This window comes from Bubalus bubalis, chromosome 3, assembly GCF_019923935.1.
Source record: "Bubalus bubalis isolate 160015118507 breed Murrah chromosome 3, NDDB_SH_1, whole genome shotgun sequence".
Classification (NCBI taxonomy): domain Eukaryota; kingdom Metazoa; phylum Chordata; class Mammalia; order Artiodactyla; family Bovidae; genus Bubalus; species Bubalus bubalis.
Window position 1 is genome coordinate 32,046,935 of NC_059159.1, and position 72,089 is coordinate 32,119,023.

General features: G+C 42.4%; 1 long non-coding RNA gene across 5 annotated transcripts; it reads left to right on the forward strand.

Annotated features, from left to right (window-relative positions):
* The first annotated feature begins 24,490 nt into the window (after positions 1-24,490).
* LOC112583719 lies at positions 24,491-30,945 on the forward strand. Of its 5 annotated transcripts, none has more exons than XR_006549564.2 (6): positions 24,491-24,616; positions 26,022-26,166; positions 26,597-26,732; positions 27,105-27,181; positions 27,474-27,600; positions 29,033-30,945. It is a non-coding gene; the product is annotated as an uncharacterized LOC112583719 (long non-coding RNA). The 5 variants fall into 5 exon arrangements; XR_006549561.2 differs by having other exon boundaries at positions 30,533-30,945; XR_006549565.2 differs by having other exon boundaries at positions 26,664-26,732; positions 30,533-30,945.
* The last annotated feature ends 41,144 nt before the right edge of the window (positions 30,946-72,089 follow it).

Below are 72,089 nucleotides of genomic sequence, written 5' to 3' on the forward strand. Positions count from 1 at the left end.
TCATTTTATTTGAAATTGGTAATCCTTGGTAAGGGTCACCCGTCATGTGAAGGCAGCCTAGAATTAAATCCATGCTTAACACAAGGGAAATCGTTGCCCTGTAGCTGTTGATTTTCACCTTACAGTTCTAAGTGGAAAGGGTAATGAGATTTTGCTCTATCCATGAGAGGTTACAGGAAAAGCCAACCAGCTAGTGTGTGACATGAACCAACAGCATCATCTGGAAATATAAAATTTCAGGTCCCACTTCAGACCTTCTGAGTCAGAATCTGCATTTTAACCATACACCCCAGACGATTTGTAGGCACATTATAGTTGAGAAGCACAAACATTCTGGCCATTCTGGCTTGATGAGTTGCAGAAGAAGAATTTGTCCACTAAGAATGTGCCTTTCATGGTCAGCTTTGTCCTCCTCATAACTGATTTGTAGGAACTAGATGCAGAAGCTCCGTGCACTCAATAAAACCATCTGGCTGTTTTTAGGCAGCTCATCTCTGTTACAGCGTGAGAAAACAAAGCAGTTGCACACAGGGAGTTAGCACACCCATCTATAGAGATATGCTTCCTAGAATTAATTTCAGTTTGTGAATTTTCTTTTCCCTCTTGACTTGGTATAAATTTGTTAGATCTCTTTAGCTCTATAACCAAAGACTTCCTGCTGTTCAGCTGCTAAACTATGTATGACTTAGATATCAGCACTGACACAATGGACATGAATTTGAGCAAATTAGGGGAGGCAGTGGAGAACAGTGGATGCCTGGCATGCTATGCTGGAGAAGGCAATGGCAACCCACTCCAGTATTCTTGCCTGGCAAATCCCATGGACAGAGGAGCCTGGTGGGCTGCCGTCTATGGGGTCGCACAGAGTCGGACACGACTGAAGCAACTTAGCAGCAGCAGCAGCAGCAGTGGAGAATAGTGGATGCCTGGCATGCTATAGTCCATAGATTTCCTCATGTTTTCAGACTGGATTTTACAACTTGCTTAGAGATTGTTGACTTCTCGGCCATGGCTGGCTGGTTCCCATCATTTCTGCCAAAAGACTAAATCTTCCTGCTTTCCTATAATCTCCTGCATATGAATTTTTTGCTCTTGATGGAGTTACTAAGCTGATCAAATTGTCATCTTAAGTCAAACATCAACATCAAGGATTATTTCATGTTACAAGTATTCTTTTCCCAAAAGCAAGATGATCTTATCCCAGGTTCCCAGAAGGATTTGAATATGTGTTTACTTATTTCATGTTGTCCAAATGTTTCTGGGCCTCACCAGCCGGGGGTTGGTTATAGGGTTTTTGAAGCTGGACAAGATTGAGGGCAGAAGGAGAAGAGGGCGTCAGAGAATGAGATGGCTAGATGGCATCACTGATGCGATGGACAACTTTGGGAGATGGTGAGGGACAGGGAGGCCTGCCGTGCTGCAGCCCATGGGGTCGTAAAGAGTCGGACATGACTAGGCAACCAAACAACAACAACCTGTGTCCAAATTCTAATCCTTGGAGCTCAAGCAAGAACAAAGCCTCCTCTCCTTTGTTCATCAGTTACTTCAAGTGGTCCCCAAGAGGTTCCTCCCAGGTGTGTCAAAACCAAGCAGTCAGCTGTGGTTGCTGTGCAACCTCTTCTGTCCTTGCCTGTCCTGTTGCAAAGCCTATTAACTCCATCTTCCCTAACAAGTAGGGTTTCCCAGGTGGCTCAGTGGTAAAGAAGCTGCCTGCCAATGCAGGGGACACGGAAGACTCAGGTTTGATCCCTGAGTTGGGAAGATCCCCTGGAGGGGGAAATGGCAACCCACTCCAGTACTCTTGCCTGGGAAATCCCAAGGACAGAGGAGTTTGGTGGGCTACAACCCACGTGGTCATAAAAGAGATGGACATAAATTAGCAACTGAGCATGCATGCCTTCCTAGTAAGTACACAAATGCATTCGGGCTTATTAGTGAATAAGATATCTGAGAAGTGTGTGACAACTGGCACTATTTGAGCTTCAGCTCAGATGGTGCCAAATGCAAAGTACCACCCTCGGAGACTTTATGGCTGGGCCTTGATTATGTGTGACAATAAAAGGGAAGGGGCAGTGAGTGGCCTTGTTTCCATCTTTTCCAGATCTACATGTGTTCCTGAAGCAAATTCAGCCACGCTTTCAACAAAGACAGTCTTGTTCTTCCATGCTGTCAGGAGAATTACAGTTCTAGGGGTCCCTGCAACAGACCAAGCATCTTGGCTGTTCTGAGAAGGGGGAACAATATGATGGTTTCTGTTGACCAACAGAAGCTTAGCACGATATAGGACAGACACTGTAGGTGCCTAGCAATTGCTGGTGAGTGGGGAAATCCTGAATATTCATCAGAAGGACTGATGCTAAAGCTGAAACTCCGATACTTTGGCCACCTGATGCAAAGAACTGACTCATTGGAAAAGACCCTGATGCTGGGAAAGATTGAAGGCGGGAGAAGAGGATGATAGAGGATGAGATGATTGGATGGCATCACCAACTTGATGGACATGAGTTTGAGAAAGCTTCAGGAGTTGGTGATGGACAGGGAAGCCCGGCATGCTGCAGTCCATGGGGTCACAAAGAGCCGGACGCAACTGAGTGACTGAACTGAAGGGAAATCCAGGTCCTCTGGTGGACTCAGCATCCCAAACCTCCAGGAGATGGGTGTGAGGAACTGACTGGCCTGGAACCAGGGGGTGGTCAGCAGAGGGGAAGGAAACCATGACACCACTTACCTTGTTTTGTCCCCTCATTCCTGTAATGAGCTTAGGAGTCTGGATGATAAAAATCATGTTTATTTTTCTATTAGGCTGCTCTCCTTTTTTTTTTTAAAGTTTTTCTTTTATATTGGATTATAGCCGATTATCAATGTTGTGAGTTTTCAGGTGAACAGGAAGTGCCTCAGCTGTACATAAACATGTATCCATTCTCTGCCCACGCCCTCCATCCAGGCTGCCACATGACACTGAGCAGAGCTCCCTGTGCTATACAGTAGAACCTCGTTGGTTATCCCTTTTAAAGACATCTCTTATGCTCTTTTCCTATTTTACACAAGATGCCTTCTGTTCCTACCAACCCCTGTTGTTTAAAATAGTGATTTTTCAATCACGACGCGTATGCAAGTTCTACATCTTCACACAACCAATTCCCTATTGAAAAGTTCCACTTGGACAACCTTTCTTTGGTTCATCAAACTCAAAGCCAAAGCAGACTCCATCATCCTCTCCAATCCAGTTCTTCCTTCTCGGTTTCATATGTGGTTGGCAGGTGTACCCACCCACTCACCCAATTGCCCAATACTGAAAACATCTTTACCCTTTATCCTTTCTCTCACTGGTAGCATCCAAGCAATTTTCAAAAACCACCGAGTCTAGGACTTCCCTGGTGGTCCAGTGGTGAAGACTTTGTGCTTCTAAAGCAGGGGGCACAGGTTTGATCCCTGGTTGGGGAAGTTCTGCATGCCTTGTGGTCAAAAAAATCACTGAGTCTAGTCTCTAAAAGTGTCTCAAATCTATTCACTTCTTTCCATTCCTTGACCTGTCTACTGGCACCAGGGCTGCCTTGAATAGGTGTGGCTTGTCTGTAACCCCAAGCAGACATGAGCCACTGTGTTCCTGAGGAAGGCCCTTGAAAACCATAAAGTCTCAGAGATGCACAGAAATTAATTCTGAAGCACAGCCCAGGCGAGTGGGAGGCCCATGGGGGCAGGAGGCGGGCAGATGGGTCTCTGGGCTTCTGAACACACTTTCATCTGCTGTTGCCTGATTTCCATGAACTTAAAAGCTACTGGGAACTCAATTGTCATGTGGTATTTACATTCGTCTAAGTCCAAATGACAGCTTGGAAACCCTCCAGCTAATTCATTTCTGGGTAAGGCAAGCATCTGAAAAGATTACAGGATATGGATCCGTGTCCAAAATATTATAATAAATTATCAGTCACATTTGCATTCAAATGTTAGGCTATTTATTCCAAATATGGCAGGGCTGTGATTTTGTGATCAACATGAAGTAGGCTAAATGGTTATTTATGTTTTTGTCTTCAGTTTTCCAATAACAGTGTTTGAGCTTAGCGATCTTGTTTTTTTCTCTCTTATTCAGCTGGTTGTCATTGTCTCCGAAAAATCATATAAATAACCAACCCATAAGGAAAAAATGTTTCCTGCTTTTTCTGTTTCTTTTTACTTATATCATGACTCACATTTTACCCTTCCATCTTGTTTTTGTTTTGGCTGCATGACTTGGGGTTATCTTAGCTCCATGACCATGGATGGAACCCAGGCCCCCTGGCTGTGGAAGCACAGAGTCCCGAACACTAGATCACCAGGGAGGTCCCTACCCTTCTGTCTTGAATGGACTGCCTTAAGCAAAGGTAAGATATGTTGGGTCATAATTAGCATAATGGAATATTTACTTAAATATATCACCAGAGGAGACAAACTTTCTGTGGCCCGCAAGTTACAAGGAGCAGGTGCATGGCCAGAAAACCCAGGATACCGACTCATGAGACCAGAGACTTGAGAACTGCAGCTGCCCCACGATCACCTTCAGGAATGTTTTAAACTTTATTCTGTATCCTATACATAATGCATATTTTCATAATTAGAAAATAAGAGTTAAGCAAAAACAAACCACCAACGTAAAAACCATTTCAATAGAATTATGCTGTATTATTTGTTATTTTTTCACATTATTCCATGTTCACAAATACATTTCTATAATATCACTTTATTTATAAATGTGATCATTCTTTATTATACAATATTTATGTGGGTGTTAAGTCACTCATTCATGTCTATGGACTGTGGACACCAGGCTCCTTTGTCCGTGGGATTTCCCAGGCAAGAATACTGGAGTGGGTTGCCATTTCCTTCTCCAGGGGATCTTCCCGATCCAGGCATTGAACCCTAGTCTCCTGCATTGCAGGCAGATTTAAAAAAATTTTTTTAATTTGCAGGCAGATTCTTTACCATCTGAGCTATCAGGGATCCCATGACTGCAGTACATTTGTCAAAATCAAGAAGCTGATGTTGATATATTACACTTAACTAAACTCCAAGCTCTATTTGGATTTCATCCGTTTTCCACTGATGTCCTCTTTCAGTTCCAGGAACCAGCTCAGCGAGTAGCATAGTAGTTGTTGTTGTGTCTCCCAGGCACCCCTGGTCTGTGACACCTTCCTGTTTTTCATGATTATGACAATCCTGAGGAGAATGAGTCTTGGGGGGAGAGGGTTTTTTTCACTTTAAGCTTTTTACTTTATACTGGGGTATAGCTGATTAACAAACAATATTGTAATAGATTCAGTGAACAACAAAGGGACTCAGCCATACATAAACATGTATGTATTCTCCCCCAAACTCCCCTCCCATCCAGGCTGCCACGTAACGTTGAGCAGCGTTCCCTCTGCTATACGGTAGGTCTCTGTTGGTTGTCCATTTAAAATAGAGCAGCAGTGTGTACATGTCCATCCCAAACTATCCCTTCCCTACATCGTTCCCCCATGGCAACCACAACTTTGTTCTCTTAAGTCTGTGAGTCTCTTTCTGCTTTGTAAGTTCATTTGTATCATTACTTCTTAGATTCCATATCCTTATGGAATTCATCAATTTATTCATTCATCAATATCCTTCCACTATGTGTGTTAATGTGCTAAAATATAGCAAGATAAAGCATTTTGACATATATATATATATATATATATGACATACTATACTTCTGTTTTATAATTTTTAAATTGGGGTATCATCCTTTATCATCACTAAAACAAAAACCAAAAAAACAGTTTCAGAGTATTCCATTGTGAAAACTAAATCTTAATTTTTAGCCAACCTTAGATGACAGATAGCTCCTTAACTTTTTACACTACAATTCCCAACTCTGCTGCAATGCACATCCTTGATCTAAATTTCCAGGTGTGCCCCTGATCATTTTCTAAGGATAAATATTAAAAGTTGCCAAAGACTTTTCTCTCTAAAAAAACGAAATTATCTAACTGGCCCACCAAGTCTCCACACAGTTTTTATTTACCCTGCCAGCGTCCATAGGTACACTTGCATGTCACCAAGTGATGCTTTCATCAACAACACAGAGTGTTGTTGCCCTGAAGCTTAGACAACTTGACAGAAGAAAAGCAGCTGATTACATGTGCGGCTGAATTTTCTTCATGTCTATTAGACATAACGGAGAAGGCAATGGCACCCCACTCCAGTACTCTTGCCTGGAAAATCCCATGGATGGAGGAGCCTGGTGGGCTGCAGTCCATGGGGTCACTAAGAGTCGGACACGACTGCGTGACTTCACTTTCACTTTTCACTCTCATGCATTGGAGAAGGAAATGGCAACCCACTCCAGTGTTCTTGCCTGGAGAATCCCAGGGACGGGGGAGCCTGGTGGGCTGCCGTCTATGGGGTCGCACAGAGTTGGACACGATTGAAGCGACTTAGCAGCAGCAGCATTAGACATAAGGCTTTCTTCTTTTTAGAGCCATTGGGCTTCCCTGGTGGCTCAGGTGGCAAATAATCTGCCTGCAATGCAGGACACCCAGGTTTGATCTCTGGGTCAGGAAGATCCTCTGGAGAAGTGCATGACAACCCACTCCAGTATTCTTGCCCGGAGAATCCCAAGGACAGAGGAGCCTAGTGAGCTGCAGTCCACTGGGTCGCAGAGTCAGACACGACTGAAGCGACTGAGCACTCACATTAGGATAGGAGGAGAAGGAGACGGGTCATTTCTTCCTAATTCATTTATAAAAAATTTATTCTGTACCAAGAGAGTCTATCTTGATGGTATCTTGGAGTTATTTCTTCCTCAGTTACTGTTTCCCTTATTTTGCCTGTATTTTTTTAAGAAAGGGATATTACAAATATATTATGCACTCAACAATCATGTTTCCTGTGACAATTTCTGCTAAGTATTATAGTCATAAGGCCTTTTCCCATAATATTGTTCTGTTGTTATTCACCTGTATTTCCTTCTGATATTTTCATGTCTCTTTATTTCTAAATATTTAACCCACTTGGGGTTTATTTTGGTTTGAGATCGGGTTCTAACTTTGTTTTTCCAAATGGTTCGCCAGCTGTCTCAATACTGTTTAATGAACAACCCAGCCTTTCCCCCACTGATTTGAAAGTCTATTTTAACACCTAATATTTGGGGTCTGGCAGTAGACCACCTGTTAAGCACCCAGGAGAGGATTCCAACAAGGAAAACAGGAATAGATGAGAGCTGGAAACTCTTCCAATTTTGTTTCTATGGCCATTTCCAGTTAAATTGTCAGTGTCTGCCAAAAGATAAGAGTCCAAGCCAAATCCAAAAGGACATTTCTATTTCTGCTCTTTCCAGACCAAATCTCTCTCTTGTTCTCTGCCTTCTCCCCAGAGGTAGAGATATCTGCCTTTGGGAGCAGCTCAGGATTTTAAGGCTTCCCTAGTGCCTCAGATGGTAAAAAGTTTGCCTGCAATGCAGGAGACCCAGGTTCACTCCCTTGGTCAGGAAGATCCCCTGGGGAAAGGCATGGCAACCCACTCCAATATTCTTGCCTGGAAAACCCCATGGACAGAGGAGCCTGGCAGGCTACAGTCCACGGGGTCGCAAAGAGTCAGACATGATTGAGCGACTAACACTTTCAGGACTTACGGCACCTACTGTTTACAAAACTGCACATGTGCTCTGGAATGAATTTTATTAAAAGCTTCCCCAAACTTTATTGTAAACTACTTTATGGCCAACTTCTGCCATTTCTATACCTTTCTGCAGAGAAGACACTCTATTCCCCTAATTGAGAAGCCCATCACAAGTAGTTACTAAGTATATAACAGCTTATAAGCTTAGTTGCAAATTCATTGATTTGAAGAATTAAAATCTATCTGATAATAACTATCTAGAGACCAGGCATTAGACTACAATTTTTCAGTTCCCCCCAGTGGGTGGAGGTGCCATTATTGTTCCCCATTGTACAGGTGAGAACCGGAGGCACAGAGAGGTTAAGTAACATTCTGAATGTCACACAGTTCTAAGCAGTGGAGGAAGAATTCCAACTCTATCACAGCCTACGCTGATGGCCACCACCTTTATTAAAAACTGCAGGTTGATATGTTCCCATGGGGACAATGTTGGGTTCCTTGTATGGCCTCTGATTTCAAGACTGAGAGATTTTAGTAACTACCAGTAATAACTTCCTGAACATCACTTGTTTCACTCTTGGAGTGGTTTTTTTTTGTTTGTTTTTTGTTTTTTCTAGTTTGTGAAATGAAATCTGCAGGGACTCCAAGTCTTGAGTTACAGTGTGGTTTCCATTGATTGCACTACTAAGCCATTTCTTCAATGGCACAAAAATAACATTGATAGAGTTTTACTGAGTTCTGAGGCTTTATACCTGCTCTGTTTCCCCTGTGAATTGTATGATGTAGCAGAGCCAATGACTCCTCATATGTCTTTCTCCAGACCTCTCTGTGTTTCCTCCTGTCTGCTCACAGTGAGAAGCTTTATGTGATTCAATACCTTTGTAGTATTCATTTTCAGAGGATATCAATTGGAATAGGGTCTAGTCATTTCCTATCTTCTACAGTTCTGTGTATTCTTGCCACCCCTTCTTAATCTTTTCTGTTTCAATTAGGTCTTCACTGTTTCTGTCATGTACAGATGTGAGAGTTGGACCATAAAGAAGGCTGAGTGCTGAAGAATGATGCTTTTGAACTGTGGTGCTGGAGAAGACACTTGAGAGTCCCTAGGACTGCAAGGAGACCAAATCAGTCAGTCCTGAGGGAAATCAACCCTGAATAGTTATTGGAAGGACTGATGCTGAAGCTGAAACTCCAATACTTTGGCCACCTGATGCAAAGAGCTAACTCATTGGAAAAGACCCTGATGCTGGGAAAGATTGATGGCAAAAGCAGAAGAGGGCAGCAGAATATGAGGTGGTTAGATATCATCACCAACTCAATGGACATAAATTTGAGCAAATTCCAGGAGATAGTAGCGAAGAGAGGAGCCTGGTGTGCTACAGTCCATGGAATCACAAAGAGTTGGACATGACTTGGCGACTGAAAAACAACAACAGTCATTTCCTGCTCAAAGTGCTTAAGGGGTCTTTTCCATCCACCCTCTGATCTTACAGATGAGGAGGCTGAAGTTGGTCAGAGTAAATGATGTGTCCAAGGGACCTCAGCTGTACAGCAGCAGAGGGTGATGGATCCCTCAGATCTCCTGACCTCCAGACTTTCCTCTTTGTCTGACAGCTGGCTGCCTTCAGCCGTACGGCCAATCCTGCTTTTCGATGATTTTTTTTTTTTTTTTTTTTTTTTTTGCAGTCACTGGATGGCTGACTCAGGTTTCATGTAACCAAACACAGCTTGAAAGCTCTCTTCCCTGTCGCTTACAACAAAGTGCCCGTGGAAGAGTTTATGGTGCAGACGTATGTGCTTGACATCAACCTTCTCATCTTTTCTTAGTAAAAGACACGCAATATACACTGCCACACCACACAGCCCCCACCCCACTCCACAGAGGGATCAGAATCTGGATAATTTGTAAGTACATCTCCTCACTCTCTTTAATGGTCCGACATCACAAATGCTCTTTCCAAGGCCTGCAAAACACAGTTCTTACATTTTTGGTTGTCACTGCATTTGATCAGTGCACTCTGCAAAATATGCTTTCAATTTTCTACACAAAATACTGTGTAGAAAAACTGCAGTTGGCTCACTTGGCATCCATTACCAGCCTCTTCATTCTTGCCATCATCCACTCTGCAGTCTGGAAAATTGAATACTTTCTCCTCGGCATCCTTTGTTGGCATGTGGGATGGAAACAAGTCTGTTGAGGGGGTTACTGGGAAACAGTCCTGATGAGGAGGAGGTTGAGAGGCAGAAGGTGGGCTCTCTTCCTCTTTCTTTCTACCAGGAGTGTTAGTGTGATGCCTGGAGGTACAACAGCCATCTTGTAGCAATGAAGAAACATACATAAAAATCAAAATCAAAAAGCTATGGAAAGCAGTATCAAAAGTTAGAAAGGCTGATGTCTCAGATGACATCACTAAGCATCTCAAAGAACTAGAGATCTCTAACATATATTGATTGTTTTAAGTACAAAAGGATGGTATTAAAATATATATTTTGAAAATAGGAAAATATATAAAGAGCTGGTGAATAAAAATCATAGTTGCAGTACCTAATTTTAAAATGCTAATTTTTATATATTTTCTCAATATGGCATTTCTCTGAACATTTTTAACCTATTAAAATAGCATTAGTGTCTAAACTGCTTTGTAACTGACTTTTTGTTTTTTATTTCATGATGAATTATGAACGTTTTCCTAAGGCATTAAGTATTCTTATATGACATGGCTTTTAATAGCCCCAATGTATTCTATTCTGTGAATATACCAGTATTTATTTAACCAAACTTTCATCATTGGATTCTCTAAGTTTTCACTACATCCTACCATTATTAATATTTACATTATAAGCACTCTTATTCACTCATCTTTATGTTAATCTTCTTTTATTTAGGGTCAGTTCCCCAAAGTGGAATCATTCGGTCAAAAGGAATGACCTTTGTTACTTTTGATACTTATTGGCAATGTTTCTGCAAAACAGTGTATTAAGGAGGATCCTACCATGACTGTATTTGGAAGTTAGTACCTAGCATAGAGCACTCGTCTAAAGTTTTGTCACTTCATCTTACTTAAAGGACTAATTGTGAGGGCTCCCTTTGTTCCACATCCTTGCTAACATTTGTTACTTGAGACTTCTTGATGATCACCATTCTGACTAGTGTGAGGTGATATCTCACTGTTGTTTTGATTTGCATTTCTCTAAGAATTAGTGAAATAATTAGACCTAACAGAAGCAGAAGATATGAAGAAGAGGTGGCAAGAATATACAGAACTATACAAAAAAGATCTTCATGACCCAGATAACCATGATGGTGTGATCATTCACCTAGAGCCAGACATCCTGGAATGTGAAGTCAAGTGGGCCTTAACTAAGCTAGCGGAGGTGATGGAATTCCAGTTGAGTGATCAAATCCTAAAAGATGACGCTGTGAAAGTGCTGCACTCAATATGCCAGCAAAATTGGAAAACTCAGCAGTGGCCACAGGACTGGAAAAGGCCAGTTTTCATTCCAATCGCAAAGAAAGGCAATGCCAAAGAATGCTCAAACACAATTGCACTCATCTCACATGCTAGCAAAGTAATGCTCAAAATTCTCCAAGCCAGGCTTCAACAGTATATGAACCATGAACTTCCAGATGTTCAAGCTGGATTTAGAAAAGGCAGAAGGAACATAGATTAAATTGCCAACATCTGTTGGATCATCAAAAAAGCAAGAGAGTTCCAGAAAAATATCTACTTCTGCTTTATTGACTACACCAAAGCCTTTAACTGTGTGGATCATAACAAACTGTGGAAACTTCTTAAAGAGATGGGAATACCAGACCACCTGACCTGCCTCTTGAGAAATCTGTATGCAGGTCAAGAAGCAACAGTTAGAACTGGACATGGAACAACAGACTGGTTCCAAATCGGGAAAGGAGTACATCAAGGCTGTATATTGTCACCCTGCTTATTTAACTTATATGCAGAGTACATCATGAGAAACGCTGGACTGGAAGAAGCACAAGCTGGAATCAAGATCACTGGGAGAAATATCAATAACCTCAGATATGCAGATGACACCACCCTTATGGCAGAAAGCAAAGAACTAAAGAGTCACCTGATGAAAGTGAAAGAGGAGAGTGAAAAAGTTGGCTTAAAGCTCAACATTCAGAAAACTAAATGGCATCTGGTCCCATCATTTCATGTCAAATAGGTGGGAAAATAATGGAAATGGTGAGAGACTTTATATTCTTGGGCTCCAAAATCACTGCAGATGGTGACCGCAGCCATGAAATTAAAAGATGCTTGCTCCTTGGAAGAAAAGCTATGACCAACCTAGACAGCATATTAAAAAGCAGAGACATTACTTTGCAGACAAAGGTCTGTCTAGTCAAAGCTATGGTTTTTCCAGTAGTCATGTATGGATGTGAGAGTTGTACTGTAAAGAAAGCTGAGCTCTGAAGAATTGATGCTTTTGAATTGTGGTGTTGGAGAAGACTCTTGAGAGTCTTTTGGGCTGCAAGGATATCCAACCAGTCAATCCTCAAGGAATCAGTCCTGAATCTTCATTGGAAGGACTGCTGCTGAAGCTGAAACTCCGATACTTTGGCCACCTGATGTGAAGATCTGACTCACTTGAAAAGACCCTGATGCTGGGCAAGATTGAAGGTGGGAGGAGAAGGGGACAACAGAGGATGAGATGGTTGGATGACATCACCAACTCAATGGACGTGAGTTTGAGTAAGCTCCAGGAGTTGGTGATGGACAGGGAAGCCTGGTGTGCTGCAGTCCATGGGGTCACAAAGAGTCGGACATGACTGAGCAACCGAACTGAACTGAATAATTAGTGAGGTTGAGTATCTTTTAATCTGTATGTCTTCTTTGTTATTGATGTTTAGTTGCTAAGTCATGCCCAACTGTTTTGTGATACCATGGACTGTAGCTTACCAGGCTCCTCTGTCACTGGGATTTCCCAGGCAAGAATATTGGAGTGGGTTGTCATTCCCTTCACCAAGGGATCTTTCTGACCCAGGGACTGAACTCATTTCTCCTGCAGTGGCAGGTAGATTCTTTACTACTGAGTCAACAGGGAAGTCCTATGTCTTCTTTGGAAAAGTGTCTATTCAGGTCTTCTGCCCATTTTTTTGATTGGATTGATTATTTTCCTGACATAGAGCTGTACAAGCTATTTATATATTCTGGATATTACCCCCTTCTTGGTTTGAGAAGAGTATTTTTTCATATTTGTTAGCTACTTGTATCCTTTATACAAATCATCTCTTTGGGACTTTAATTATGTTTTATTTACAGTATTTGTGTTTTTCTTAGTGATTTATAAGAATTATTTATATTTTAAAGATAGCCATCATTTGTGTATAAATGTTACAAATTTATTCATATCCTGATTATAATGTGCTTTTATTCTCTCCTATATATGACTTTGGTTTTATAATCAATTAATTAACTATATAATTAATCTATCTGGAATTCATTTGGGAATATTATATCCGAAGACACCTAATTCTGCTTTTACCAGTTAGTTAAGTACTTATTCAACATTTGTTGAAGAAGTCTTATTGGTTTCTGAAAATGGTTTTTCTCTACTTGACTATTCTGTGATGTCAAACACTTTCACATTCTACACTTGTAAACTATTAAAGCCTGGACATCTACTTTGAGGAAGATGGAATAGATGTACATTTTCCTATTCCCCCTGCCATATACAATAATAAGACCTGGAGATTTTATACAAAAAAATCATAAGAAGGCTCTCAAAGATGAGAGAAGGTAAACTGGTCCAAGGAAAAACACAGTGCTAAATCCTCTGGGTTTTTCTTTTTTCCTTATATATACCATACTTAGAATTAAGAAAAAAAAAAAAAAACAGTAACTAAGAAACACCAACAGGTGCATGCAAGAAAACCCAAACAGAAACACAAATCAAAGCCACAGTGAGATGTCATCTCATACCTGCCATCAAAAAGAACACATATTGGCAAGGATGTGGAGGAAAGGGAACCCTCATACACTACTGGTGGGAATGCACATCGGTGTAACCACTGTGGAATACAGTATGGAGGTGTCTCAAAAAAACTAAAAATATAGCAACCATATGACTCAGGAGTTCCACTTCCAGGTATAAATCTAAAAGAACAAAGGCACTAATTTGAAAAGATACAAGTACCCCCATGTTCATAGCAGCACTACTTACAATTGCCAAGATGCAAAAGCAAAGTAAGGTCCATATAATGGACAAAGAAGCTGTGGTATACATACACAACGGAGTATTACTCAACCATACAAAGAATGAAATTTTACCACTTGCAACAACAGGGATGGACTTGGAGGGTATTGTGCTTAGTGAAATAAGTCAGACAGAGAAAGACAAATACTATATGATACTGCTTATATGTGGAATCTAAAATATACAACAAACTAGTGACTATAACAAAAAAGCAGCAGACTCACAGACTTAGAGAACAAACTAGTGGTTGCCAGGGAGGGCGTAACATAGGGGTGGGGAGTAAGAGGTACAAGCTACTGGGTGTAAGCTAGGCTCAAGATGTATCATGCAACATGAAGAACAGCCCTTTCTTATATCTGAGAAGTTGTAGAAATACGTTGCTGTAGAGATTTTGAACCCTGGTAGATTTTTTTTTTTTTTACACCTATAGGTAGCTTCTTAAAAATGTGTGTTTTACTTGCTTATTTATTTTCAGGGTGGGTTGGAGAGCTGTATGGACAAGGATCTGGATGTTGTAGGAAACTGTAATGAACAAGGCACAACAAATTTAATAGGCATGTTTTGGTTGATTATCCTGTACCAATTCTTCTTGAACACAGGGTACCCTTTCCATCATAAGACATGTAATTACCTTTGTTTTATAGAATGTTCCTCTCTTGTATATTTGAATATTTTAAATCTACTTCATTTGTTTAGTTTCCTTTCGGGGATTCACCCATCATGTGCTTGTTTATACCCCATGTCTCATTTTCTCTGTCACTCTTCACATATTTTGTTCATTTCCTTTTCCTAAGCCTGTCTTTCACGTCTCTCTTACTCAGCAATATTTATTTTGATTTCTGAAGATTCTGGGTTTTTGAACTGATTTTTCAAAAAGGTTTTTGGAGTGACTTTTTTTTTTTTTTTCTCGTCCACGTTTTCCCTGGCACTCTTTCTGCTCACATTCTTTCTTTCTGTTGCCTCATCACATCTCCTTTGATTCTGTATCTCTTCTTTGAGTTCTGAGTTGCACAGATGCCATCAAAAATTCTTTGGCTCTGAGGATAAATGTTTGTCTGTACTGTTATTTGCAAAGTAATTCTTCTGATGTATATTCTCCATCTGGCTTTTGTTTGGCATGTTTCTTTCTTCCTTCTCTCTAGTTATATCCACGCCATGGCTCTTTTCTGATTCTGACTTATCTCTATATGGGGCTTCCCTAGTGGCACCATGGTAAAGAATTTGCCTGCCAATGCAGGAAATGCAAGAGATGCGAGTTCGATCCCTGGGTTGTGAAGATCCCCTGGAGAAGGAGATGGTAACCCACTCCAGTAATCTTGCCTGGAGAAATCCATGGACAGAGGAGTCTGGTAGGCTATAGTCCATGGGGTCACAAAGAGTGGGACACGACTTAGCATCCACACACGGAGAGGTGAAAAAACAGGGAGCTGGGGAAACGTGTTTTGCTTTTTTCCCCTTGGGTGCAGGCTATCTTTGTGTAGGAAACAGAAATAAATACAGCAGAGAACACTTTCTGCTAATTCCATTCAATTTTTGGAAGTGTCTCGACAATACAGACATTTGTCAAATTTGAGGATAGTTTTTGGGTTCAGGCACCAATGCTCAGTTTTAATTAAACCTGTCCTTTCTAGATAAGCAGTGACACAATTGCCATAAATAACATCATATCTCTTTTCAAATGCAATTGCTGGGGTTTTTTTTGTTGTTCGAAGGGAGCCTGCCCATTTGAAAAAATAAAACAAATGAGTGTTGGCCTCTGTAGCACCATTGCTGTAAAGCACAGCTGATAACGCTAATGTGGTTTAGATAATAGTTGCCATTTATTGTTTCAGTATGTGCTATTTGAACATAACTGTATTCATAAGATTGGAAAGAAGCGTGGAAACCAAGGAATATTCGGCAGGAGCCTGAAATCACGTTGAGAAGACAAGATAAAGTAGTGATTAATTAATTGGTTAATTAATCAATTCTTGTATTTAGTCACTGAGTGTTTGCTGCCAGATATCATGGTAAATAATGCAAAAATAGGCTCCATCTTTGAAGCCTTCAGTCTGATGCTGGAGACAGGAATCAAATGACCATAGATATGGACATAAAATTAAACTGTGAGGTGGCCAAAAATTAAAAATAAATAGATAAACAAAATTATTAAAAAGTAGTAAACTGTGAGAAGTGGCTTGCCATGTGTGATGAGAATACAAGTTTTCAATGACTGCCTCAAATTTGCACGCAGGGCTAAGTCACTTCAGTCGTGTCCGACTCTTTGGGACCCCATAGATGGAAGCCTAAGTCACTGTGGTCATGTCCGACTCTTTGGGACCCCATGAACTGTAGCCTGCCAGGCTCTTCTGTCACAGGATTCTCCAGACAAGAATACTGGCGTGGGTTGCCATGCCCTCCTCCAGGGGATCTTCCTGACCCAGGGATTGAGCCTGTGTCTCTTTCGTCACCTGCACTTGCAGGCGGGTTCTTTACCATGAGTGTTACCTGTTAAGTGCTACCAAATAATATTTGCGTGAGGGTTTGTCAAGCGTTGTAAGAGTAGTGTTGTAGCAGTTTCAGAGGTGTCCAGATTAAGACATGCTGAGTTGATTCCTTCAATAAACAAACACTACTTAAAAAATACATATGAGATGAGAAGTCTGAGAATTCATTAGAAAAGCGGGGGTTGGCATTTAGGACAAAGATTTGGAAGTGAGGGGGTCAGCATGTAGTTGAGGATCAGTCACAAAACAAGAGGACTAAAGCTGCAAAGTGTTTTACAGAAGAAGAGAAAGAATTCATGTTGGAGGGGTCAGACTATCTGGAACTTTTGAGTGCCAAGCTCAAAGCTTTGTGCACAAACTCTAAAGGTTAAGTTTCCCCAACCTTGTTGCTCTCATATCACCTAGATAATTTTCTTAAAAAAAAGATACAGCTGTTCAGGTGTCAAGTTAACCCAATCATTCTCACCCTGGGGCAATTTTGCACCAGAAGACATTTGGGAAGTGCTTTAAATTTAGTGCATTCATAGCAGATTTGAGGTACAAGATGGCCAAGAGATCAGAAAACAATGTCTGTAAAAGATAGTTTATTACTCACAGTTCCCAAGAGGAACTCCCATGGTGGGAGGTCAATCGGGAAAGCACCAGGGTCAATCAGGGGACAAAAGCAGAAGGGGAACCATGGAGCCGAGCCTTTATTGGGGTTTCCATGGGAAGGAACGAGAGGCAGGGTAAGCAGGTTTAGAATTGGATTTAGCGTGAATCATTTCACCAGGCTCTGGGGGCACAGGCGTGTCCCTAATCGTCTGATATCTGGTCCTGGAATGAGCAGAGCAGGTGGATAGTGGTCTGAAGTGTGGGAATTCCATACAAGAGTTGGCTGGAGTGTGGGCTTGGGTTTGGTGGATTTGTAATTGAAAAGCATGCCTGTGGGTGACCTGTTTATTATTTCTAAGAATTAGCTAACCAGTATTTGGAGGAACATTTCCAGAGTTAGCAAAGCCCCGGATGTCAAAGCATCAGAACGACAGAAAATAGAAGATACGGTTAATACAGCAACGTCTGGAAGTGGCTGTGGTTGTGCTGGGGTGCACGCTACTGGCGTCTCGTGAGAGGAGGCTGGCCTTGTCACTAGACCTTCCACAATGTCTAGTGGGAGGGCGGTCCTCCTACAAACAGCTGTGCAGCCCGAGGGTCAATGTTGCCCAGGCCAAGGCACCTTGGAAAATCGAAAAGTCCTCAAGGGCAATCCTAGAATTTTTTCATGTAATTTTGAAACTCCCAAGGGGATTCAGGAAATTGTGAAATCCGTCAAGAGTCGACGTTTTTCTATATCCTAATACGAGAGATGGCAGTCTGTGACATTTTGCACAGAGATGTTTGTCATGAAGGAATTAACCCTCCGGCCTTTCATCACACCCCACTGAGATGCCTCTTCTACCAGCATCACTCTTCTCCTGAGGTGTAATGCATGAAAAGCGCCTCGTCAATGTTCACACGAGTCCAAGGCGACACTTGTGATTTTACTTGCACGATGCACATCGAAGCTCAAACTGTGGCTGGAGTTTCATGGAGTTTGCAGGGTGACTTCATCTGTGTTTGCCTGCTGGAGTATAAGCTGCCTGAGGTCAGGACAAGTACATTTTGCTCGCAGTAGCATTCAGAGTACTTATCACAGTACCTGAACACGTGAGAGAAAGTAAAGTGAACAAACAAGGAGAGACCAAGGGGCGTATAAAAAATAGAAAGATGTCAAGAATCCTGCCTAAATAGGGCTTCCCTGGTGGATCAGTGGTAAAGAACCCTTCTGCCAATGCAAGAGACACAGTCCCAGTCCCTGGGTTGGGAAGATCCCACATGCCACAGAGCAACTAAGCCTGTGCACCACAGCTTCTGAGCCTGAGCTCTAGAGCCCAGGAGCTGCACCTACTGAGCTCAAGTGCTGCCAACTACTGAAGCCCACGCAGCCTTAGAGCCTGAGCTTTGCAACAAGAGAAGCCACGAAGATAAGAAGCCCTCGTACCGAAACCACAGAGTAGCCCCCGCTCTCTGCAACTAGAGAAAAGCCCGCCCAGCAACACGACCTAGCACAGCCAAAAAGAGAAATAAATAAAATTATTAACAAGGTACAGACTTACTTTTTTTTTAAAGTGCCTAAATAAACCATGTGACCATAAAATCAAATAGGCCATCCTCTTTGATTACAATTCTTAAATTATCATTTTGTTTGAAAAATTCAGTGTCTGCTGTTCAGTGCTAGCATTAGTTGGTACTTCATGAACATTTTCGATGTGCCGAATACTACTCTAGGTCTAACTGTATTATCTCACTGAACCCTTAAAACTGCTATAAGAAGTAGGTATTATTAGTCCGTTTCCTTAAAGACAACGCATTTTAAGTGAAATTACTCAGAACAGCTAAAAGTAAAGCTGAGAAAGATTCACCCACACTGACAAAGACAGAAATTGCAAATATGTATACTGAAGTAAAATGGAAGATGCAATACTTTACACAGAAGAAAAGGAATAGTATTATGTCCCATTATATTTCAAGAAGAACACTCCACCTTGAAAATATAACACATACACACAACTGAAAACATCAAATTAAAGCATATAAAGAACATCAGTTAATACAAGGAGAAAGGAATAGAAACACAATAATATACTATTCTTGGTCATTTACAGATGAAGGAAGTCACCAATAATTAAGATTATAATCAATGTAAGTACTAAAACTAATGATATTATAAGCATACCAAATTTGAACCCTAAAGATGGGAATCCTCTTTATTTTAAAATGCTTATGACATATTAATACAAACTGATGATACACTTATTTAGCCAACCTTAGTATATTTCTTCCCCAGAGTGGAAATTTTAGGATAACATCACCTAAACATACTATGGGACTTTCCTGGTGGTCCTCAGTCTCAATGCAGGGGGCCCGGTCCAATCCCCGGTCAGGGCACTAGATCCCATATTCCACAGCTAAAGATCCCCAGGCCACAACTAAGACTGCCACAACCAAATAAATAGATATTTTTAAAAAGCCATACTATGCTTTAAAAAAAAAAACAAAAACCACCTGAAAATTAATAATGCCAGTTAAAATAACACAAACTCAATCTCATAAAATTAAGATACTGGATAAATAGCTGTTGTACTTTTGAGGGGAAAAGCTGTAATTCTGAACAACAGCCATCCCTTGGTACTGGACCCAGGACCTTCTGTGGAGACCAAAATCCAGAGATGCTCAAGTCTCCGTGTCAGTATCTGTACCCATGGTTCTAATATTTGGACCTTATTAGTATTGTAACTGGACCAATAACATGAACAAACTCAACACAGATAATTGAAATGAGAGAAAAAATAAATGTACAAAATCAGTCACAAGGGAATGATGCTGTGGACGAGAGTTTAAAAGCATTGTAAGAGAACACCAGGTTACTGCTCTATGCTAATCAATTGGAAAATCTCAATGAAATCGATGATTTTCTAGGAAAACAGAAATGACCAAAAGGGACTCAGGATAAAAGCAGATGGCCTGAATAGAAAAAAAAAAAAAAAAAAAAACAGGGAAGAAATTGAAAGTGTCAAAGACTCACCTCCAAAAAAGGCTCCTGACTCACATGTTTTTATGAACAATTTTTTCCAACTTTTAAGAACAGATAATTCTCGGACTCTGTAAACTGTTTGAAAGGGGAGAAGATCTGAAGCTTCCTAGTTAGTAAAGCTATCTTAACCCTGGTTCTAAAACTTGACAACCACAGCATGAGAGAAGAAAAACACAAACTCTGTTCCCATTGCACAGAGAGAAAACATTAGGAATGTGAGTCTGATATGACATCAAAAAATAATATTCGAGGCCAAATTGCATTTTCTTCTAAAGAATGAGGTTAAAGGTTGTGTTTAAATGAGGTTCTTCTAAAGGTTGTGTTAAAGCTACTATTAAAATATATTACATAAACAGGCCAGGGGGCAGAAATCTTCTAAGTAACATAAGAAAAAAATGTATTAGATAGAATCAAATACCAATAGTAGCAAATCAAAAAAATTTTTGATTTAAGAAAAAAGGATATGTTTGAACCCAGTGGCGATTACATGCGATGGTGAAGCACCTGAGGAGTTTTCATTGGAATCAGGTACATCTACCATCACCACAATTACACACTATTTTTTGGAAGTTCTACCCAGAGCAATAAAACCAATGACTGAAAAGACAGTGAGCTTTAGTGGCAACAGGACCAACTTGTCATTTCCAGGTGATGAAGGATTTTTCTCCTTGGAAAATCAAGAGAATCTACTAAAAATCTACTTGGACTAAAAAGTTACATAGAACGTTGGGTGAAGCAAAATAAATAAGCACAAAGTGAAAGTCACTGAGTCATGTCCAACTCTTTGCGACCCCATGGACTATATAGTCCCTGGCATTCTCCAGGCCAGAATACTGGAGTGGGTAGCCTTTCCCTTCTCCAGGGGATCTTCCCAACCCAGGGATCAAACCCAGGTCTCTCGCATACCAGGTGGATTCTTTACCAGCTGAGCCACAAGGGAAGCCCAAACTAAGCCTCCATGACCCTTTTAAAATTCCAAAAAGTCAATCTCTTTTTTAAGAGATTTATTCAAAGGAATAAAAAATACACAGAATAGCTAGGAATGAATTGTAAAAGAAACATTAAGGGTCTATGTAAAAAAAAAAAAATACATTTACAATGTAGTAAAGAAAGGAAGAAAAGTAAAATAAATTTTATTCCTAGAAGGAAAGATATTATTTTATAAATGTAATTCTTCCCTCCAATATTAGGTAACTTTAAGGCTTTTCTAATAGATTTCAGAATGACATTACTTTATAACTTGGAAATGTGATTCTGAAGATTATCCAGAAACATAAAAGAAAAATACAGGCAATTTTACTTAAAAGAGGAGCAATGCAGAGACATGGTGAAACTGTTTACAAGATTACACTCATCAGAAAAACGTGGTAATATCATAGGATAAAGAGCACCACAGGAGAGAACAGAAAGCCACAAAAAAGCATATGATGGAAGAAAATTTTCAAGAAACTGGAGAAATGATGCATTAATTAGTAAATGTTCCTGGAAAACTTGGTTATTACATACTCAAAGAATATTTAAAGACATGAACAATGCCTACAATAAAATATTTTGAAAAAAGCTAGATAAAAAATTATATATGAAGTATGAGTTTTATTTTCTAAATATGGACACATGTCCTTATATGTGTATATACTTATCATAAATACTGTAAGCATAGAATTAAATATTAATTATGGTTATCTCTAGGTTGTGAGGCTATGAATGAATTCAATCGCTATTTTTCTGTAGTGTTTTATTTCAGTTTTCCAATACACAACAATGATTTTTATAATCTGGGGAAGGGAGTCACACTGTCACTTAATCACTAATCCTCTATCATGAACGTCCCCCACACCTCTGCTCTGATAATGTTCAGATTCCACGTTGCTGCCATGTCTGATTCCAACCCAGGACTCCTCCCTGAGAAGAGCCAGGAGCAGACCCTTCAGGGAGCTGCATAGTCTTTGTAATCTTGTTTTTAGCCACCTTTCCCATCAGCTGCTCTGCTCAAAAGGCCACCCAAACATCATTTAATCATTATACCCAATTCAACACACAGTTCACCTACCACTGCTCATAGCCTGGGCGTTAGGGACTCTGGGTTACAATTCCAAAGGACATAGCTCCTGTCTCCAGGAGTGACACACACATAGGAAAAGACCTGCCCAAAGTTCTATTTGATGTCACATCAACGCTGACAAAGGTCACCGCATTATCTACCTCCCAACCGATAACCTCAACTTCTGGAGTGCGAGGGTGGCCAAATTTAGCAAACATTGCGTGGGGCACCCTTAAACGATTATTCAAATTTATTCGAAATTCAAGTTTAACAGGGCCTCCTGTATTTTATCTGGCAACTTGCTCCATTCTCATATCTAATCAGCAGAGTCTAAATTCGAACCTAATCTCTGGCTTTTAGTCTAATTGCCCTCAGAAATGCTGCATTTGGGGGTCTCGTTTGGTTTTGCAATTGTGTGTGTGTCTGAACATTTCAATGGGCTTGGCGCAGCTGAACTCTTGTTTTGCTTCTGCAGTGGCGTCAGGCGTCACCTCTGGTTAATGGCCCTCCGTGAATCAGCTGAGTAACCTCAGGGGCCCTCAGAGCACTCAGATGAGAACGCAGGTCAGGGGAAGCTCTGTGCTGGCCTGGGCCCTTAGGCGGGCAGCACGCCTTCCTTTGTCTCCTGGAGAGCTCTTCACCCCTCACCGCCGGGCTGTGATTCCCACAGAGAGCCATGCTTTACCTGCAAAGACACCCTGTGGTTCGCATTCAACTCTGTGGGGTCCAGTCTGACAAGATGCTCAATGCTGCCAAGAGCAGCAGCCCCCATCTGCTGCCTGCACCCCCTGCCTAAAGTCAAGGAGTGGAATGAATAAAGAAACACTTCCTATGGCATCCATGTGGCTGCAAATGGCATTATTTCATCCCCCCACCTTTTTAAAAAAGCCGAGTAGTATTCCATTGGGCTTCCCTGGTGGCTAGGTGGTAAAGAATCCGCCTGCAATGCAGGAGACCTCGGGTTCAATCCCTGGGTGGGGAAGATCTCCTCGAGAAGGAAATGGAAACCCACCGCAGTATTCTTGTCTGGAGAATTCCATGGACAGAGGAGCCTGACAGGCTACAGTCCATGGGGTCGCAAAAGAGTCTAACAGTGACTAAACAAAAAGTATTCCATGGCATATGCGTACCACATGTTTTTTAAAAAATGGAGTATAAAGCAGTGCTTTACACTGCTGTGTCGGTTTCTGCTGTACAGCAAGGTGCATCAGCCACACGTACACATGTATCCCCTCTCGTTTGGATTTGCTTCCTGTTTAATCATACTAAGTGAAGTTAGAAAGAGAAAGACAGACACCTTTTGATATCACTCATATGTAGGATCTAAACTGCGACACAAATGAACTTGTCTACAAAACAGAAACAGCCTCACAGAGAACAGACTCATGGCCGCCAAGGAAGCAGGGGGAAGGGAGAGGGCTGGACTGGGAGTCTGGGGCTAGCAGGTGCAGACTATTACACATAGGATGGATAAACAGCAAGTCCTAGTGTACAGCAAAAGGAACTCTATTCAATATCCTATGATAAAACATAATAGAAAAGAATATTTTTTTAAAAAAAGAATGTATTAAAAAAATTAAGAAATGCCTCCTGTTGAGCAGGAATCTTGTTCCCGTGCTGGGCTTTGCCTCCCAGCATTCTCATTTGTCCTCTGAGAGGCGGACCCTTATCCCAGTGACCTAAGATGAACTGCTTCAGGATGGCGGGGCCTGAAGAGGCAGCTGGGGGGTCACTGTCTGGGAAGCCCCCACTTGAGTGGTGGACTCGATTCTGAGAAATGGCATTTCAGGTGTCTGTTGAATCTACAGCGCTGGTGGATCCCGTTCCAGGCAGCAGGATACAAACGGGAATCCACACAGCTCCCGGCCCCACCCAGCCCGTGGCCAGCAGGAACGTCATCATAAACCCCGAGATTTAACTGGTCCTGGGAGTGTGGCTTGCATACTGGCAGAAATCACCCACTCCCTTCCTAACGCTCAGGAAGCATGAGATCCCTTATGTATCAGGTGACCTCAATATTCAGAGAGGTCCAGAGGGCATGGAGGAAAAGCCACACCTCTTAAATTGTGCTGACTTTGTGCCCAGAGCAGGGACACACAGGGCACCGAGGTGGCAGGGGCTGTTTCATCATCCTTGTCCATTTCTCATCATCCGTCTCATGAACTGGAACCTGCCAGAGAGGGGCCAGCCCTCCCCTCTCTGTTGTTCTCTATAATGTCTGGTGTAGGGCGCAGGTAGTATAGGACAGATACAGGTATCTCTGAGCCTAGCAGGTGGGAGTCCAGAGGTGTTGTTTGCGCTTTTTCAAGTCCTTTGCCAGGGACAGCCTTGGCATCAGTTTGCTGGCTGCCTGGCTGGCATGCCGAGATTCTTGGCTGGGAAAGTAGCATTTCAGGGTCAACCAAGAGGACAGAGTGTAGAGATGGTGGCCTGTTGCCAACCTGGCATGCAGGTTGAGTGCCTGGTCACCTGGAGCGATGCTCAGCCACCTGCCCATCAGTTTCTCTGTCCCCACCCCCTTCTTCCGGCAGTGGAGGGGTGCTTAAGCGTCTGTTACACCTCAGTAGACAGGGGGTGGGCGGGCCTCAGACTCTGCTCTGTCTCAAACCTGTTATCACTTCAGCATTCAAGTTCTATCAGGTAGGCACTGAGCCTGAGACGTGTGTGCTGTTACCAGGACATGGGCGCCGGGGGACAAAGCAAGTGTGAGAGGCAGTGACGCTTCTGGTCAGCGTGGCCCCTCTCTCTGTCTCTGTCTGTCTGTCTGAAGTCAGGGCTGGTGAGCGGCAAGCTGAAGGGGTATCCAGGCTGGGGAGGGTGGTGGGCAGGGTCTCGCTAGAATTTTATAAGCTGAGCTTTGAGAGAGATTCGAAAAACAGCCGAATAAAACCCCTGAACCTGTGGCAAGCCTTGTGTTCATTAAAAGAGGGTTGATTCTGCTCCTACAAAAACAAACAACTCCTCCGGGCTCGGGCTCTTTCGTGTTATTGTTAAATGCCAGGATACTGTGACTTTTTGAGAAAAGAATTATTTTAAGGCCAGCCCCAGGAGGTGTGGCTGACTTCAGCTGCAAACATAAATTTAAAATGACAGAGTCCTTAGATTTATGGTTTGGCTTTTTGCAGTTCTTTAAGATGCTGCATTTAATAAAAGTAATGGGGTCAGATTGGAGTTGTATGTACCTCGAAGCTGAGTTCAACTCCTCTGACTTGATCTTACACTGAACAAACGGTAACACCCCTCTGTTGTGTGGCTCGAGAAAAAGTTCACTATTTGAGGTTGACAACTCTTATCTTTCTCTATCTCACTCATTCTACGATTTAATGAGCATCTTCCTGTGTTGAAATCAGCCTTGCTGTCAGTCAGTCCTAGAGAAGCTCGTGAAGGGAGACAGATTCAAACAACTATGAGAAATGAGGTATTAAAAATGCAAGGCTGGAACCACGATTGGGGAACAATGGCCATTCTGGTCACTTAGTGGTCCAAACAGTATTTTTACTCTCTTCTTTACAATTATCAAGAAGAAGGATTATTTTATAAGTGACTACTGCCTCCCACTCAGCTAGCATATCTCTGGATAGCTGGTAACAAATTATAGATAAGGGCTCCGTGAAAGTCTCTGTTGGTAAAGTCTAAGCAAATTGTCTTCTGATGATGATGGTGGTGATGAGGATGCTGCTGCTGCCGATACAGTGTATTGAAAGCTCAGCATGTACCAGGGATTTGTTCCAAGTGATTTATGACAATCAAACCATGAGAGAGAGAGAGAGAGAGAGAGAGAGAGTGTGTGTGTGTGTGTGTGTGTGTATGCACTTGGCTGCGTCCAACTCTTTGCGACCCCATGGACGGGCGCCCACCAGGCTCCTCTGTCCATGGGATTTCCCAGACAAGAATACTGGAGTGAGTAGCCATTTCCTGCTCCATGGGATCTTCCCAACCCAAGGACTGAACCTGCATCTCCTTCATTGGCAGGTGGATTCTTTACCAGCAGCACCACTTGGGGTAACATAAACCATGAGTAACTATTATTATTTCCATTTTGCAGTTAAAGCAACTAATCAGAGGTCACGTAACTAGCCCAAGGTCACATAACTGGGAAGTGACAGATTTGCTGTTTCATTCAAGACTATTTGACTCCAGAGGATTCACTGTTGCCTACTACACTGTAAAAGAAGAGGAGAATAAAAGAGGTAAATCATTTTCTCAGAGTTTCAAAGGTGGAATGTGGCAGATTTCTACATGATAAAGTCTAAAGGTCATTGGGATTAAAAAGTCTCATTGAAGAGAACATGAGTAAACACTACTTGTTTTCAATTAGTATCAAGTAGTGTAGAAAGGAAGAATTAAGGTTTCTTGTCCTGGAAAAGGTGCTTACTTGTATCTAGGAACTTGTATTTTTATCTCTCGCTCTTAATCTTCTAAAATGGAATGCCATGGTAACAGGAGTATTATGTTTTGCTGTTCAAATAAACTGCAAAGTTCTATTTTTGACAGAAAAAACAATTATTGAGAGCAAAATCAGGCTTATCTCTCTTTCTCACTGAAATACTCTTAGGGGATGTTCAGCCTTTGGCACCCAAAGCTGTTGACTGTTGTGGTTAAGACTTGTTCTCGTTTTAGTCGGAACTCTGGCTCCAGTCATGGTGGTGCGACCTTGGCTAAGCTACTGAACCTGCTTGTGTTTCAGTTTCAAAGGCTGTGAAATATGGAAAAGAATAACGAGACCTGCTGCGCAGGTTGTTAGAAGACCTAATAGGTAAGGGGCTTAGAATGGGGCTTGGCAAGAAGGAAGGAGAGATGTTAAGTATCATTAACTTTCACTATTATTTACCACCTGGCGATAAATAATCTGACTTGAAGATACTTTCCGTCAGGGAAAAGCAATCACAATATTAAAAATCATACTCTGAAAACCCATACTTCTTAATGTGATGGTAAATACGCCACGGGTCATAATTGTTGCCTAGGAACTTATGCCTGAGTGCTACACGGGAGACAGATTTAGGAACAGGGAGAAATGAGGATGAGTATAGATTTGGAGAGAAAGCAGACATGGTCTGCAAGGTGAAGACAGAAATTTTTCTGCCTGAAAACCACAACCTCCCAGTTCTGTTGCTTTTCTTCTGAGGTGGAGAACAGCTAATCGTGCAGATTCCTGGGCACAGATGGCCCACCCTCACTGGGAACCAGCAGTTCAGGACCTCCGTGAGTTAGTTTTCTTTGTCCTCGTCCACATATTGCCCTATATTTTCCCTTTGTGAACCCCCTCTTTTCTCTGCTGTCTAGAGAGACCGAGCCACTAGGTTTGGGGGACAAGTACTTACTCTCTGTAACAGACTGGCTAGGTGTTCACCTTTTCTCATTCCTTCTAGGCACACAGCGAGGTGACTCGTTTATAATTCTGGCTTGCCCTGCGGCTGGGTTCTTGAAGGTGGGTCCAAGCGACCTACACTCTTCTCAAACTAGAAATTGCTCAATGATCTTTCTTTTCCTCTAGGACTTCCAGCAGGACTCCCCATCATATGAGTGCACTGTAGATAGCCTAAGTGGCTCATACTCTGCAAGACATCTTTACAGTCTCCAAAAGATACACTTGAGAAAAGCAAGAAATCTTAATGCTAAAGGTCAGTTAGCATTCTGTTATTTAAGACAGTCTTTTAAAAAAAAAAAAAACATTGCACAGAGCTCCATGGAAGTAAGTAACTTAAGGGCTAGTAGGGGAGTTTGGTGGGAAGAAAGATACACATCAAACTGAGAACCAAAACAGTTCTGCTTTCATCTGTTTAAATAATGAGGGGAAGGATTCAGATAATTGCTTGAAAATTCTTAAAATCTTTTTTTTTTATTTTTTTACCTCGCCAATAGGCCTCTAGCATTCTAGTTCCCTGACCAGGGATTGAATCCATGCTCCCTGCATTTGAAGCTAAAAGTCTTAACTACCAGACCACCAGGGAAGTCCCTAGATAACTGTTTTTAAAAGTTTTTTTTTTTTTCTTTTAAGAATTTGAGCCATTGCTTAAAAGAAAGAAAATCTTTCACAGGGGAGGGACCTACTGTGTGTCAGCTACTTTATATCCATTATTTTCAGTAACTATTACCACACACTTACCAGTAACAAGGGCTTCCCTGGTGGCTCAGCAGTAAAGAATCGGCCTGCCGACACAAGAGACACAGGTTCGATCCCTAGGTGATCCCCTGGAGAAGGAAATGTCAACCCACTGCAGTATTCCTGCCTGGGAAATCCCACGGACAGAGGAGCCTGGTGGGCTCCAGTCCACAGGGTCACAAAGAGTCAGACGCCACTGAGCGACTAAACAACAGCAACCAGTAATAACCACCTAGTTCATAGATGAAGAAACTGAGGTGTAGAGATTAAACATTTTGAAGGTCAGAACACGTTATCAGCTAGAGCCAGAATCAGAATCCCTGGTTTATGTATCCTTGAATCCAAAACTTAAGGATGAGTCTATTGATTCTTTCTTGTATGTATAATAAGCTTGTTTGTTTAAATGAATCACCTTGTGATGATGGTAACAATGATGAAAATGGTACCGTAAAAATAACTACTCTTTACTGACTTTCTGGTATTGTAACAGCATCATTTCCCCAATTTCCCTGCATATAAGAGTTTCTGTGCTTGGCAAATACACCGATTCTCAAGTTCCAACCCATGTCTGCACTATCAAAATTCTCAGGCGGGGGAATCTGGGAAGTTTGGGAACCACTGTGCTAGGCTGGCTACATGCTATGTGCTCTCCATCCATTATCATATTTGATCCTGTAACAATTGCATGAGGGTTATTGTTTAGCCCATCAAACAGATGAGAAACCTAAGGCAGAGAGAAGTTAAGTGCATCGCTCCCGCTGGTAGCTGTGAAAGTGAGTGAAAGTCGCTCGGTCGTGTCTGATTCTTTGCAACCCCATGGACTGTAGGCTGCCAGGCTCAGGCTCTGGCTATGAAATTCTCCAGGCAAGAATACTGGAGTGGGTAGTCATTCCCACTCTGCAGAGGATCTTCTCAACCCAGGGATCAAACCTGGGTCTCCTGCATTGCAGGCTGGTTCCTTACCATCTGAGCTACCAGGGAAGCTGAAGCTGTAAGCGAGGGCCATGATGGGTGTATTCTAGGTCTGAGGTTACACCCCAATAGAAGGGGTTAACTGGCTTCCAGGGGAACCAACAGGAGATTCCCTACTGCTTGGAGTCCTGTGCAGGACAGAGAACATTCCAGCTTGGCCCTCTGCCCCATCCTTCCCGGTTCCCGAAGGATCCATTCCTAAGCTTCTCCTTCTCCAGCATCTCAAGTTTCACACTTTCCACTGGCTTCTTCCTCTTGAGTCATAAGACCAAGATTTAAAGAGCTTGCCCTTTAGGAGGAGAGAAGTGACTTGTAAATACAAGATTGTCTTAAGTGCCACTGAAGGTGAGCAAATGGGCTTGGCAGCACCAGCGCTAAAGAATCGGCTGCCAGTGAAGGAGATGTAAGAGATGCAGATTCAATCCCTTGGTCAGGAAGATCTCCTGGAGTAGGAAATGGAAACCCACTCCAGTATTCTTGCCCGGAGAATCCCATGGACAGAGGAGCCTGGAGGGCTACAGTGCACTGGGTCTCAAAGAGCCGGACATGACTGAAGCAACATAGCACGCACGCATAAAGGTGAGCAAAGACAAAAGGGACCATGAGACTCTGGAAGAGAGACATAAGTCTTGCTTTGGAATATTCGAGATGGTGTGGTATGGACCCATTCCCACGGGTCAGTTCTAGGATATGGGTATAGGTTTTCCACTGGCAGTGGTGGGCTGAGGTCACCAAGAAAATATTCTGCCCTCTTCTTTACTTTGCAAGTTGGGTCTCTGGAACTTAGACCGAGGAAGGGAAATAAATCTGAACCCTAGAGATGGGCTAGTTGTCTCTGTCATCTGTTTCAAAATAGGACAGAATTACAACCAGCTGGTCGTGACTTTCCATCCTGACCTCTGCAGGAGGGAGTGCGAATCCACTAGAAAATCCACTGCTTGTTCAGGGCACCAGCCTGCATCTCCCTCTTGGGGTGACATGGTCGCTGTGGGGCTTTCTGCTTTTATTTTTAATTTTGTTAGTAACCGCAAGCCTCACTGTTCCGGTATTTTGAATACAACGTTTTGTAAGTTGAAAATAGAAGGAGAGGACAGAATGTGCAACATTTTCTAGTTCATTGTTCCATGTCCATAAAAAAAAAAAAAAAAAAACAACTCCAAAAAGGAAAATTCTATGCTCTCCAAGGTGGCAGCTTTAATGGCACTGTTCTCTCTGTAATTTACAGTGAAGGGTAAAAAATGAAGCTCCTTTAGGCCTCTTATATTGACACACACCAGGGCAGCCTTGCCCATCCTCACCACTGCTGACATTCCAACAGTTCACAGCTCTTAGATACGATGGACCACCACCGTGTGCTGGCCGCCACCTGCTGTGGGCCGAGTGGTTCGCCACATCCCCACACTTCAAAAAAGACACGTTGAGCTGCTAACCCCCAGTAGCTGGGGACATGATTTTACTCAGAAATAGGGTCTTTGCAGATTTCATCAAGTCCAGAAGAGGCTGTCCAGAGTGGGCCCTGATCTAATAGGAAGATGGCCTTTTGATACCACAGAGACACAGGGAAAAGCCACGTGGAGATGAAGGCAGAGACTGGAGCCAAGCACCTACAAGTGGAGGACACCAAGAACAGCTGAGGTCACTGGGGGCTAGGAGACAGGCCTGGAGCAGACTCTCCCCTAGGGCCCCCAGAGGGAATCAATGCTGCTGATGCTCTGATTTTGGACTCCTGGCCTCCAGAACTCTGAGAATAATTTTCTTTTATTTTAAGTCACTCAGTTTGTGGTCCTTTGTAACAGCCACTCTCCAGGACATAATACGCCATCTCAACTGAGAACTGTCCACAAAAGAATTTTGTGTAATGTTACATATAAAATTTAACAAAAACACTGAACCTGACAACTGTTCTAAGTATGAAAATGATGATCATGTGAGAGTGTGGGACCTTATAGAGTGGTTGCTAGGCGACCTGGATGGAGAAAAATAAGGTTTATCAGAGAGAAGTTTGTTGCATCTTCAGAAGGAACCTCAGAGATAGATGGTCGAATCCACGAGAGGGGGAACTGTGTCCTGCAGGGCAGAATCAGCCCAAGGTCCATCACAGAATGGTTTGTATATTTTTAAATCACTCTTAATGTGGGTCCATCTCTCTTTCCCTTCCATCCATCAGAGGCCTCCTGATGGATGGGAAACCATCAGATGGAAGGACTTTTGGTCCCCAAAAGACTTTGTGGTGTATGCCCCCTGACCCCCAACTCACGTTTTACTGGGACATGGCAGTGCTAAGTCACTTTCAGTTGTGTCCGAGTCTTTGTGACCCCATGGACTGACTGTAGCCCACCAGGCTCCTCTGTCCATGGGATTCTCCAGGCAAGTATACTGGAGTGGGTTGCCGTTTTCTACTCCAGGGGATCTTCCCAACCCAGAGATCCAAGCTGTGTCTCTTACAACTCCTGCCTTGGCAGGCGGGTTCTTCAGTGCTAGTGCCCCTGAGAAATACCTCCTAACTGTGTTCAGCCACTGAGATGTTCTGTGTCGTGACTGTTGCCCAATCCCAACAAGTACTCTTATTCTCTGTGTGAGTCTGACCCTACTTCTACTCTAACCCTAATAAAAGCATTAACTTTTATTCTTTTATTAGCTCTAATAAAAGAAAATGCAATGGGGACCACATGTGGCCCAGGAAGCTTAAGCTACTTCCTATCTAGCTCTTGACAGCAAGCTTGTCAACCCTTGATCTAGTCCAGTGATTTATAGTATCATCATTATTTTTTAATGTGGAGCATTTATGTTTATTAAAAATAAAACATAGACACAAAGAGGCTGTGAATGAAGCAGGCACACCAACTTGAGCTCTCCTACCACTGAGCTGATGGGGCCTAAGTGTGAAAGTGAAAGTGTTAGTCCCTCAGTTGTGTCCAACTCTGTGCGACCCCGTGGATAGTAGCCTGTCAGGCTCCTCTGTCTTTGGGATTCTCCAGGTAACAATACAGGTTGGGTTGCCATTCCCTTCTCCAGGGGATCTTCCCGACACAGGGATCAAACCTGGGTCTCCTGCATTGCAGATAGATTCTTTACTGTCTGAGCCGCCAGGGAAGCCCTGAAGGAACCCATGGGTCCTCTAAATGATCACTACACTGATACAGGCAATGAACGATCAAGCCCTCAGTGTCTCAGCGGTCCTGAACCCAACACTTCACACACATTCTTGAATTTAATTTTCCAAGTAATCACAGAAGTGCTTTATCAGTATCCCCATTGTTATGAATGAGGGAAGTGAAGCTTTGAAAAATTAAATACATTAACTGTCCTATATTTAGAGTTACAAGAATACTGGAGTGGGTAGTCACTCCCTCTTTGGGGGATCTTCCCTACCCAAGATCAAACCCATCTGGGTCTCCTGCATTACAGGCAGAGTCTTTACTATCTGAGCCACCAGGGAAGCCCATATTTACATCTGGTCAATGACAAAGACAGGATTCACATCAACACCCTTCTGGCTCCAAACCTCCCCACTTTTAACAGTGTAGCATTGCTCTCCCCAAGTGCAGCTGCTGTCTAGAGCTCTCCCACCTTCTGGGGGGTGGGGGTGGGTGGCCGTACCCAGGTCTAGAGGGGTGAAGGGTGTGTCCAAGGCCAGAGGCTCACTGGCCATGTGACTGGATCTCCAGTCCAGGTCTCCTGACTTCTGACTTGCAGTCCTGTCGTCCTGATCTGACTCGCCCTGGGATACAGGGATGGGCAGATGGGAGGGCTGAGGTCCCTACCTTCTCGTTCTCATCAGTTTGGTGGGCTGCAGAACAAGATTATGTAGAAGGCACTTGCCAGACCATTGTCTCTTCCTCGGTTTCCTGTCTGGTTCTGGCTCACACAAGTAGCACCTCCCTCAGCAAAGCCCTTGCAAACTCACATCTCCGGGGGTGGGGGCGAGGTTGGGGGGATGGGGCACAGGGCGAGTTCTGATCTCCAGCAGCTGCCAGTAAGGTCAGCAGAGCAGCACTTGCCCCCGCCCCGGCACGGACTTGGCCAGCCTTCCTCCAACTTCGTGCCTCCCCCTCTCCCTCTGTCTCTTTCATGACCCCTGCCCTGAAAGCACAGATCCGTCTTCCGATACCAACTCTTGCTCCCTGAGAATCTGCCTCTCCACGCGGCACCTCCGCACAGGCTTGACTGACATCAGCAGATTCCTTCTGAACCCAGCCCGGAGGACTGCCCAGGTTTTACAGCAAGGGCTACATTTCCAAGACTTGCCACCCCCACCCCACCTCCGGGGAGCAGCAGCGCCTTCCTCCCCTGTGAACAGGGACTTGTGTTGATGGCATTGACTCTAATGGCTTTAAGAGACAAGGAGTCAGTAGCAATGGTAATAATAACAGAATTATTTCACAAGTGAGGCATACACAGAGTCCCTTGTAGGGCAGGTGCTATTATAATCTCTGTTTTGTAGATGTGGTAACGTGTTCAAGGACACAGAGCCAGGAAACCGTGGAGTCAGACTCTGACTTCCACAGCCTGTGTTCTTATCGCTTCTCTAATGTACCTGGAGTCAAGACAGTGGTCCCCTTTGTGGACGCCAGGCCTGCCTCTCGGTGCCTTGCCACTGCGGTGGGGAATCACTGGGAGGCGTGTGCTTACATGTTTTCCGTGGCATTCCCTGCGTTTTCTCCCCACTGGGCAGCTAGGCCATCTGTCTTCACTGCTCCAGGGAAGGGAAAACCAGCAACGTGGAGATAACGTAAGAGTCATATTTTTAGCTTTCTAGTCTCAAATCCCAGGCTTTCGGCATAAAGCAGATTGGGAAATTTACATGGATGGCTGGGAAACTCTTAATCTGGGCCTGATAAGACTTTTCAGATCCGGGAGCTGGAGAAGCTGGGAAGCTGATCTGATGGTGGGGTCTCTGGGAAGGAGCCCCGGGGGCCTCCCACCACCCTGCAGCCCAGCATTCCCCAGGAGGGGTGAGATGTAGCAGTCAGTCTTGGAGACAGCAAATCAGAAGCCTGGCCTCCCTTGGATCTGTCTGAGGACACACTCATTTGACTGAGGTTGCCTCTCCATGACTAAGAAATATTGGGGCTCAGAAGAGAAATTAAGTACATTTATAAAAACAAAGAACAATAAGGACCATTGCACTTCTTACACAGCTGAACCTGGGGCCCTGTGAACCCACCATGGGTTCAAGATCTTGCTCTAGGGACTTCTCTGGTGGCCCAGTGGTTAAGGCCCCACACTGCCAATGCAGGGAGTGCAGGTTTGATCCCTGGTTGGGGAATTAAGATCCCACACACCACATGTGCAACCAAAACAACAAAAAAGAAAAAGAGCTCACTCTTCTGCCCTGATGCTACAGAATTCATCTTTATTCTCCCCATAGGATAGGTTCTTCCCTAGTGCCTCAGATGGTAAAGAATCTGTCTGTGATGTAGAGGACCCAGGTTCAATCCCTGAGTAGGGAAGATCACCTGGAGAAGGGCATGGCAACCCACACCAGTATTCTTGCCTGAAGAATCCCATGGACAGAGGAGCCCGGGGGGCTATAGTCCATGGGGTCGCAAAGAGTTGGACACGACTGAGCAATAACCACTTTCATAGTATAGCATTTGATTACAGAGTGCAAACATTACTTCCCGGGGGAAGTAATAAATAGAGGAAAAAAACAGAGCAGGAGAAAAGTGGAAAATAAACCATGAAGGAAAAAGAAAATCGAAGGAACAGTCAGAGGCAGGTAGAGACTGCCTAGCAGAGTCTCAAAGGTACAACCATCCCAGAAAGAGCATTCGCCTTCATCCCCCAGTCCGAGTGAGTGCTTCGTCAGGATATATATACTTACATTTTATTTGGTGGACTAGTCATTCCCTCCGTCCTCTTCCCCGAAGCTGTAGCTTGGGGTCGGACATTGTGAAAACGGAGCCAGCCTCCACGAAGGAGGTATTTCAACTGTGTCGTTTCGGTGGAAAAAAAAAAATGGCATGTGGATCAGAGTTCTATCTTGGAAATTATGCTTTGTGACAAATATGTTACAAATGACTCCCCCCGTAACCCGCGCCAGTGTGTAGGCTAACACGGCATTCAATTATTTTAACCTGCCATGAACTCGCCTGTGATAAATCATGGGAAACTGCAGAGAAGGCTTCGGCCACTGCACTGCTTCACTCGCTCGAGTCATTCACGGCTCTAAAAATACAGTTTCTATCATCAGATTCCTGGGATTCCTGCAGTGCTTACATTCTGATTTAAGTGGCATTAAAGCCGGGGTGATTAAGCAGAGAAGTCCAAGGCTACCAACCAACACAACGTCCCCTGGGTATCAGCTGTGTATCGGTGGAGCGCACGGTTTAGCCGACATGCAGCTGGACTGCAGTCAGAGCCTGGCCTGTGGGTTTGGGAAGAGGCTGGGGGTTCTCAGCCTGAAAAAGGACATGTTGGTGAAAGTGTGGACAAGGCTTTTGGTGGAACCAATCTAGAGTGTAAGGGGATCAGATCACGTCAAGTCCAATTTGGAACATGTTTGGAAGTGATGGGGGGTTGACCATTCATATTTAAGCCTGGACTCAAGCATAACCTAGGGCTGCTTTGTTCAAACAGGCAAGGATTCTAATAATGGACTAATGATGTAGAATAAGGCTGCATTTACTTCGTCTTTAAGACTCCCGTCTCCACGCTCCTTCTGGGGAGAGAGATGGGTCCTTCTGCCACTTTTCCTTGTGGTCCTGACAGTTCCACTCTGATTCTATGGCCCCTCCATCTCCTGGAGGATTCTGGGGGAGACTTGAGTGGCTGCTGCTAACTCAATTTATAGCATGTCTATTTGCAAGAGGGTTTCCCTGGTGGCTCAGTGGTAAAGAATTGGCCTGCCAATACAGGAGACGTGGGTTCAATCCCTGGGTTGGGAAGATCCCCTTGAGAAGGAAATGGCAACACACAGTATTGTTGCCTGGGAAATCCCACAGACAGAGGAGCCTGGTGGGTTGCAGTCCATAGGGCTGGACACATCTTAGTAACTAAACAACAACTATTTGCAGGAAAAGAAAGAGAGGAGGGGGAGAGATTTGGGTCTGTTGCTCTTATAAATAAAGGGTTATGAGATTTGGGACATGAAGTTCAGTAGTGCTACAGCAAGAGAACCACCACTGTACTGGAAATCCATTGTTTGGGGTGGTAACTCCTCCAGGCTCAATTTCCTCTCCCAGTAAAATTAGTTAGCCGGGTTAGTTCTCAACCTGAGCTCTGTATTAAAAGCCCAGGGAGAATTTTAAAATCATGCCAGTGTTCTAGCCCATCTCCAGATCTTATTTAATTACTCTGGGGTGGGGGGTTTCTCTAAGTAGTTCCGATGTCAAGTCTGAGGTCTCCGTCAGCTTTTATGCCAAAGCCTCTGTGATGGTCTGAGCTTTCAAGGGAAAGGAGCAAAAGTAACCCATGACCAATGGCACTGGCCTGTTACAGCTAGGACCATTCTGATACAGTATTTTTCTAGGATGCTTTGCAGAAGTTTTCTAACCCTTCACATGGTTGGGGACAAAACAGTAGTAAAACATATGATTTTGATACATTCCCTCCTAGGAATACAGAAGGTATGGCTCTGGGTATGACAGGGGTTAATTCTTGAGCACTTATCCGCAGAGCTGACATTCCCAATGTTGTGATGTGATTATATATATATATATATATATATATATATATATATAGAGAGAGAGAGAGAGAGAGAGAGAGAGAGACAGAGCTCTTCCCAGGATTCCAGTTCAATGCTCTGCATTGACCAGGGTCTGATTTTGAAGAGCACATGAGTTATTCCAGGTCTGAAACTTACCCCACCATTGTTACACATATCGTATACTGCTATAGGATACTGTCTGTGACGTAAGCGCTGTGAGAAATGGTTGTGGATGTAAAAACGCTATTAATGAGAAAAATCCTTGTCACCAGCCATCCTCTGGGGGTTTCTGGATTTGATTACCACTTTTCGATGCTTGACAATCTGACTGGTATTTAATGCTTTCTCATTTTTCCTGATAGGGACCGCTAAGCACATTATGTTCTCCCAGTTGGCAACTCCACAAAGGCCAGCAATAAAAACCCCCGCTTGTGTAATAAACCGTTGTACAATCTACTGCTTATGAACAAGGTCCCCGAAAGTGGGCAACCTTTCTGCACATTAAACACAAAACAGATGGATGGTTGAAAATAACTTTCCTCTTCAGGGGAGGGGGAAAGCCGAAGGACAGAGGGCCAGACTCTGGGTCGAAGTCCTGAGTCACTAAGCTGGAGGCTGAACTCTGGTTCCAGGCTGTCGGGCGCAGGTGCATCCTTTCAAGGATGCTCCAGACCTTGGGGGCCCGCCGGGTGGGGGAGGGGCAGCAGGGCTTCAAGGAAACTTGTGTGCAGAGGTGGGGCGGGGCCTCATCCACCACTTGCTAGCCGGGTAACCTGGGCAACGAACTCACTGATGCCTCAGAGCCTGTCTTGTCAACCTCCTGCATCAAATGATGACCTTGAACCTTATTCCCCAAGCACACCAGAAAATGGAGTAGCTGGAAATAGAAAGAATCATATTTTGTTGCTATTGCTGTCTATTTGCTTTTGTTTATTTGTGTGTAAACACACACACGCACACACACACACACACACATATATAATATATAAGGGTTTCCCTGGTGGCTCAGACGGTAAAGACTCTGCCTGCAATGCAGGAGACCAGGGTTCGATCCCTGGGTCAAGAAGATCCCCTGGAGAAGGGAATGGCAACCCACTCCTGTATTCTTGCCTGAAGAATCCCACGGACAGAGTAATCTGGTGGGCTACAGTCCATGGCATCGCAAAGAGTCAGACATAACTAACACACACACACATAATATATATAAAAAAATTATATATATGTGTATATATATATATATATATGTTTATGGAGAAGGCAATGGCATCCCACTCCAGTACTCTTGCCTGGAAAATCCCATGGTCGGAGGAGCCTGGTAGGCTGCAGTCCATGGGGTCGCTAAGAGTTAGACATGACTGAGAAACTTCACTTTCACTCTTCACTTTCATGCATTAGAGAAGGAAATGGCAACCCACTCCAGTGTTCTTGCCTGGAGAATCTCAGGGACGGTGGAGCCTGGTGGGCTGCCGTCTATGGGGTCGCACAGAATTGGACACGACTGAAGTGACTTAGCAGCATATATGTTTCTATATATTACATAAAACTCATGAGACAGGAGAAAGGATGGAGCCAAGAATTTATAAATGATTATTTACATATGCATGCATGTATGTATTAATCAAGATTTATTTTCAGCCATGTTTTAGGGGAAAACAGTGGCTGTTTATAATATACATTTAGTTTATGGTATTATTTGTGGACTTGATTGAGATTGAGTTATTAAAGAGAACTGAAAATTCACTTCCAGGTAACCAAATAGCCACCTTCCATTTGTACCCTGCTCCCAAAGACAGGGAGATTGCTGACCCCACGGTAAAGTGTCAGGTCTGAATTGCAGGCATTAAGTGTTTTATTGACACATAAGCACTACTGACACGATGCATAAAGCAGATAACTAACGAGAACCTACTGTGTAGCACAGGGAACTCTACTCAGTTCTCCATGGTGACCTAAATGGGAAGGAAATCCAAAAAAGAGGGGACATATGTGTATGTAGAGCTTATTCACTTTGCTGACTAACAAAACATTGTTTTGCAAAAACTAACACAACTTTGTAAAGCAGATATACTTCAATAAAAATAATTCATAAAAATAACTTCAATAAAAATACTTCAATAAAAAATAATTAAAAGCAAAACATAATAATGAAACTTACAGAAAACTTCCTTAAAATATAGAATCTTTTGAAGTGCTGATGAGGCATCTGCTAAAGGAATGAGATTTGGGGGAAAGAGGGGACTTTCAACTAGTTTTACTTGTCAGGATCCAGTCAGGAAATCAGAGCTCACAGGAGGAATTTCAAAGGATGGAATTTTTAAGAGAATCGACCACTCAGCTGGGGAGGCAGCTTCCACACCTGAGCTGAATGCAGCCAAAGGAAGAAGAGGAAGGCTGCTGAAACAAAGATGCCCAGGTCCCTGGGGCAGGGGCATGGCCAGGGCCGACGGCTCTCCTCTCAGAGCAGAAGGTTCTGTCAGAGCAGCTTTGAAGAGGGGGAAGCCGGAAGCTCCCTTCCCTCCTCGGGAATTCATTCTCTCTCTAGCACCACCTATCGGCAGCGTTAACAAGGGACCAACTCCCCAGGAAAAGCGGGTTGCTGGGGGATGGGTTTGAAGCTGAGATACAAGAAGGGGACAATCCATTAGTTCATGAAGCCAACGGTTCGTTAGAGATTTCCAGCAGGTAGAATGGTGGGCAAAGAATCATTGACACAGGAGGGAAAAGAAGATAATTAATAAGCGCTGTGGTCAGATTCCCCCAACAGAGAAAAGAGCCTGCAAGAAGCTAGGTGGAATCCAGGCAAACAGATCACATCAATTCCCAAGTCCCAGAGAGATCTGGTGGGGCTTCCCTGGTGGCTCAGATGGTAAAGAATATGCCTGCAATGCGGGAGACCTGGGTTCGATCCCTGGGTCGGGAAGATCCCCTGGGGAAGGGAATGGCTACCCACTCCAGGATTCTGGCCTGGAGAATTCCAGGGACAGAGGAGTCTCGTGGGCTACAGTCCATGGGGCTGCAAAAGAGCTGGACAGGACTGAGTGACTGAGCAACAAGGAGATCTCATCCCTGTTCTCTCATCCCCATCCGGGTCTCTGACGGTTCAGTAAGTGGGAGAGATCTGCTCTCTGCGGCCACTGGCTTCCTCCTGTGAATCGGTCAGAGACTAGAGCCGGTGACCGTACTTCGTGTATACGATCCCCCTTCATGGATCACAGCCTTCCTGTGGTGGAAGGGGCTTGTGCAACTCAATGAGCCACGTGGTGCAGAGCCATCTAAGATGGACAGGTCATAGTAGAGAGTTCTGACAAAACCCAGTCCACTGGAAGAGAGAATGGCAAACCACTCCAGTATTCTTGCCTTGAGAACTCCATTAAACGTGCGTTATTTTTTTCCAAAGTTATTATTTTATTTAATCCTCCTGTAATCCATTAGAGGTAAATCAGACCTTTTTTTTTTTTTAATTGAAGTATAGTTGCTATTGGAGAAGGAAATGGCAACCCACTCCAGTATTCTTGCTTGAAGAATCCCATGGACAGAGGAGCCTGGCAGGCTACAGTCCATGGGGTCACAAGAGCTGGACACGACTTAGTGACTAAACCACCATATTTGCTATGCAATATTATATGTTACAGGGTGCACAGTATAGTGATCAGCTTGGAAGGCAGGCCGTGCATGAGTCCATTCATACAACATTCTGGAAAAGGTAAAACTACAGGGATGGAAAATCCTCTATCAGTGGGTGCCTGGACCATGGGGAAAAGAGGCAGCAGCTGATTACAAAGGGGACACCTAGGGGAATATTTAAGGATCATTATGTATGGCTCTGCAGTGGTGACTGAATGGCACTATATATCTGGGTCAGTGGGAATTTGCTGTATTGCTCAGGGAACTCAAACAGGGGCTCTGTGACAGGTTGAAGGGTGGGATGAGGAGGGAGACAGGAGGAAGGTCCAGGAGGGAGGGGACATGGGTGTACCTGTGGCTGATTCTTGTTGATGTTTGACAGAAAATCACAAAATTCTGTAAAGCAATTATCCTTCAATTAAAATTTTTTCTAAAAATAAAAAAAAGACCATCAAACTTGATGACACAAAAAGTGAACTTTAATGTATGAAAATCAAAAATAAAAATTTTTAAGTAACACATCAAATAGGAGTCAGAGAATCAATGTGTAGCATAACCTCACTGAAGGGGCTGGGGAAAAGGGGTGGACATAAATAACCTTGGAAAACAGTCTTCTTTTTTTTTTTACATTTAAAAAAATTGAAATATATTTGCTTTAGAATGTCGTGTTGGTCTCTGCTGTACAATGAAGTGAATCAGCCATAAGTATTCATATATCCCCTCCCTGTTGAAAGCCCGCCCACCCCAGCCCTCTAGGTCATCACAGCACCAAGCTGAGCTCCCTGTGCTAGACAGCAGGTCCCCACTAGCTGTCTGTTTCACACATGGCAATGGATATACGTCCATGCTACTCTCCCAATTCAGTTCACCCTCTGCTTCCCCCGCTGTCTCCACACGTCCATTCTCTACATCTGCATCTTTATTCCTGCCTTGCAAACAAGAAACAGTCTTCTGCCTGAAAACTGGGAGGCTAAGACAAAAACAACTGTACACAAACACCACAGTTCAGTTGGGGACCTGGTTTCTCCTGGTTAACGCTGGTTACCAACGCTGAAATTGTGTCCCATGTCTACTGGGCTGGACAAGTAAGTCAGTGGCTGGTGGCTGGCTGGAGCCCATTTTCCCACTGTTGGAGAAAGTGAAAGTGAAAGTAAAGTCGCTCAGTCGTGTCCAACCCTCAGCGACCCCATGGACTGCAGCCTTCCTGGCTCCTCCATCCATGGGATTTTCCAGGCAAGAGTACTGGAGTGGGGTGCCATTGCCTTCTCCGAAGGGAATGTCTAAAAAAGCAAGGGAACCAAGCTCGAATGAAGCCAGTCGTGCTGCACTGGAGTTGGTGACGCTGCTATGAACTCAGCTGAGCCCGAGATAGATACGGATGGACGCATTCAGAATTGATTCTAGACCTACGTGTCTCCAGATCTGTGTATCTCCAGAGTGCTTACTTTTTTTTTTTTTTTTTTTTGCTGTTAGTAGTTTTTATTTCCACTGCTTTTAAGATACCAAACCTAGGAGTTAACTAATCTAACTGAGAAGAGACATATTTGGGACCTCTAAATACTATTTCTACTTGAAAATACTGTTTTATCACATTTGTTATTGATAACATTTCTTAAGTGTCTACCTCCATCTTAAACCTAGAGCTCAGAACAAATGCAGAATAGATGATTTTAACTTTCAGCTTTAAATATTATTTGGTTTTCTTCTGTTTTCCTACTTGAACACTTTCTGTAAAGTGAAGGCCTTGTTATTGCATTTTAAACATACCTTACACTGTGCAAAAACATTACCATAAAAATATTTTCTAAAAAAGAAAATAAACAATCCATATCTTATATCCTGTGAAAACTCAGTCTTGGCATTGCCATGGTAACAAGACTTTTAAAGGGAGTTAACTGAAATTTAACTGCACGTGTTACTTCTTTGTGATTCATACTTCATAAAAATGCAAATGCAACACTAACACATGTTTTACCTTAATGTTTTATATCATCCTGAACTGTGGTGTTGGAGAAGACTCTTGAGAGTCCCTTGGACTTCAAGGAGATCCAACCAGTCCATTCTGAAGGAGATCAGCCCTGGGATTTCTTTGGAAGGAATGATGCTAAAGCTGAAACTCCAGTATTTTGGCCACCTCATGTGAAGAGTTGACTCATTGGAAAAGACTCTGATGCTGGGAGGTATTGGGGGCAGGAGGAGAAGACAACAGAGGATGAGATAGCTGGATGGCATCACTGACTCGATGGATGTGAGTCTGAGTGAACTCTGGGAGTTGATGATGGACAGGGAGGCCTGGCGTGCTGCGATTCATGGGGTTGCAAAGAGTCAGACACGACTGAGCGACTGAACTGAACTGAACTGAACTTAGTTTTACATGGAATTTTTTATTTTAAAATGACTGAATACATTTTTAAAAATTGAAGTACAGTTGATTATGAAGTTGTATGAGTTTCAGACATATAGCTCAGTTATACATACATAAGTATTCTTAGCATAGGAAACTACTCATTATTTTGTAATAACCTATAAGGGCAAAGAATCTGAAAAAGATTATAGGTATTTCTCAGTTCTATCCACTGAGACATCCTAGAGGCTGTTAACACCAGAGTAGCCATGAGCACACAAAGTACCCAGTTATTCTTCTCCAGTAAAGGAACCAAGGCTCCTTGCAGGGAAAATAGCAGATCCCAGGGAATCTTGTAGAGCCATAAAATACTTAAAAAAAAAAAACAAAAAGAAAAAAAAACAAAGGACAAGAACACAGGAACCATATTGAAAGAGCTCCCAATGGCCAAAGCTGGAACAATTTGATAACAAAATAATGTAAAGATTTGATTATAACCCTCCAACTAAAATAATGATCCATGAGTCCACACTGGTCTTAATAAGTGAATAAACAAACAAATAAATGAGAAGAGACATCTCTTTTGGCAGAAGAATCACAATACTTTATGCAGATACTGCCTCCTCAAAGGGGTAATGTGCTTTCATATGCAGAGGCAGGTAACTTAGTGGAGGAAGCTGGCAGGGGCTTCTTTGGCCAGATGATCAAGGCTGACATCACCAGCGATGTCTCACAGATGATACGTGGCTCTGGCATGTGATGAGAAGAGTGCTTTACCTCTGTAGCACCCTTTCCAAAAGCCCACTGTTGTTGTTTAGTGAGGTTCAACTCTTTGCAACCCCACTGACTGTAGCCCACCCAGGCTCCTCTGTCCATGGTATTCTCCAGGCAAGAATACTGGTGTGGGTTGCCATTTCCTCCTCCAGGGCATCTTCGAACCCAGGGATTGAACTAGAGTCTCCTGCATTTGCAGGTGGCTTCTTTATCACTGAGCCACCTTGGAAGCCCCCCAAAGACTATAATCCCAGTCTAAAAGTGAGGAAAAAAACAAACAAACAAACATAAATCAGACACACCCCAATTGAGGAAAATCCAGCTAATACCTGACCGATACTCTTTAAAACTATCATGGTCACAAGAAACAAAGAAAGACTAAGATTTTTTTGAAAATGAAAAGAAATTGAAGAGACATCTGTAAGTAGATGTTACATGGTAACCTGGAGCAGAAAAAAGGCTGTTTGTTGAAAAATGGATGAAATCTGAATCAAGTCTGAGTTTAGTTCACAATAATGTCCCAATGTTGGTTTCTTGGTTGTAACAAATGTAAGACATTAACAGTAAGGGAAAGTGGGTCAAGAGCATAGGGAATTTGTACCTTCTTTGTGACTTTTCTATACATCTGAAACTATTCTAAATAAAAGAATGGGTTAAAATATCATTTTCAAAATATCCCCAAAGGTACAATGTCTAGAGATAAGTTTAGTATAAGATGTGAGAGATTGCTACCCGGAAAACTATAAAACACTGTTAAGCAGGAAATTACATTCAATATCCTGAGATAAACCACAGTGGAAAAGAATATTAAAAGAATGTATATATATATATATATATATATATATATACACATATGGGCTTCTCTGGTGGCTCAGATGGTAAAGAATCTGCCTCTAATGCAGGAGACCCAGGTTGATTCCTGGGTCAGGAAGATCCCCTGGAGGAGAAAATGGCAACCCACTCCAGTATTCTTGCCTGAAGAATCCCATAGACACAGAAGCCTGGCAGGCTATAGTTCATGGGGTCACAAAGAGCTGGACATGACTGAGCTATTAAAATAAAATAAATTTTAAAAATATATAAAGCTGAATCACTTTGCTTTATAGCAGAAATTTAAACATTAAGACATTATAAATTATCTGTATGTCAATAAAATAAAATAAAATATAAAATATTGCTAAGAAGCATTAAACATAATCCAAGTAACTAGAAAGATATTGTATGCTTGGATAAGAAGGCTCAATATTGGTAACATGGCAATTCTCCCAAACATAGCCTGTATATCTGAAAAGACTTTAAAAAAAGAGAAATTTTTGCAGAAATTAAGGCAACTCTAAAATTTCTGTGTGTGTGTGTACATGCACAGTAGTGTTGGACTCTTTGTGGCCCCATGGGCTGCAGCCCTCCAGGTTCCTCTGTCTGTGGGATTTCCCAGGCAAGGATATTGGAGTGGGTTGCCATTTCCTTCTCCAGGGGATCTTCCCAACCCAGGGATCAAACCCGCATCTCTTGTATCTCCTGCATTGGCAGGTAGATTCTTTACCATAAGCGCCACCTGAGAAGCACCCAAATTTTTGTGGACATGCCAAATTATCCAAAACAATTATTAAAAAAAAGGAGAGTTGCAGCGCTTATTCCACTCTTCAAGATTCTACTCTTGATGACAATCAAGACAGCACAGTATTATTCAAAGGACTGACAGATGAAGCAGAACCGATAGCCCACAAATAGGTCCATGTACACAGTCAAACAGTTTTTGACAAAAAGGCCAAGGCAATTCAATGAAAAAAGGAAAGTCTCCTCACAAATGAGGCTGGAACAAGCAGACTTTTGTATCATAAAAAAGTACCTTAATCCCTATCTCACAACATATCACAAATTAATATAAGATGGATCACAGACCTGAAGGTAAAAACTGGAACTCTGAAGCTTCTTTAAAAAGAAAAAAGGAAAAAAATCTCTCAACCTAGAGATAGAAAGATTTCTTAGAGAGAACACAGAGAACACTAACCATTAAAGAACGATAAATTGGACTTCACCAAAATTTAAACCTTAGACTCATCAAAGAAGCAATTAAGAAAATTAATGGTCAAGCCACAGATTGGAAGAAAATATTCGCAACACATATATTTCACTAAGGGTCAGTATCCACAATATATAAAAGATTTTACAGCTCAATAATAAAACACAAATGACCTCATAAAAATGGGCAAAAGATTTGAACAGATACTGAAAAAAATAAGACAAGAGAATGGAAAAAGGTGCATGAAAAAGTTCTCTCAAGACTGTTAGTAATTTGGAAAATGCTAACGAAAACCACAATAAGATGGTACCACACAACCAGTAAAATGGCTAAACCCGAAAGAATTGATCACACCCAATGCTGAAGAGGATGCGGAGCAAGTGGGATTCTCCTACACTGCTGGTGGGAGAGTCAAATCATACGGTCACTAAAAATTGTATGGGAGTTTCTTAGAAACATACCCCTACCTTATGAGCTAAAAATCTCATTTGAAAACATACGTCCACAGAAAGCTTCATACAAGGATATTCAAAGCAACTTTATTCCCAGGAGCCCTAGACTTGAAACTGCTCACCATCATCAAAGAATGGAATCATCATACAATGGAATATTACTCAGTAGTATGACGGAATGAACTATTGATGATACATACGTGTGAATCTTAAAAACATTATGCTGAGTGGAAAGCCAGATGAGTGGTTCTTTCTGAGAATGAATGACTGGGAAGGGGCAGTGGGGCTCCTCTGGAATAAAACAAACAAACGACATCTTGGGAGGAGTAAGGGTCACTCAGCTGTATACGTTTGTCAAAAGAGACTGAAATATATGCACTTTATGTGAATTATACTTTTTATTTTTTTTACTAGTGGCGGTACTTTTATTAATAGACTTTACAATTCAAAACATAACAAATAATTATATATTAGTATCAGTAGGAATACCTATACTTCATTTTTAAAAACTGACACACATTAGGTATTGTTGGTCCAGTGGCTAAGACTCCGTGCTGCCAATGCAGGGGGTCTGGGTTCAATCCCTGGTCAGGGAGCTAGATCCCACATGCTACAGCTAAGAGTGTATGCCACAACTAAGACCTGGCACAGCCAAATCCATAGCAGGTGAGGCTCCCATGAATGAGATTAATGCCCTTTTGAATGAGACTCTAGAGAGCTCCCCAGCCCCTGACTCCCGGGTAAGGATACAACAAGACATCCACAACTTAGATGCAGTCCCTCACTCAGCCGTGCTGGCACCCTGATCTCAGACTTCCAGCCTCCAGAACGATGAGAAGTTTCTCATGTTCACAAGCTGCCAAGTCTGAGGTATTTTGTGACAGTGGTCTGAATAGACTAAGTAAGACACTTGGACGAGCCATTTTCTCTTTCATCTTCAATAGAAGGTTGCTTGCTTACACTTTTCATGGGGTTATTATGAATAGCAGTGTGGGTAACCACTCATCAGAACTAGCACAAGCTCCCCTTCAGTATAATGCAACAAATGCCACAGCTGGTTTACCTTGGCGAATAAACACTCTCCATCATAGCCTGATACCATTTCTTAGCAGCACGCCTGAGCCTCACAGATGCTTCTGGAGGGACAGGTCATAAAATACTGTAGCAACCCCACGTGGAGAAACAGAATGTGGCATTGCTCTGCCTATTCCGTGTCACACTGAAAAGGGATCTGGTAGGAGCAGAGGAAATGTCTTGCTCAATGTCTTCCAACTACCCTCCTTTGTTGTTGTTTAGTTGCTAAGCCACGTCTGACTCTTTGTGACCTCATGGACTGCAGCACGCCAGGTTTCCCTGTTCGTCACTATCTCCTGGAGTTTGCTCAAACTCATGTCCATGATGCCATCCAACCATCTCATCCTCTGTTGCCCCCTTCCCCCACTGCCCTCAATCTTTCCCAGTGTCAGGGTCTTTTCCAAAGGATCAGCTCTTCATATCAGGTGACCAAGGTATTGGAGCTTTAGCTTCAGCATCAGTCCATCCAATGAATATTCAAATTACATCAGGTGACCAAAGTATTGGAGCTTCAGCTTCAGCATCAGTCCTTCCAATGAATATTCAGGGTTGATTTCCTTTAGGATTGACTGGTTTGATCTCCATGCTGCCCAAGGTAAGAGTCTTCTCCAGCACCATAATTAGAAAGCATCAAAGTTTTAGTTTCTTTAGCATTCATTTTTCATTGCTGCAAAACAAATGACCACACACCCTCAATGGAACATTTATTTCATGGTTTCTGTCAGGTAGGAATCTGGGTACATCTAGCTGTGAACTTTGCTCAGGCTTACAAGGTTATTACCTTGTAACAACAAGCTTATTACCTTGTAATAATCAAAGTATCTGCCAGCCAGCAGTCTCATCTGGCAGCTTAACTGGGAAGAATCTGCTTTGAACTCACTCCGAATGTTGGCAGAATTTTGTGCTGAAGACTCTCTCAAATGATAAATCACTTCCTATCTTTTTGTATCTCTCATGTTCCATGTATTCAGTTCAATTCAGTCATTCAGTCCTATTTGACTCTGCAACCCCATGGACTGCAGCACGCCAGGCTTCCCTATCCATCACCAACTCCCAGACCTTGCTCAAATATGTCCATTGAATCAGTGATGTCATCTAATCATCTCATCCTCTGTCATTCCCTTCTCCTCATGCCTTCACTCTTTCCCAGCATCAGGGTCTCTTCTAATGAGTCAGTTCTTTGCATCAGGTGGCCAAAGTACTGGAGTTTCAGCTTCGGCATCAGTCCTTCCAATGAATATTCAGGACTGATTTCCTTGAGGATTGACTGATTGGATCTCTTTGCAGTCCAAGGGACTCTCAAGAGTCTTCTCCAGCACCACAGTTCAAAAGCATCAATTCTTCGGCACTCAGCTTTCTTTATAGTCCAACTTTCACATCCACACGTGACTACCAGAAAAACCATATCTTTGACTAGACGGACCTTTGTTGGCAAAGTAATGTCCCTGCTTTTGAATATGCTGTCTAGGTTGGTCATAGCTTTTCTTCCAAGGAGCATCTTTCAATTTCATGGCTGCAGCCACCACCTGCAGTGATTTTGGAGCCCCCCAAAATAGTCTCTCACTGTTTCCATTATTTCCCCATCTATTTGCCATGAAGTGATGGGACCAAATGCCATAATCTTCGTTTTCTGAATGTTGAGTTTTAAGCCAGCTTTTTCACTCGCCTCGTTCAAGTTCAATAAGAGGCTCTTAACTTCTTCTTCGCTTTCTGCCATAAGGGTGGTATCATAAGGGTGGTTATTGATATTTCTCCCAACAATCTTGATTCCAGCTTGTGCTTCATCCAGTCTGGCATTTCACATGATGTACTCTGCATATAAGTTAAATAAACAGATGACAATATACAGCCTTGATGTACTCCTTTCCCAATTTGGATCCAGTCTGATGTTCCATTGTCCAGTTCTAACTGTTGCTTCCTGACCTGCATACAGATTTCTCAGGAGGCAGGTAAGGTGGTCTGATATTCTCATCGTTTGAAGAATTTTCCACAGTTTGTTGTGATCCACACAGTCAAAGGCTTTGGCATAATCAATAATGCAGCAGTAGATGTTTTTCTGGAACTCTCTTGCTTCCTTGATGATCCAATGGATGTTGGCAATTTAATCTATGGTTCCTCTGCCTTTTCTAAATCCAGCTTGGACATCTGGAAGTTCACAATTCACATATTGTTGAAGCCAGGCTTGGAGAATTTTGAGCATTACTTTGCTAGAGTGTGAGATGAGTGCAATTGTGCAGTAGTTTGAACATTCTTTGGCATCGCCTTTTTTGGTATTGGAATAAAAACTGACCTTTTCCAGTCCTGTGGCCACTGCTGAGTTTTCCAAATTTGCTGGCATATTGAATGCAGCACTTTCACAGCATCATCTTTTAGGATTTGAAATAGCTCAACTGGAATTCCATCACCTCCACTAGCTTTGTTCATAGTGATGCTTCCTAAGGCCCACTTGACTTCACATTCCATGATGTCTGGTTCTAGGTGAGTGATCACACCATCATTATTATCTGGGTCATGAAGATATTTTTTGTAGAGTTCTTCTGTGTATTCTTGCCACCTCTTCTTAATATCTTCTGCTTCTATTAGGTCCATACCATTTCTGTCCTTTATTGTGCCCATCTTTGCATGATATGTTCCCTTGGTATCTCTAATTTTCTTGAAGAGATCTCTAGTCTTTCCCATTCTTTTGTTTTCCTCTATTTTTTGCATTGATCACCAAGGAAGCCTTTCTTATCTCTCCTTACTATGCTTTGGAACTCTGCATTCAAATGGGTGTATCTTTCCTTTTCTCCTTTGCCTTTAGCTTTTCTTCTTTTCTCAGTTATTAGTAAGGCCTTCTCAGACAACCATTTTGCTTTTTTTGCATTTCTTTCTCTTGAGAATGGGCTTGATCCCTGCCTCCTGTTCAATGTCAGGAACCTCTGTCTATAGTTCTTCAGGCACTCTGTCTATCAGCTTTAATCCCTTGAATCTATTTGTCACTTCCACTGTATAAAGGTTTTGATTTAGGTCATACCTGAATGGTCTACTGGTTTTCCCTACTTTCTTCAATTTCAGTCTGAATTTGGAAATAAGGAGTTCATGATCTGAGCTACAGTCAGCTCCTGGTCTTATTTTTGCTGATTTTATAGAGCTTCTCCATCTTTGGCTGCAAAGAATATAATCAATCTGATTTTGATATTGACCATCTGGTGATGTCCATGTGTAGAGTCGTCTCAAGTTGTTGGAAGAGGGTGTTTGCTACGACCAATGTGTTCTCTTGGCAAAACTCGGTTAGCCTTTGCCCTGCTTCATTTTGTACTCTAAGGCCAAACTTGCTTGTTACTCCAGGTATCTATTGACTTCCTATTTTTGCATTCCAGTCCCCTATGATGAAAAGGACATCTTTTTTGGGTGTTAGTTCCAGAAGGTGTTGTAGGTCTTCATAGAATCGTTCAACTTCAGTTTCTTCAGCATTACTGATTAGGGCATAGACTTGGATTACTGTGATATTGAATGGTTTGCCTTGGAAACGAACAGAGATCAGTCTGTCATTTTTGAGATTGCATCCAAATACTGTATTTCAGACTCTTTCGTTGACTATGAGGGCTACTCTCTTTCTTCTAAGGGATTCTTGTCCACAATAGTAGATATAATGGTCATCTGAGTTAAATTCCCCATTCCAGTCCATTTTAGTTCACTGATTCCTAAAATGTTGATATTCATTCTTGTCATCTTTTGTTTGACCACTTCCAATTTACCTTGATTCATGGACCTAGCATTGCAGATTCCTATGCAATATTGTTCTTTACAGCATTGGACTTTATTTCCATCACCAGTCACATCCACAACTGGGTGTTGTTTTTGCCTTGGCTCTGTCTCTTCATTTTTTCTGGAGTTACTTCTCTACTCGTCTCCAGTAGCATATTGGGCATCTACTGACCTGGGGAGTTCATCTTTCAGGGTCATATCTCTTTGCCTTTTCATACTGTTCATGGGGTTCTCAAGGCAAGAATACCAAAGTGGTTTGCCATCCCCTTCCCCAGTGGACCACGTTTTGTCAGAACTCTCCACTATGACCCATCCATCTTGGGTGGCCCTACACAGCATGGCTCGTAGTTTCATTGAGTTAGACAGAGCTGTGGTCCATGTGATCAGTTTGATTCATTTTCTGTGATTGTGATTTTCATTCTGTCTGCCCTGTCCATTTCATTCTGTCCATTCCATGTACTAGGTGCTCAATTAAAATGGAATGAATGATCAAACAAATGTTTCCCCCCTCATCAAGACTTCCATCTTTACTGGGCATGAAGGAGAGAAATAAGCCTCTTTGTCTCTTCTTTGGGATTCCCAGGTAGTGCTAGTTAAGAATCTGCCTGCCATGAAGGAGACACAAGAGACAGGGGTTTGATCCCTGGTTTGGGAAAATCCCCTGGAGTAGGAAATCACAACCCATTCCCATATCCTCACCCGGAGAATCCCATGGACAGAGGAGTCTGGTGGGCTACAGTGCATGGGGCCGCAGAGAGTCTTACACAACTGAGTATACACGCAGTGTCTCTTCCTCTCAATGCCCTGTCACCTCTATGCATGATAATATTAAGGACCAGAAAACAAAGAGTGAAAACTTATCCAGACTCTGGGAAATGAATCAAGTGTAAGGAAGGGTGTAAGGAGAAACATTTGCATAATACATCAAACAGAATGAGCAAGAACACAAGTACTACGTAAAGTGATTTGGGTGAGAAATACATTTACAGTTATTTTAGCATTTCACAGATATTTTATCCTCTGCGTGCACTTTTATCTCTCTCTTTTTTTCTTATTTAATTATGCAAGCATCTGCATTAACCCTAGGTGTAAACTCAATTCTGCTGGGAGAGCCCAGCTACTGGTTAGCATGCCTTGGCCGGTGTAAAGACAATGAAAAGTAATGAGTCTGGTCCCCAGAGATGTGCAGACAAGGACCCAACCACTATCCTCTGTAACTTCTAGGAATACCCTCCCCCCTTCCAGCAGGGCCCCAGAGCTGGCCAGGGAGCTGTTCTAAAGGACAGTACCAAATTCCAAGGATGGAAAGGAAACCACAAATATCAGAATTGAGCTCTTCAATTAGCTGCCTCTCCATCACCTCTTGATCCCAGGATCCTGACACCGCCTGCAGCCCCGCCAGAGCCCCAGCGTCTGGCTTAGCAGTACTCCACTCCTCCCCTCCCAGCCTCTGACTGACAACATTTTCATTACAGGATTTTTAATGCTCTAGCAAATTCCACAGTTGCGGTTAGGACACCAGACTATTTAGACAGAGTCCACAAACTGTTTGGACTGCAGGGGAGGTTCTGGCATTTGCCTTTTTAAATGGGTTCAGATGGCAGAGGACCTAATGTTTGCAGGAGGATCTACAAATGGGCTTTGCTAATTAAAACATCATCCACAAGGCAATCTGGAAAATCAAGATGCTCAAAAAGCATGGGTGGTGTTAGCGCTCCAGCAGAGGTTTTTAAATAAAATCACATCATACATCATGTGATTTTTCCACAGGGAGGGGGAAAAAAAAGCCGACTCATAGATGTGCTGTGGCAACAAGGGAATTATTAGGACCTTCAGGCCATCAGTACACCCTGTGGCTTCCCTGGTAGCTCAGTTGGTAAAGAATCTGCCTGAAATGCAGGAGACCCTGGTTCAATTCCTGGGTGGTTAAGATCCCCTGGAGAAGGGAACGGCTACCCACTCCAGTATTCTTGGGCTTCCCTGGTGGCTTAGCTGGTTAAAAATCTGCTTGCAATGTGGGAGACCTGGGTTTGATCCCTGGGTTGGGAAGATCCCCTGGAGAAGGGAAAGGCTACCCACTCCAATATTCTGGCTTGGAAATTCCTTGGACTATTCCATGGGGTTGCAAAGAGTCAGACACGACTGAATAACTTTCACTTTCTTTCTTTTTCTTGGTACAGTCTATTGATCCCAGACCGAAGAAGGCTAACATTGTTTGTAGGTTTGTCTCATTAGTCTTGTTTGGTTAAGAGGATTTTAGATGCTCCAAAGACTCCAAGGCCTGGACTGAGGCTGTTGAGTACTTGAAATATGCCTGGTAGGGAATGAAGAGTTTAATTTTTTGTCTTATTGAATGTTAATTTAAGTGCAAAAAAACTGTATTCAATTCAGTTCTTGGAAAATCCTTAAATATATTTTGATAAAACTTGAGTATGTGTACATACTTTTTCAACTGCAAATTTTATAAACACAAAATCAAGTATTTCTGGTGAAATTTAGTAATCAGTTTGAGATGTGTAGGGCTTCCCTGGTGGCTCAGATGGTAAAGAATCTGCCTGCAATTCAGGAGACGCAGGTTCGATCCTTGGGTCAGGAAGGCCCCCTGGAGAAGGGACTGACTACCCACTCCAGTACTCTTGCCTGAAGAATTCCATGGACAGAGGAGCCTGGCAGGCTACATACAGTTCATGGGACTGCAAAGAGTCAAACATGACTGAGTGACTAACACTTTTTTTCTTTGAGATGTGTGATAAATATATAATATACTCCAGGTTTTGAAGACTCCATATGAAAAATACATATAATATTTCAAGATTTCTTTTTGACAATAAAGAAATGATGTTGCAATTATAATATTTTGGATAAATTGAGTTAAAGGAAATACATAATTAAAATGGATTCCATCTATTTCTTTCTCACTTTTTAAAAGTGGTTACTAGGAAAATTTAAATTATAGATGAGGCCCACACTACATTCCTATTGGACCACATTGCACTAAAACATTTCTACTCCTGTTGGCTTAAAAGGATAGACAGTGCGTACAGCACCATTTCTGTATCAGATATCTATAGGCATCTTTAGATGATATGAGCTGGGTCCTCTAATGCTCTTGGCAATTTCAAGCCTGTTTGCCTAGAGTGATATGAAGACATCCTGTTAAAGTGAATTAACATTAAGCAGAACATCAGAAATGCTTCCTTGATTTCACAGATGGACTACTGTGCACCCTCACAACCTTTTTCATGACCAATCCTGCCTTTTTAAACGTCTGCTGAATGTGAGCAGGTGGCAGCCCTCGAGTGCCTGCAGAATGTTGCGTTTCACTCAGATCGTTGAGCTGACTGCTTTATCTCATTTATGTGATTCTTTCCTTGAATGCATCATGTTTGAGATTGGGCATTTCAAAGAAACTCCCGAATGCAAAAAGAATATCAGTTTAATTTAGAATTTTAGAATTTAATTTTTAATTAGGATGCACAACATGCTGGCGAGGAGGATCATCTTTGGACAAAATCCCACAATTCCAGATGAAAGCATCCTGTGTGCCTGAGTGTCTGAGCCATCTTCATCACTACTTTGGTGGCCCATTGTCACACCATGTGTCCGACTGCAGGCTTTTATATTTTGGTTCAGGAATGCCCACAAGGACTAGGCTGTAAATTCAACGGGATTACAAAACACTGTTAAAAGATTTTTAAGTCACACTCTTCTTCATCCATTTATCCCAAAGGAACATAAAACTTGCTGCTAAGTCGCTTCAGTCATGTCCGATTCTGTGTGACCCCATAGACGGCAGCCCACCAGGCCCCGCCGTCCCTGGGATTCTCCAGGCAAGAACACTTGAGTGGGTTGCCATTCCCTCCTCCAATGCATGAAAGTGAAAAGTGAAAGTGAAGTCACTTAGTCGTGTCTGACTCTTAGCGACCCCATGGACTGCAGCCTACCAGGCTCCTCCGTCCATGGGATTTTCCAGGCAAGAGTACTGGAGTCGGATGCCATTGCCTTCTCCCAGGTTTGTAGCTATTTGAATATAAATGCAGAAACCTTTTTTAAACATAATAAGTGTATAAATATGTGGGCACATTTATATGAATTTTCACTCTATAAATCAATAATGATAATGTCTCAGTAAGCTTTTTTATTTATTTATTTGGCTTTGCCAGGTCTCAGCTGTGGCACGTGGGATCTTTAGTTGTGGCATGTGGACTTTCAGTTGCAGCATGTGGGATCTAGTTCCCTGCCCGGGGATGGAACCTGAGCCCCCTGCATTAGGAGTGAGGGGTCTTAGCCACTGGACCACCAGGGGAGTCCCTTAGTGAGTTTTATTTTTTTAATATTTATTTATTTTTTATTTGGCTGTACTGGGTCTTAGTTGCAGCATATGTAATCTAGTTCCCTGACCAGGGATCAAACCCTGGCTCCCTCGTTGGGAGCTCAAAGTCTTACCCACTGGACCACCAGGGAAGTCCCTTAGTGAGTTTTAAAACATAGAAAGAATCAAGATGGAATGGAATCAACTATAGATAAGGAGTCAAGTACTTAGAGTGTCCTATGGGCTTTGCTTTTCTCAGTAGGAGGGAGAAAATATCAACTAATATTGGGTGTTTGATACACTATAAATATGTGATATATTTTCATATCCTTCATATTCTCGTATCATATATATATGATATATATCTCATATCTCATAACCTCTGGCTTTTATCTCCAAGGTAAGAGAAGGATGAAAGTGGAATAATGAAAAGTAACCTGAAAGAAGGCAAGAAGAAAGGGGAAAAAAAGCAAACAGATAGGAGGAATAGAAAGCACATAGAATAGAAAGTAAGATGGGAAGGGTTTTTAATTGAAGTATATTTGGCATATAATATTGTGTCAAGTTTGAGATGTACATGTGATCTGATACATTTACATACTGCAGTATAGTGGCCAGTGTAGTGTCAGCTAACACCTCTGCACATATAATAGAGGTGGGGATAGTTAAGATCTGGTCTCTCCGCAGCGATGTTTATCCCACTGTTGTCTATAACCACTATACTGTACTTTAGAGCCCTAGAACTTATTTACCTGCCAGTTGCTAGTTTGTCACCTTAATGTATCTCCCTTTCACCCATCCACAACCCCTGGTAACCACAGATCCACTCTGTTTTTACAAGTCTGGCATTTTTGGACTTCACATGTAAGTGATATCAAACAACGTCTGTCTTTTTCTGCCTGACTTATCTCACTCAGCACACTGTTTTCAAGGTCCATCCATGTTGTTGCCAATGGCAGCCTTTCCTTCCTTCTCATGGCTGAGTAAGACTCCACTGTGCTTGGATGCCACATCTGCTAAACCCATTAATCGACAGGCTCTTAGATTGTCTCCATATCTTTGCTGTTGTGAATAATGTTGCAATAAATATGGGAGTGCATTCCTATCTTTTTAATATATATTTTTATTGAGGTATAGTTAATGTACAATATTATATAAGTTTCAGACTTAGTGATTCATGATTTTGAAAGGTTATATTCCAATTGCAGTTATTATAAAATCTTGTCTATCTTCCCTGTGTTGCACTATACATTCTTGTAATTTATTTACTTTTAGAATTTATTTTTAATTGGAAGATAATTGCTTTACAATGTTGAGTCGGTTTCTGTTGTGCAAGAACATGAATCAGCTGCAAGTATGCATATATCTCCTCCCCGCTGAGCATCCCTCCCATCCCTCTAGGCTGTCACAGATCACTAAGCTGAGCTCCCTGTGCTAATCAGCAGTTCCCCACTAGCTAGCTATTTTTTACAAGGTAGAGTATATATGTCAGTGCTACTATCTCGACTCACCCTACCCTCTTTCTCCCACTGTGTCCATAAGTCCATTCTCTACATCTGTGACTCTATTTCAGGAGTGCAGATGTCCCTTTATATGGAGAAATGGAAATGCTAGATGACATGCTAGTAGTTCCATTTTTATTTTGGGTGGGAACCTCCATATTGTTTTCCATAGTAGCTGAGCCAACTTCAATGATGCCTAGACAGGAAAGGGTGTGAAATCCAGAATTGAGTGATTTATGCTGAAATGAGTTTCCTGAGAATTGACTAAGTTCTGTTTCCCGCCAGCAGAAGAGATAAGGTATTGATATAGCAACTAAGTTATACAATAAATAAAGTTGCCCATCTCCATTGGAGTTTCTTGGATGTCCAACTTTAGGAGTCTGGACTCAGAGGGAAGAAGACGGGGTAGTCCAAGGTCATGGCTACATTGTAACGATCAGGATAAGGGGAGGAGATGTGCAGAGTTAGTCCTAACTCAGTCCTGTCAGACTCTTTTTGTGATGCCAGGCTCCACTAGTTCATGGGACTCTCCAGGCAAGAGTACTGGAATGGGTTGCCATTCCTTTCTCCAGGGGATCTCCAGGGATCAGACCCCAGTCTCCTGCATTGCAGGTGGATTCTTTACCATTTGAGCCACCAGGGAAGCCTCTAACGTTGCAAGGTCATGGCTATGCTGTAACAGGATGTACATGTGTGTTAGTTGCTCAGTGGTGTCCAACTCCTTGAGAACCCATGGACTGGAGCCCACCAGGTTCCTCTGTCCATGGGATTTTCCAGGCAAGAATACTGGAGTGGGTTTCCATTCCCTTCTCCAGGGGATCTTTCCAACCCAGGGATCCAACCTCGGTCTCGTGCATTGCAGGCAGATTCTTTACCATCTGAGCCACCAAGGAAGCCAGGATAAGGACCCAGATATGGCACTTTGAGAAACACAGGCTGGGGTCATGGTCCTCTAAGTGTGGTCCTGGAACTGTGTGTCTTGAAGGTTCACTCCTTCCCTACACATCTTGTTGAGCTTGCCTCTGATTTCCACTCAGGACATACTTAAGCTTACCACACACAAGTGAAATCTTCATTGTCATTATTCCTTTCTAATTACTCTTTGATTCCACAATTTTCTTGGCTCTTTCCTCATTTTCTTCCCCAAAGAAGATATTTAAGTTCCCCCTAAATCTCACTGTAGTTTTTTTGAAATTGCTTTGGACTTACAGATTATTGAGGCAAAAACAGATGTCTTCTAAGAAGAGAGTGAAAAAGTTGGCTTAAAACTCAACATTCAGAAAACTAAGATTATGGCATCTGGTCCCATCACTTCATGGCAAATAGATGGGGAAACAGTGGAAACAGTGACAGACTTTATTTTTGGGGGGCTCCAAAATCACTGCAGATGGTGATTGCAGCCATGAAATTAAAAGATGCTTGCTCCTTGGAAGAAAAGTTATGACAAACCTAGACAGCATATTAAAAAGCAGACATTACTTTGCCAAAAAAGGTCCATCTAGTCAAAGGTATGGTTTTTCCAATAGTCTTGTATGGATGTGAGAGTGGGACTATAAAGAAAGCTGAGCACTGAAGAACTGATGCTTTTGAACTGTGGTGTCGGAGAAGACTCTTGAGAGTCCCTTGGACAGCAAGGAGATCCAACCCATCCATCCTAAAGGAAATCAGTCCTGAATCTTCATTGGAAGGACTGATGCTGAAGCTGAAACTCCAATACTTTGGCCACCTGATGCAAAGAACTGACTCATTAGAAAAGACCCTGATCCTGGGAAAGATTGAAGGTGGGAGGAGAAGTGGATGACAGAGGATGAGAATGTTGGTTGGCATCACCAACTCAATGGACATGAGTTTGAATTAGCCCCAGGAGTTGATGATGGATAGGGAAGCCTGGTGTGTTGCAGTCCGTGGGGTCACAAAGAGTCAGACATGACTGAGTGACTGAACTAAACTGATCCTCCAAACAGGATCTGATTCTCAATATACTTAAATCCCATTCTAAATTCTTCAGTGAACTTTTACGGTTTTTCTACATCTGTACTTTTATTTTGGAGCATATTCCCAGGCAGTTTATATTTGAGGATTGTTTTAGTGATTAGGATCTTTTCCCACTGTACTTTCTAAATGCTTCTTGGTGATAAATTGGGAAAGCTATTGCCTTTTTTTCCTCTATATTTATTTTATTTCTCTGTTTTGATACTTGAGATTTTATTTGTGGCTTAATACATAATACTTAAAGTTCCATGTTCCCTGGAAAAGTGCATACTCTCTGTTTGTAGAAATATAGTTCAAAATGTACCTTTTAAATAAACTTACTCATTTTATTAATTTTTTCTACATCATCATTTACTCTTTAACTACTTTGAGATTGGTATGTTTCTATAAATTTCTCCATGTATTTTTAAGAGTGTGAGTTTCACATTATTTGATCTACTGATTTTGGAACATAAAGGTTAATTGGTGCTCTATTATCTTTTTGTTTTTAACAATAAAAATGGTGGTCTTTGTTCATAGTCCCATTTGATGCTATATTAAATTCTATATAGCCTATTAATATCATAACTCTTTTCTTTTTCCTTTTTGTGCTTGCTATACTTTTTACCTGGATTCATTTTATGTATGTCTTTAGTCAACAGTAGATAACTGGACTTGGTTTCATTACATATAAATTTCAGGATCTCTTTAATAACTGAATTTATCTCATTTACAATCACTCTTCCAAGTACTATATTTGGTTTGTGTCTACTTTCCTTTTTCTCTTTTTGCTTCTTGAGCTCTCCTTTTCTTATTATCTTTTTTTCCTAACCAAATCAGCATTTTTTTTTCACTTTGCTTTTCTCTGATGAATCACTTTTGAGTTTTCAAATATTTTCTTTAAACTACAATTTGAAATTATTAGAATTAAGAAATGTAATTTGTTAGCCACTCTAATTTAAGCAAAATGTTTAACATAATTCCATTTCTTTTCCTCCATTCAGATTATGCCCCCTGTTAATGTAGTTTTATAGATGGAGATTATTCATATCACTCTATATTAAAGTGTTTTATCTTCTTTTGTGTGGAAAGTTCTCATTTATAACACTTTTAAGACAAGTTTACAATTACTGGGCTTTCCTGGTGACTCAGCAATAAAGAGTTCACCTGTAGTGTAGGTAACATGGGTTTGAGACACCAGTTTGACCCCTGGGTCAGGAAGATCCCCTGGAGAAGCAAACGGCAACCAACTCCAATATTCTTGCCTGGGAAATCCCATGGGCAGAGGAGCCTGGCGGGCTACTTACGGTCCATGGGGTCACAAGAGTCGGACATGACTTAGCAGCTAAACCACTACCACCATTACTACTATTTGGATCCCTCTTAACTTTACTTCAGTGCAGATTGCCGATCATTTTTTATTATTATTTTCCCAGCTTCTAACATTCAATTCTGACTTTCTATTGATGGCAATTATTTCTTCAAGGGACATTTCCCATGAAGCTTACATGGCTGATGTTTTCGAAGTTCTCCTATTTGAGGATGCATTTTTGTTACCTTCACATACAAAAGGCAGATTGACAAGGTATAAAATTCCTGATTCACAACCTTTTCTCTCAGAATTGTTATGAGGTCTCCACCACCTTTTGGCATTTCAGATCAGATCAGTCGCTCAGTTGTGTCCGACTCTTTGTGACCCCATGAATTGCAGCACGCCAGACCTCCCTGTCCATCACCAACTCCTGGAGTTCACTCAGACTCACGTCCATCGAGTCAGTGATGCCATCCAGCCATCTCATCCTCTGTCATCCCCTTCTCCTCCTGCCCCCAATCCCTCCTAGCATCAGAGTCTTTTCCAATGAGTCAACTCTTCGCATGAGGTGGCCAAAGTACTGGAGTTTCAGCTTTAGCATCATTCCTTCCAAAGAAATCCCAGGGCTGATCTCCTTCAGAATGGACTGGTTGGATCTCCTTGCAGTCCAAGGGACTCTCAAAGTCTTTTCCAACACCACAATTCAAAAGCCTCAATTCTTCAGCACTCAGCCTTCTTCACAGTCCAACTCTCACATCCATACATGACCACAGGAAAAACCATAGCCTTGACTAGACAAACCTTCGTTGGCAAAGTAATGTCTCTGCTTTTGAATATGCTGTCTAGGTTGGACATAACTTTCGTTCCAAGGAGTAAGCGTCTTTTAATTTCATGGTTGCAGTCACCATCTGCAGTGATTTTGGAGCCCAGAAAAATAAAGTCTGACACTGTTTCCACTGTTTCCCCATCTATTTCCCATGAAGTGATGGGACCAGATGCCATGATCTTCGTTTTCTGAATGTTGAGCTTTAAGCCAACTTTTTCACTCTCCACTTTCACTTTCATCAAGAGGCTTTTGAGTTCCTCTTCACTTTCTGCCATAAGGGTGGTGTCATCTGCATATCTGAGGTTATTGATATTTCTCCCGGCAATCTTGATTCCAGCTTGTGTTTCTTCCAGTCCAGCGTTTCTCATGATGTACTCTGTATATAAGTTAAATAAACAGGGTGACAATATACAGCCTTGATGTACTTCTTTTCCTGTTTGGAACCAGTCTGTTGTTCCATGTCCAGTTCTAACTGTTGCTTCCTGACCTGCATACAAATTTCTCAAGAGGCAGATCAGGTGGTCTGGTATTTAGTATTGCCCTAAAGTTTGACACCAGCCTAATTCTTTCTTGTTTATTCATGGGTTACTTTTTCCTTATTATTTCCTTATATAGAAACTTGATAAATTTTCTTCATTTAGGTAGTCAAACAGTTTTCTAGAATATGTCTCAATGTGAATTTAGGTAGGACACAGTGAACTTTATGCTGAAGAGACAACTCTTTCTTGGGCTCAAGATATATCCTATTATGTCATTTTCTATGTCTTTTGGGTGCAGGCTAGATGAGGACAAACAAACAAAACAAAATCTTTATTTTCATGGGGCGAATCATTATTAATAGTCCTGTAAGCAAGAAACTTAATAGAGGAGGAAACCTCCACCATACCTGTACTAGTGTTATTACTACCTAATGTGTATTGAACACTTGCTACATACTGAGTTTTGTGTTAAGCTCTATATACGATCCGTTTAATTCTCATGACAACAATGAAAAGAAGATTCTGTTACCGATCAGATTTACAGATGGGGAGACTGGGCTGGGATTTGAAGCCAGCCAAGTGAAGACTAAGGCAGCATTCAGTCTGGCCAGAAGAAACAGATGTCTCAGAAAGCAAAGAGGTGGGTGAATTTGAGAAAAAGAAGACAAAACCTGTGGCTGAAGAAGTGAGGGGCGAGTGGTAAAAAGTGAGCCTAAAGAGGAAGGTAGGCGTCAGATCATGCCCTTTCTGGGAAATGCACTAACTTGGCTGCCATGCCACTGTTTTGCTTTTTCCTGCCTTTGAGGCTAATTTTAATTCTACTACCATGTCTTTAATTTCTTGCAGACCTTCTACATCCCAGTTTCAACATCCTGAAAGCAATTCCATCTTCTCTTTCTTGAATTTCATTGCTCAGGCCCAAGTCCCCTTTTATCTCAGGCTCTCCTCTCTTTATGATACTATGTAGAGATTATGGCATCTTTAAGCAAGTTGAGAAATCCAAACAGTTGTCTGAATTTTTCACATGGATTCGACATGAGCTAATCTTCAAACTTCTCCCACTTCGTCATCTGAATGCTGTCCTTGTATGTTGTCTCAGAGTATTTTTTAAAACCACCCTAGTTTCAGACTTTGGGAGGAGATGTTTCTCTCTTCATATCCTTGAACAAGATGAAACCTGCCCAGATTCCATTCTCATCTGAAGATTAGAGGAGTGTTAAGGATGCAGGTCTCCTTATCTACCCACCGCGTGATGGTGAATCCAGTTTGACAACTAGAGCGGGGAGGATACTTTGATGTTGTAGCCTAATCCTGCTTCTCATCACACATTATTTTCTGTTCTTTAAGGCGGGGGTTGGGGGGAGCATCTCTTACCATTCCGGTTGGTTCTTGGATTTTTTTAAGCTGATGCAGGATTTGCAAAAAAAAACAAAACAAAAAAATCCCCCAATGTATAGTCCCTGAGAGTTCTTCCTGCTTTCAGCTTCACTAGGATCAGTTTCCTTTTAAAGATGGCACCTCTGGAGTCCCTTGGACAGCAAGGAGATCAAACCAGTCAATCCTAAAGGAAATCAACCCTGAATATTCACTGGAAGGACTGATACTGAAGTTGAAGCTCCAATACTTTGGCCACCTGATTCAGAGAGCCAACTCAATGGAAAAGGCTTGATGCTGGGGAAGAATGAGGACAGGAGGAGAAGGGGACGACAGAGGTTGAGATAGTTGGACGGCATCACTGACTCAATGGACGAGAGTTTGAGCAAACTCCAGGAGTTAGTGAAGGATAGAAAAGCCTGGCGAGCTGCAGTCCAAGGGTTGCAAAGAGTCAGACACGACTTAGCAACTGAACAAAAACTGGTAACAGACAAGGCCACCCCCAGACTTCCCTGTGCAGCCCAGATATTTTTCTAGATTAAAAAAACACAAATCTTTACAGGGACACAGTTTGATGGGTGTAAAATTAGAATAATTTTCTTGCCCTGTAGAAGCACACTTAAAGGTGTGGGAGAGGTTCCTGCTCTGCTTTTTCATTAGTATCGATCAACAACTTGTTCCTGAGACAAGAGGCAGATGTAGGAAAAGGGGAATAAAAGCATCTTCTTAGTTTTTTGTTAAGGATAAAACATTATAACTTGGGCTTGTCATAAACTGAAGCCTGAATGGGGTTTTACTCAGCCTGGCTCCCTATGCTTTATAATTAGGTCAGTTGCTATCAGAATCTGACATCTTTTCCTCTTGTTGATTTTAATTCTCAGTGTTACTCTGAATTATTCCCTTTATACAAGTATTCAGAGAAGCCTGCTGACCTTCTACCATTTTTTCAAATATTTTATTTTTGGCCACTCTCTGGGGGCAGTGCAAGGTCTTCTCGCTGTGGTGGCTTCTCTCGTTTCAGAGCACAGGCCCTAGGGCTCTAGGGCGCTCAGTTGTCCCTTGGCATGTGGGATCCTAGTTCTCGGACCAGGGGCCGAACCCATTTCCCCCGCATTGGTAAGTGGATTCTTAACCACTGGACCATTAGGGAAGTTCCCTTCCCCCATTTTTCACTTGTGACTTATTTTAGTAAAAATTTGAATTTGACGAAAGCACAAAGAAAGTTTTCTGGAGGGTCATGCCTAACTTCTAATCCTTTGTATTATTAAAAGGACCACCCCCCTCAAAAGAAGGGCAAAAGAAACCTTTCAGGTTTCAAGTCTCAATCAATGTAACTTGAATTGGGAGCCTTTCTTGATGGTTATCTGATCAAAGGCAAAATTGACAGAGTATTTTTCCAGCCTACAAATTTATTAACTGTTTGAAAAAATGTAGAAATGGAATTTCTTAATCTTTGCAAATGTGGTTTATTCCTCCATTCTTTACTGCTAACTTTTGGAGTTAAGTACTCAATTTGGAGTGACACAACTCATTTTGTCTTTTCAGCTGATGATTTCTAAAATCTGATCAGTATTATTGAATCTCTTACTTTACATATAAGATTTTTTTAATAACATTTTCTATGTAACATGGGCTTCCCTTGTGGCTCAGCTGGTAAAGAATCGGACTGCAACTCGGGAGGCCTGAGTTTGATCCCTGGGTTGGGAAGATCCCCTGGAGAAGGGATAGACTACCCACTCCAGTATTCTGGCCTGGAGAATTCCATGGACTGTACAGTCCATGGGGTTGCAAAGAGTCAGACATGACTAAGTGACTTGCATTTCATTTCATGTAACATCGCTTTTCTAACACCTTCACTTTTTTGCCTTAAGCTTCCTTCTTCACCTACCCCATTCTGGCTCCCTGGATTATTTGCTTTTTTGATCCTGGGCTTTCTCTAAGACTTCTCTGTTGAAATCCGAAAGAATTAAGCAAGTGAGTCAGAAATCACTTCTTGTCAAGCACAGTGCCAGAAAACTAGCGGTTTTGTGTTCAGTGGGAAAGCATTTACCCTTTCTTCACTTCTTGCCACTTGAAAGGAAATCCATCTCTTTCTCCTCTTTGAATTTAATTCCCCAACCTCTATTCCAAAATAGAAAAAGATCAGGAAGAACATACAAATGTTGGACATCCAGTCTCGGCCACATATCATATTTATCACCTTTAATGTCCCCTTAATGTCTTTGTGTCTTGCCTTCCTAACTGAGCTATGACTCTGCTAGTAAAAATTATGTGACTCATGTCCAAGTCCACATTTAGCACAATTTCTAAAGCTTTGTTAGTGTGCAAGGCAATGAATATGAAATGAGGTCTGTGTTCTTTATTTGGATTAAGTTTAAAGCTTTTCAAATAACACCATCTGAAAATGTCAGTATGACAGATCCACCATCCCCATGCGGGGCGGGTGGGGGGAACATACTCACGGGGGGCAGGACCGAGGAGGGAGATCCACTGTTTATCTTACTATCTTACAAGGCTCTTGTACTCGATGCCACACTGCATTTTATGTATGAATGAAGTAAGGTTACAGATAAACATCAGGGGAAATTTTCAGATGGAGAACAATCTGGTTTAGTCGTTAAGTCGTGTCCAACTCTTGCAATCCCAAGGACTGTAGCCTGCCAGGCTCCTCTGTCCATGGGATTCTCCAGGCAAGAATACTGGGGTGGGTTGAACAATCTAGAGACGGCTCAAATGATAGTAATTAGTATGAGACAGTGTGGGTCAGGGGCCAAAAAATTCCGACCCAAGGGTCAAGTTGGGCCTATTTTTGTAAATAAAGTTTTACTGGAATGCAGCCATGTTTATTCATTTACATATTGTTTTCTGGCTGCTTTCCTATTACAATGGCAGGGTTGAGTAGCGGTGACAGAGACCGTGTGACCCACACTGCCCAAAGTATTTACCATGGGATACAAAGAAAAAGCTTACCAACCCTGGTGTAGAAGATTGTAGGTTTCTACCCAGAGTCTATTATTCTCTCTTTTTTTCCCAACAGGGTCTTGATTTATCTATGCCCTCCTGTTCCCCCATGAAGATCAAGTGTTCCAAGGGATGCACACCCTCCTTCAACTCTGAATGGTCCACAGGTGGGTCTATCAAGTTTGCCAGTTCCAGGGGAACGAGAGCCAGTCGGTGCATGGAAATCTCCCAGCCACAGAGATGGCTTCAAAAATGGGTATAGAATCCAACTGGAATTATGTGAGGAGAAGACAGCATTGTCCCAGATATTACACAGTGCTGCAGCCATTTTGCCACCATGAAGAAAGCCAGGAGGAACTGTAGACAGTTACCGAGGAGGGTGCACTGAGAGAAATGCAGAGAAAGAGAGTTGGAAGCCACAGATTCAGATATCTTTTGTGACTGCTTTATTTCTGGACTTCCAATTACTTGAGCCAATTTTTTAAAGTCATTTTGTGTACTGGGTTTTTCTGTTATCTGCAACACAAAGACTTTGAACCAATAGAAACAGTCCATTTATCTTATACGAGTATCACAGGAGTTTGAGTTCACCTAATTTTTTTGTAATGGGCTTCCCTGGTGGTGCAGGCATAAAGAATACACCTCCAATGCAGGAGATGCAGGAGACATGGGTTCCATCCCTGGGTCAGGAAGATCTCCTGGAGGAGAAAATGGCAACCTACTCCAGTATTCTTGCCTGGAAAATCCCATGGACAGAGGAGCCTGGTGGGCTACAGTCCATGGGATTGCAAAGAGTTGGACAGGACTGAGCTCATGTATTTCTTTGTAGCCCGAACAATGTTTCTCTATCTGGACAGAACCTCCACCCACTCCTTTCTATTAGTATCTCCTGGCAGCTGCCTCTTTGAGTGATAGTTCAGCAATATGTTTAGTGGAGGAGACCCTGGCCCAACTCTTCAAAACTCAGGATCCAAAGTGGTCACTCTTTGGTATCCCTTTAGGTCTCATAACTGTTGTCCTCACAGCTCCTTGACTGCAGATCAGGATACCTGCGTGTAATGCCCCGGGTTTGCATCTTCCACGAGTTTCCTAATTGTTGCTCTCAGAAGTCCAACATTCTTAATATGGTTCACAGGATCCTCTGTGTTCTGCCCACTGCCCTAGCCTCATCCTGAACCCATTTCCCTGTTCCAATCTACTTTCCAGTTACATTGTTTTTCTAGTACTTTCTCAAAGGAGCCACACTCTTGGGTCTCTAAACATTTAAGCATTACTGTCCTGTTTGCTCAGCATTCTCTTCTTTCCAATTTTCACCTATTTTGGTTTATCCTTCCAATTTTAGCCCAATGGTTGCTTCCTCAAAGATGACTGATGCGACACCAGGACCAGGGTAGCTCTGTGACCAGCTCCCATCCACTGCATCCTTCCATCTTCATAACATCCTCATCTTTGTGGCTCCTAACTCAAAATCCATATTCACAAGCATGCCCCAGAAAGGTGCAGGCCCAGTGATGCTGTTGCTGTTCCCTATCAGGCCCCGGCTCTCAGCACAGTGTCTGGCACAGAGGTGACCCTCAATATATATGGCTCATGACCAAATGAATAGCTTTGACTATTTTAAAATGGAAGTTATGGACCCGATCCATGTTTAAAGGCAGAGTACATTTCTAATGACTCACATCTAGTGACTTGAAGAGAATGCTGAGAGTAATAAATATTCCCTGACTCCCTGTTTTCTAGAAAACATGCAGAGCATCAGCCTTATGACAACCATTTATATCTTAATTATAAGATATCAGGCTCTCAACCAGTCCTTCAGCACCCATGAGTTCCAATTTCTAAAGTTCCTCAAAGTACGTTGTATTCATCTTGCTCTCTGATGAGAAAACTGAGACGTAAAGAGAAGTAACTTAACTTGCTGCCGCTGCTGCTAAGTCGCTTCAGTCGTGTCCAACTCTATGAGACCCCATAGACGGCAGCCCACCAGGCCCCACCGTCCCTGGGATTCTCTAGGCAAGAACACTGGAGTGGGTTGCCATTTCCTCCTCCAATGCATGAAAGTGAAAAGTGAAAGTGAAGTCGCTCAGTCGTGTCCGACTCTTAGCGACCCCATGTTCTGCAGCCTACCAGGCTCCTCTGTCCATGGGATTTTTCAGGCAAGAGTACTGGAGTGGGGTGCCATTGCCTTCTCCACTTAATGTGCTAGTTATGCGCAAATCTTTTCACTGCCACAGACCAGCATGTTGATTTTCAAACCTAGAAAACAATTTTGCTTGAGTCTAGTAAGTGAAGAGTCTGTGGTTGCTTGGGTTTCCTTGCACCCAGGTCTGGACTCATGGCTGTGTGTCTGCACAAGCTGCCATGGACTGTATTATACCCTCTCAAAATTCCTATGCTGAAACTCTCTCAATGCACTAATATTTGTGTTTTTTTTTAATAATTTTTTTTGGAGTCTAGCTGATTTACAATGTTGTGTTAGTTTCAGGTGTACAGCAAGGTGCATAAGTTACACATAGATCCACTCTTTTTTAGATTCTTTTCCCATATTGGCCATTACAGAGTATTGAGTAGAGTTCCTTGTGTTCATAATACATTTGAAAACACACAGAGCTTAAACATTTCATTGATCAGGGGTATAGACTGTTCAGTTTCAGCCTCAGCTTTATGGACTCCCAAGGTTCATGTGTGTTAGAACACTCTCTTGTGGGCCAACCAGACGTCAGCTTGGCTGTGGAAAGGTAGAGCCCCTTGAGTGAGTTCATTCTAAGATAAAGGAAACCCAGGGATATGAGATTTTTTGAATAAGCTTCTTAAAGTTTCAAGTGAATATAGAAGCAGGACCATTCTGAGTTTTTTAGACTCTTTTACTCTGCCAAACCAAATGGACCATTTGCCCCATGTCCGAGTCCTTTGTTAAAGAGAGGACAATAAATGAAAACAGAATGAGCCAGTCCAATAAAACCTTTTAAGAGAATACAGCACAAATGATATTAAATCAGGTCTATTCCAACTGACTGTTATAATACACTGGAGAAGGCAATGGCATCCCACTCCAGTACTCTTGCTTGGAAAATCCCATGGATAGAGAAGCCTGGTAGGCTACAGTCATGGGGTCACACAGAGTCGGACACGACTGAAGGGACTTAGTAGCAGCAGCAGCATTATAATACACAGTCTACTCCATTACACATCCTAGGAGGTGCTGGCAGCTTGAAGATGGAGAAAGTGATGCTTAGCAAGAGATGCTTGTGTATGGTAGGATGGCAAGTACTGGCGTGTGCTCAGGAGAAATAAAGGTGTTCAGCAGATGATGGGCAGAAGACAGAGGAACCCAATGGAGACAGAAGTACCTGGTAGCCAGGACAGGCAGAAATGGGACTAGAAAGGAGAATGGGAAGGAAAAGCTGAAGATGGTACCTAACAAGATGGTTGACTTATTTATGGAAATGCATGAGCCACACCACCATAACATGCTTGGGGTGGATTTTCTGGGGTCTGCAGTCTGTGTGGATAGAGGGAAGGCAGCAAGACTTGGATATGAGCTAAAGAAACTCGTTTTAGTCAGGTTCCTGAAGAAGTAGTTCACATAGTGATGGGAGGACCAGGGCAAGAGATACAAAAAGCAGGTGGGGCGCACTGGAAAATTTCCTAATTCTCTTTAAAAATTAAGCACTTACTCAGAATATTGATATCCTCAATAAAATAAAATAACTAATAATGGAATTTATTTTTTAAAAATAGAATAGCTAATAACAGATTCTGGGGAACCTGGACTTCTAAGTGGAAGAGGAAGGGAAAAGAGTAAAATCAGAAGGATGGACCAGAGGGAGATTCAAGAGAACCTGAGCTTCCAGGAAGAAGCAGGGATAGGAGCCCAGAAGCTGGGGGTGGGTACATGATGCCTGCCCAGTAATCACTGTCAAGGTAACCAAGGCAACCAACATGGAGCCGGCATGCCTCCCCTTGGGTGGATTCAAGAGAAAGGAGTTTTACAGACAGGTCCAGTATAATTTGGTTGCCTAAATATTCTATGAAGTATTAGGAACGTTGAACTCTGTTCAACATTCCTGAGGAATTTTCATTCACATAATAAAAAAATACAAGCTGCGACGTGGGTGATGTGACAACCCCGGAAAGCCCATTGGATCCAAGCGTCCAGACTTCACTGCTGCAGAGGATAATCTTTGAAAAATTAGTCCGGGATTTGGTGATGCACAAATTCAGCTGAAGTGACAGATTTATGTGGCCCGGGATGATCCTGGTTTTGAAATGTAACATGAAATGCCAGACAGTGAGTGTTCCGAGACCACCAGCATCGGAGAGGCCTCTCCACTGGGCTGACGCATTATTTACGTTCCGCCCGCTTTGCACATCGAGCAGTTTCATTTTCAAAGTGAAGACCGGGGTGCTTGACTTCTAAACGGGAATTCTAGGCTGACCTCGGAGGCATGTGCTTTCCTAACACGCCCAGTTGGCACTGGTTCTGCGGTTGAGTTTGGGCAGAAGACACACCACACACTGTTTGCTTGTCATTGTTTGACTTTATTTACAAATCGTAAGCACGGCTGGGCCGCGGAGCACATCTCTCACTAAGGTTCTTGCCAGCCCAAAACAGATGGAGACATAAGTCAGGCCCAACTCTCTTCCTCTGCACCGTCCCATGGGAGGGTCCCAGGTCCCCCTGTACCATGTAAGTAGTTACTCTCTCCCCATGCATGCCCAGGGCCGACCCCACTTTGGGGCTGGAAGGAGAACAAGGGCTGCCAACTTGAGAGAGTGTTAAAAAGATGTTGATGCTTTACATGTATTGTTTATTAAAAAAAAAAAAACAACTAAATGTCTGAGGGGAAAATAGAATAGATAAGATTTAGTCAATCCTTCAAAAGAAGAAAAGAAATGCAGTCAATTAAAAAGCCTGGAATAAAATGGCAGAAATAAACTCAGGCTTATCAATAATCACAATAAGTATAACTGAGTAAAAATCCTCATTTAAAAATGGAGTTAAAAATATCAAAATAATTTTTTTTTTTTTGCTTTTAGAAGAAAAACATATGAACACCAAAAAGAAACATATTGAAAGATAAAGATAGAAAAAGAGGCAGGGGTTTTCTATTCCCTCTTGTATATAGAAGAAAAATGTAATTTGATAATTCACAGAGGAGATAAACCAGAAGGCCATGAAACGTTGGGGAAAATAGTTCAGCTCTACTAACTCTACTAACAGTTAGCCAAATGCTAGTCAAATCAGAGAGAGGAAAGAGGAGGGAGAAGGGACGGTGAGGAGAACAGAGAAAGGGCAAAGGCAGGGAGAGGAGGTGGGGCAAGGGGGCGATGGCACGTGTCAGCACTGTTTCATTTCAAGGCAGTTAAAGTTCAGCAGTTGATTCTACTTTAAATAAAATTATAACTTTCTCAATGAAAACTCAATGGGAAATATACATAAAATGGTTATATCCATAACTGTGGTGAAATGACCAAGCAGAGCTAGAACTCCATCACTAGAACCCACGTGGTCTGAGATTTAGCTCCGTGCTTCTCCCGCACCACAGACCTCCCAGGTGCCACAAGTGGTAAAGAATCCACCCGCCGATGCAGGAGATGCAAGAGACACAGGTTCCATCCCTGGGTCGGAAAGATCCCCTGGAGTAGGAAGTGACAACCCACTCCAGTATTCTTGCCTGAAAAAATCCCATGGACAGAGGAGCCTAGTGGGCTGCAGTCCGTAGGGTCACAAGGAGTGGGACATGACTGAGCACCCCTTTCTTCCTTCTCCTGCATTACAGTAGTTCCAAAACTTAGCCAGAGAAAATAGTCAGGGAACTTCATTGAAATTCCCAGTTACATGACCTGTTCTTTTTCAGAAGTTTAAACCACAGATGTGAAACGCTCACTCATTTTTGATATCTGTCCAGTTCTACCAAGATACCTAGCATCTATTTTTAAAGAGATTGCTGGGGAGCCCTTCACAGTGAGTGATAGCCAAAAGATTAAATATTTATCTTCCAAAAGGTTCTGACTTCAGGTATTGGCTAAACAATGAGATTCCTGAACTGGAAGGCTGGGACAAGGTCTTGCAATGTAGAAAATTTGCTCCCTTCCACCTGGTAAACTCTGCCAGGCTGGCGGTGGCATCTGGGTGAATAGATCCAGAAACCAGCTTCCAATAAACAGGGACTCTTGAGCCATAGAACTCTAGGCAAAGGGACATCAGGGATGGGTATTAAGAGGTGGTCTGGAGCCATGTCTCCCCAAAATAGGTTTAGAAGAAACTTTCAAGTAATTTCCATGTATTTTGTCTAAGGAGGGTACTTATTAAAAGGAAGCTGCATGCTGTCACCCAAGTGGAGATGTGGTTTCTGGAGATACCAAGAGGGCAAGGACTGAGATGAGTATTTAATAATTTCTCAAGCTTTAAACTAAAATGTGAATAAAATGGTGAATTGATCAGCCTTGTTTATCAAATCAGAAAGTGTCGTGAAACAGAATTAATGAGTTTATTACAGTGCTTTCTCTCTAATCATGAGATGATCAAAATACCAAGGAAATTTCGAGTTCTCAGACACAGAAACGAGGATTTGCTTATAAAGGAAGCAATATATTTGAATGGAC